The 72,089-nt window shown below is 35.2% G+C and overlaps 5 protein-coding genes, 2 long non-coding RNA genes and 1 pseudogene across 13 annotated transcripts; 5 read left to right on the top strand and 3 right to left on the bottom strand.

The window, feature by feature from the left end:
* The first annotated feature begins 14,368 nt into the window (after positions 1-14,368).
* On the top strand, positions 14,369-16,472 carry LOC106417213. The gene is made up of 4 exons (XM_048767999.1): positions 14,369-14,873; positions 14,957-15,151; positions 15,229-15,767; positions 15,870-16,472. The coding sequence occupies exons 1-4, from the start codon at positions 14,369-14,371 to the stop codon at positions 16,470-16,472; spliced, it is 1,842 nt and encodes a 613-aa protein (XP_048623956.1).
* Positions 16,473-17,692: 1,220 nt separating this feature from the next.
* LOC106417214 lies at positions 17,693-19,684 on the bottom strand. Its single transcript, XM_048767998.1, has 2 exons — positions 19,256-19,684; positions 17,693-19,126 (listed from the first exon to the last, which is right to left on the bottom strand). Exons 1-2 carry the CDS (start codon positions 19,682-19,684, stop codon positions 17,693-17,695), a joined length of 1,863 nt encoding a protein of 620 aa, XP_048623955.1.
* A 775-nt stretch (positions 19,685-20,459) lies between these two features.
* Positions 20,460-20,924, bottom strand: LOC111209496. Its single transcript, XM_022709424.1, has one exon. It carries the CDS (start codon positions 20,922-20,924, stop codon positions 20,460-20,462), a length of 465 nt encoding a protein of 154 aa, XP_022565145.1.
* An 11,580-nt stretch (positions 20,925-32,504) lies between these two features.
* LOC106416778 lies at positions 32,505-35,605 on the top strand (annotated as a pseudogene).
* Positions 35,606-43,803: 8,198 nt separating this feature from the next.
* Positions 43,804-47,057, top strand: LOC125593213. 7 transcript variants are annotated; one of them, XR_007329168.1, is made up of 8 exons: positions 43,804-44,457; positions 44,575-44,659; positions 44,759-44,812; positions 44,894-45,049; positions 45,122-45,299; positions 45,384-45,593; positions 46,258-46,437; positions 46,574-47,057. It is a non-coding gene; the product is annotated as an uncharacterized LOC125593213 (long non-coding RNA). The 7 variants fall into 7 exon arrangements; XR_007329167.1 differs by having other exon boundaries at positions 43,809-44,659; positions 45,384-45,448; positions 45,516-45,593; XR_007329172.1 differs by having other exon boundaries at positions 43,810-44,659; positions 45,172-45,299; positions 45,384-45,448; positions 45,516-45,593.
* Positions 47,058-48,380: 1,323 nt separating this feature from the next.
* Positions 48,381-52,105, bottom strand: LOC111210727. Its single transcript, XR_002661972.2, has 2 exons — positions 48,750-52,105; positions 48,381-48,636 (listed from the first exon to the last, which is right to left on the bottom strand). It is a non-coding gene; the product is annotated as an uncharacterized LOC111210727 (long non-coding RNA).
* Positions 52,106-55,715: 3,610 nt separating this feature from the next.
* On the top strand, positions 55,716-57,752 carry LOC106441117 (F-box protein At5g52880). The gene is made up of 6 exons (XM_013882907.3): positions 55,716-55,967; positions 56,638-56,792; positions 56,866-56,953; positions 57,022-57,152; positions 57,250-57,398; positions 57,492-57,752. The coding sequence occupies exons 1-6, from the start codon at positions 55,738-55,740 to the stop codon at positions 57,588-57,590; spliced, it is 852 nt and encodes a 283-aa protein (XP_013738361.1). The 5' UTR covers positions 55,716-55,737; the 3' UTR covers positions 57,591-57,752.
* Positions 57,753-69,377: 11,625 nt separating this feature from the next.
* LOC125593019 (membrane-associated kinase regulator 5-like) lies at positions 69,378-70,962 on the top strand. Its single transcript, XM_048768918.1, has 3 exons — positions 69,378-70,353; positions 70,441-70,512; positions 70,608-70,962. Exons 1-3 carry the CDS (start codon positions 69,621-69,623, stop codon positions 70,706-70,708), a joined length of 906 nt encoding a protein of 301 aa, XP_048624875.1. The 5' UTR covers positions 69,378-69,620; the 3' UTR covers positions 70,709-70,962.
* Positions 70,963-72,089: the final 1,127 nt, after the last annotated feature.

Here is a 72,089-nt window from a genome sequence, read left to right as displayed (position 1 = left end):
CCTATCGGATTCAATCAATGTTTTAACAGGCTGGTCGGTTTAAACAATTTTAAATCAGATGAACAATTAACCAAGCAGGATGAGAAAATAAATCTATCAATTTAACATTCAAACAATTCGAGCAACATAGCATCAGATTCAATTAGATTTAAAACCTCAATGATCAAAACCGAAAACAGTTTTGATTTCAAAATATTCGATTAGGGTTTTAATATGTGATTTGATAATTATAGTATAATTAATTATGATACTTATATTATTTAGGGTTTATAGATGTAGGGTTAGGGTTTATCGGATTTTAACTTGTAAAAACCGATTTGGGGTTTTAATCATGTAGGAACATGATTTAGGATTTGGGGTATCGAACTTTTAGAGCTTCAATTTACTCAATTAGGATTTTTGATCTATTACCCTATGGTTTTGATTCATAAAGATTATGGTTTTAGGGTTTCATTCTTTATCAATCAATCCATGTTCGATTATGGGTTCTTAGGTTTTGAATTACCTTTTAACCTTAGATGATTGTTGAATCGGACCACCAAAGGAGTTGAGCCGCGAGCTGGACACGAATGGGACGCGAGCTGGAATGGATCTAGTCACTTCTATCGGGTCGCGGACGTCCTTTGTTGCTTGATCGGGAACGCCTTGATCGTCGGACGCGAGCTTTCTGATGCTGTCTCGAACGAGGAAGATGTCGCGTGCTGGAGCTGCTCTCGGGTCGCGAACGTCTGAGCTAGGATCCGGAACGCCTTGGGCTGAAGCTGGTCGGGGACGCGAGCTTGAACAGATGCGGTAACAAGAGATGCGATTGGGGTTTAGGGTTCGTCGGATCGCCGGCTAGGGTTAGGGTTTTAGGGTTTTTCGATTTGGGTATTAGCTTAGGGATTTAGAGTTTCGTGCTGATAATGTGTTATAAAAGTAATGGGAAAGTCTCTCTTTATTCATAACATAGAGGTTTCTTATATAGGAGATTACACCGTCATAGATAAATGAAAAGATTACAAATCATAATCTCTTGGTTATGAGCTATCCACAATCTGGTTCATAACATTTGCCCCTTTTTTTTTCTTCAACTTTCATTATGAAAATATTACATTGTTCCCAAGATACAACATAATTCTGCAGATTAGATGGCAGTTTTAGGCTTTTAGATAAAACATCAACTTTAGTATTTATCTTTTTAAAGATTTTCATAAAGTTTACACTGAGCTCTTTTACCATCTCTAGAACATCTCTGATGTAAGAAAGTCTAGTTAATCCATTTAGGTGATCCGCTTCTTCTCCAACATTAGCTAGCAATTGGTATATTTCAACCGCATCTCCACAGAAAGTAACTGTAATGACCGTGATCCGGCTTCTTTTTAAACCGGTATTGGTTTAATTCAAATTAAATTAATTATCTATAAAACCAAAAAGCTAACCATTTTAATTCCTAACCCTAACCGTATATTCTTGTTCACGTATTTATATATGCTGTACTCTTCGTTAAAAAGCCAGCCACCATTATTTTAGATCGAGCCAGCGCTGATGCCATTGTGTTATCCACCTCTGATCATCACTCTCGTCTCCATCTCTTTCCTCCTTTATCCCCATGTTCTTCTTCTCCCTCTTTATGAAGCTGTGCGTTGTTGTTTGGAGATGCGAGACGCAAGCACCACCACCACCGTGAACCATCTCACCTCATCCCACCAGAGCCATGGTTCATCACCGGAGGAGCAGCCCATGTTATCACAGACTCGTTACCTGCTGTCACATCCGTTGCGTTGTGGTTATGTACCGGATCTGCGAGATAGAGAGCATGAGCAGAGAGGGAGAGAATGGCGTTCGAGGCGGAGCCGCATGTTCCCCACCACCACCGGTCGTAGATCTGTACCGCCGGGATCCTAGTTGATCCATGTTGTCGGAGAGCCATCGATGCAACGTCGTTGACGGCTTGTATCGGTTGGTGATGTGGAGCACGTGATCAATTATGATAAGTTCCTTAGTCCTATTTTTCTTGTATTACAGGTAACCGTTCTTATCATAAACCCTATAATTATATATTAATTATGCCTTTATCTTGTGATGCGTCGCGGTGAGAAGTAGAGATCCTTGGCGAAACCGTAGCTTTCTGACTGATAAAGTCATTTGGTATATAGACGAACTCGCTTCTGGTTCTTCCTTATTGGCTAAGGTAAGAGTTTATTCCGTAAATCTCGTACCAGTGTAGAATTCTCCCTATGTTAGTTTAGATTTCGAATCATGATCCGTCTGTTTGAATTTAGTCTGTTTGAGCCTTGATTATTAGTTCACTACAAGAAAACATCGGTATTCTGACGGACATTCCGACGGAAAATGAAATCTTCGGAATATCCCGAGGAATTTCCGAGGATTTTCCGAGGAAACACAAAAGTTGGTTTCCTCGGAATTTTCCTTGGAATACACCGACGGAATTCCGAGGAAATATTAATCCGTCGGAATATTCTTATGGAATACCAAGGAAAAAGGTATTCCTCGGAAAAAACCGATGAATTTCGAGGATATATTATAGCCGTTAGAGAGCCGTTGGGGGATTTTAAAAATTCCGAGGAAATTCCGACGAACTAGCCGTTTCCGTCGGAATTCCGTCGGAATTTCCTCGGTCTGTCGGCAGGATTTCAACTATAAATACAAGCACCCCTCTTCCTCTTCATTCACTCCATATCTTCATTCTCCCTCTTACTCTCTTTACACACGAATTTGATTCATAAAAAACATGTCTTCTTCAAATTATTTTCGTTCTTGGATCGATCGACCTCATTTGGATCCGAACACGAGATTGCTTACGGAAGAATACCAACGAGGTATAACCGAATTTATGGGGTTAGTTCACTGACAACCGGAAGCTAAAACAGGTATGTTAAGATGTCTTTGCTCTAATTGTAAAAATAGAAATGTTATTAAAGAGTGGGATGTTTGGACTCATCTATATTTGAGTGGGTTTACACGAAGTTACAAAATTTGGTATCATCATGGGAAAACTGATTATGAACATGGTAGTACTAGCGAACCTCAGCCAGCGGTTAGATTAGAAGAACCAATTAGAACGGATGTAGATTATGGTGTAGGTACTGAGGAGATGGTAAATGATCATTTTAGAGGGGAAGATTTACCCAATGCACAAGCTAGGAGATTTTATGATATGTTGGATGCTGGAAAGCAACCATTGTACGAAGGTTGCAGAGATGGTCATTCAGCTTTATCATCTGCTACAAGATTGATGGGCATTAAAACAGATTATAATTTGGCTGAAGACTATGTGGATGCGATTGCTGATTTTGTAAAAGGTATTCTACCCGAGGATAATGTAGCTCCTGGTTCATACTACGAGGTTCAGAAACTCGTAGCTGGTCTTGGTTTATCGTATCAGGTAATAGATGTATGCAGCGACAACTGCATGATTTATTGGAGGGCGGATGAACAGCGGGTTACATGCAAATTTTGTGGAAAGCCTAGTTATAAAGATACGAGTGGAAGAGTTCCAGTGCCATATAAAAGGATGTGATATTTGCCTTTGATTGAAAGGTTGCAGAGGTTGTATATGTCTGAATGCACAGCGCAACCAATGAGATGGCATGCGGAGCACTCAACAGATGGTGAGATCAGACATCTTTCAGATGCAAAAGCGTGGAAGCATTTCCAATCAAAGTATCCCGAGTTTGCGTATGAGAGAAGAAATGTCTACCTTGGATTATGTACTGATGGTTTCAGCCCGTTTGGCAAGACTGGAAGACAGTATTCTCTATGGCCAGTCATTCTTACACCATACAACCTACCCCCAAACTTGTGCTTGCGACGAGAGTTTTTGTTTCTCTCGATTCTCGTTCCCGGACTAGAGCATCCTAAGAGATCACTTGATGTGTTTCTTCAGCCACTAATATATGAGTTGCAACAACTATGGGCTCAAGGTGCTGAAACATACGATGTTTCGTGTAAAGAAAACTTTAAAATGCGGGCAGTACTAATGTGGACAATAAGTGATTTTTCAGCATATGGTATGTTATCTGGATGGACAACGCATGGAAGGCTATCATGTCCATATTGTCAAGATAACACTGATACTTTCCAACTAAAACACGGAAGGAAAACGTGTTGGTTTGACTGTCACAGGAGATTCCTACCACCTGATCATCCATATCGTAGGAGTAGGAATTTGTTTACGAAAAACAAGAGGGTGTTTGACAGTCCACCTCCGGAAATTTGTGGGAAAGATTTGAAGACACAACTAAGAAATTTTGGTGCAGAAAGGACGCCAGACGTCGGTGGGCATGAGCGTTTTCCGGTAGATGCTGTTGGAGAACTGGCACAAAAAAAGTATTTTCTGGGATCTGCCATACTGGGAGGATCATCTGCTAAGGCATAATTTAGATGTCATGCATATTGAGAAGAACTTTTTTGACAATCTCATGAACACAATCCTTAATGTTCAATGCAAAACAAAGGATAATTTGAAGTCAAGACTGGATTTAGTCGATATATGTGCTCGTTCAGAACTTCATGTTGATGAGAATGGTAGGGCTCTTTTTCCCATATACCGACTTGATGCAGAGGGAAAAGATGCGTTCTTTGATTGGATTTTAAACGATGTGGAATTTCCAGACGGTTACGCATCTAATTTGCGTAACTGTATCGACAGAAAGGAAGGAAAGTTTACTGGCTTGAAAAGCCACGATTGCCATGTAATGATGCAGTGCCTCCTTCCGTTTTCCTTCAAGGAACTATTACCACGAAATGTTCATGAAGCAATTGCAGGGATAAGTGGTTTCTTCCGCGATTTATGCACGAGATCAGTGACTCTTGAAGGTATTGAAAATTTGAAGACTAACATAGCCGGGATTCAGTGCAACCTTGAGAAGATATTTCCTACTTCATTTTTTGATGTTATGGAGCATCTTGTTATTCACCTGGCAAGAGAATTGGAACTTGGTGGTCATGTGCAGTATAGATGGATGTATCTGTATGAGCGGTATATGTTCCATTTGAAGAAGATGGTGAAAAATTTAAGTAGGGTGGAAGGTTCTATAGTCGCACAGGTGATCAATGAAGAAACTTCAAACTTTGCCGAGTACTACTTTCCAGCAGAAGTTCAGACCAAAAACAGAAGACCTGCTCGGCATGATGGTAGAGGCGAACGGGCAACATATCATGTTACGGTTCCAGACATTTTCACAGACGTTGGACGACTTAGCGGAAAACCAAAGGACCGTCGACTTACTGAGCAGGAGCGCAGTAATTTGCAAACATATTTGCTCACTATCTGCGAAGATGTTCTTCAATATGTCATCATATGTACAGGATTTTCATGGCAGAAAAGATGTTCGAATATAGATACGCCATAGAGGACGAACTAGAAGAAATGAAGCAAAGAGAATTTTCTGGATGGATGTTTACTTATGTGAGTGCTTTAAACAAATTAAAATATCATTTATCACATATTTATACTAATTCACATTTATTGATATAACATATATATGTGCTATTAATAGGTGTCCGCTGGTTTGGCCAGAGGTGAAACATTTGACGATTGGATACGCGAGATGGTCGTTGGACCAAAATTTATTGTGAAGTCATATCCGAGATTTTGTACTCGAGGATATGCATTCACAACTCAGAAGAGGAGACGTTCGAGTACGACTTATGATGCTGGCGTTTGTTCTGCATCAGGAGATGATGTATACTACGGACACATACATGAGATTTTGGAAATCAAGTATTTGGGCATGGTTGGATTGCGCTGTACTGTTTTCTATTGTGATTGGCACGACAACACTCTAGATCGAGGTGTGAGAACAGATGCATTTGGTGTTACATCACTAAATTCGAGGCGAAAGCTGCAATATTATGATCCTTTCATTCTTTCTTCTCAGGCCGATCACGTAATTAAATGTTAATTATTTAGAATGATTCATCATCATGTGTATTAATTTATAATTTTACTAATAATTTTTTTAATGTTACAGGTTTGTTATATCAAGTACCTCCGGGTAAGGAACAGAGATGATCCATGGGTTACTGTTACAAGACTCAACCCGAGAGGCCGAGTTCAGGGAAGTTCTGAGCTGGAAGACCCACTACAACCAAGCACATCCGACAACTTAAGTGCAGCAGAAGATTTAGCTGGAGTTGGCCTTGTAGTCGATTTAACCGACTTCGCAGAGGAAGCCGTCGTTCACGTAGAGGATGAACCAGTGATTGGAGAGTTTCACCAAGATCCAGATTCAGATTCATCTGGTGATGATGACTCGGAAACAGACTAGCATCGACTTTTTTTTTTTTTTAATTGGAATATTCCGACGGAATTCCGAGGAAGTAGGGTTTTTAAACCAAAAACAACGTTTTGCGGTTTGAATAACACTTATATAACTTTTATTAAGTGTCTTAGACTGATTATGAAGTCAAAAAAAATTGTTCCTTACCTATAACAAACACTTTTCTGATTGTATGAACGAAATCCCCACAACATAAGAGAAACACTTATACACTTTAATGAACGGTAAAGAGAATACTAACAATTCGTTTTGAAATTTTGTTATTCCATGGTTTATGATCATCTATACAAAGAATCCTCAATGGTATGCATTACAATTGTATAAGAAATGAAATACGGCAAAAAAAAAAATCAATGTTTTGAAACCCCAAACACTAGTTCCTCGGTATTTCCTCGAAATATTCCGACGGAATTCCGAGAAAGATAAGGGTTTCCTCAGAATTTCCTCGGAATTTCCTCGGAATTTCCTCGGAATTCCCTCGGAATATTCCGAGGAAATTCCGAGGAAGTAGGGTTTTTAAACCGAAAACAACATTTTGTGGTTTGAATAACACTTATATAACCCTTATTAAGTGTCTTAGACTGATTATGAAGTCAAAAATTTGTTTATTACCTTTAACAAACACTTTTCCGATTGTATGAACGAAATCCCCACAACATAAGAAAAACACTTATACACTTTAATGAACGGTAAAGGGAATACTTACAATTCATTTTGAAATTTTGTTATTTCATGGTTTATGATCATCTATACAAAGAATCCTCAATGGTATGCATTACAATTGTATAAGAAATGAAATACGGCAAAAAAAATCGATGTTTTGAAACCCCAAACACTAGTTCCTCGGTATTTCCTCGGAATATTCCGACGGAATTCCGAGGAAGATAAGGGTTTCCTCGGAATTCCCTCGGAATATTCCGAGGAAATTCCGAGGAAGTAGGGTTTTTAAACCGAAAACAACGTTTTGCGGTTTGAATAACACTTATATAACCTTTATTAAGTGTCTTAGACTGATTATGAAGTTAAAAATTTGTTCCTTACCTATAACAAACACTTTTCCGATTGTATGAACGAAATCCCCACAACATAAGAGAAACACTTATACACTTTAATAAACGGTAAAGGGAATACTTACAATTCGTTTTGAAATTTTGTTATTTCATGGTTTATGATCATCTATACAAAGAATCCTCAATGGTATGCATTACAATTGTATAAGAAATGAAATACGGCAAAAAAATCGATGTTTTGAAACCCCAAACACTAGTTCCTCGGTATTTCCTCGGAATATTCCGACGGAATTCCGAGGAAGATAAGGGTTTCCTCGGAATTCCCTCGGAATATTCCGAGGAAATTCCGAGGAAGTAGGGTTTTTAAACCGAAGACAACGTTTTGCGGTTTGAATAACACTTATATAACCCTTATTAAGTGTCTTAGACTGATTATGAAGTCAAAAATTTGTTCCTTACCTATAACAAACACTTTTTCGATTGTATGAACGAAATCCCCACAACATAAGAGAAACACTTATACACTTTAATGAAAAGTCAAGGGAATACTTACAATTCGTTTTGAAATTTTGTTATTTCATGGTTTATGATCATCTATACAAAGAATCCTCAATGGTATGCATTACAATTGTATAAGAAATGAAATACGGCAAAAAAAATCGATGTTTTGAAACCCCAAACACTAGTTCCTCGGTATTTCCTCGGAATATTCCGACGGGATTCCGACGGATATTTAAGTATCTGTCAGAATTTCCTCGGAATATTTTCATTTAACCGGGCAAATATTTCGCGAAAATTGAAATCGGAATTCCGACGGAAACTATCTGTCGTACCCTAGGTTTTATAACCACGAGCCGTTTCTTCTTCCCCATTTCTCTCTTCTTCTCTGCGCGGCTCCTCTCCCTCCTCTCCGGCGATCTCCCCCTTCTCTCCGACGATATCTCCGGCGATCTCCCCCTTCTCTTACACAAATCATGTAAGGACCCTATCCCACTCTCTTAGGTTCTATTTGTTAGGTTTTTGTGTAGATTTGATAGATTTTTGTTAGGGTGATTGGTTAGGATTGTGATTTGGTTGTATAATAGGTTTAGAATTGTGATTTGGTTGAATAATTTGTTTTGTTGAATTGATTTAGAATTTTTTTATAATTTTTTTTTTTGTATTTATAAAATGGATTTTTGTATATAAATTTGAATTTTGTGTATAAATTCGATTTTTGTATTTTACAAAACGATTTTTGTATATAAATTCGATTTTTTGGATTTTGCAAAACGTTTTTTGTATATAAATTCGATTTTTTGGATTTTACAAAACATTTTTAATATCTATAAAACTTTTTTTGTGATTAAAAACTATTATTTGAGATTTAAAATATATATATATATATATATATATATATATTATATAAATTTCTATATTTATTAAACATTTTTAATATTATTAAAACTATTTTTTGTAATTTTTAAACTATTTTTTATTTATTAAAACTATTTTTTGTTTATTAGAAATATTTTAATATATTTATTAAACATTTTTAATATCTATAAAACTTTTTTTGTGATTAAAAACTATTATTTGGGATTTTTTTAAAAATATATATATATATTTATATATATTTATATTATATAAAATTCTATATTTATTAAACCTTTTAAATATTATTAAAACTATTTTTGGTAATTATTAAACTATTTTCTATTTATTAAAACTATTTTTTGTTTATTAGAACTATTTTTATATATTTATTAAACATTTTTAACATCTATAAAACTTTTTTTGTGATTAAAAACTATTATTTGGGATTTTTTAAAAAAAAAAGAAATTAATTTATATATTTCTATATTTATTAAATATTTTTTTTTTAATTTACAGCTCTCATGATGATCAGACCCGGCCTCGACAGCGTCGTGGTCGTGGTGGTAAGGGGAGCCAGTCTCGGGATTCCAGCCATTTTCAGGATTCCCCTTCGCTCCACAGCTCCTAACATACATCTCCCTCTGCTGCACCCGCTCCTGCTGCACCCGCTCCTGCTCCTCTCGCTCCTGCTCCTCTCGCTCCCGCTGCTGCACCCGCTCCTGCTCCTCCGGGTCCTCCGGGAGTGATGAGTGTTGCGGAGTTGGTTCGACAGCCCGGTCGTGACCATCTTCCCTATCTCACTCCGTATCCACATGGACGGGGTCAAACATGGTAATTAAACATATTTTTTTTCATTAAAATTTGATTCATTATTAACCGTTTGTTCTTTTTATTAGGTTCAACCGATCCGGGAACGGGATCAGCGCATGGATCAACCGTATGATGTACTCGGCCCTCGACAAGGGACATCCGACTTTCACTGACTTCCCTACCGACAAGCAGCATCTGTGGTTTCGTCAGTTTGCGGTAAGTATTCTAATTTTTTACTTATATTTTTAATCTTTAATATAAATTTTCTACTAATTGTGTTTTTTTTTCAGCAAGAATTCAACTGGAATTCTGATGAGATGCTCTTTATCTATCACCACTTCGTCCATAAAGTTATGGACAACTATGGAAAGCAGATCCACGAGTGGAAGAAGAAGTGGGAAATCAACAAGGTTTGTTTTTAATTTATTAAATAATTTTTTAATTTATTAAACTATTTTCTTTTTTTTTATTAAAAGGTCCCAAAGTCGATAAACCACACGGTCTGGACGGAGTTGTGTGCGCATTGGAATAAGGAAGAGACGAAATAAACTTCTTCCACCAACCGCAGGAGCGACCGTAAAGGGAAAGGCGTCTTCAAGCATAACTTGGGTGCTCAATCTATTGCCTCTCTGGGAGATCGCATGGTAAGTTCAGTCGCCTTTTCTTCAATTATTTAAGTTTAGAAATTTTATTTTTTCGCATTTCTTCTAATTTCTAATGTTTCTTTAATTTATGTTTTTTTTCAAGGCGGAAGAAAATGATGGCGAGCCGGTTGATGATCTCGCCCTAATGAAGAGGGCGTATACCAACAAGAAGACCGGCCAGATTGATGACGGTCTTGTCAGGGAAGTGGTCACCCTGGTCCAAACTCAGGTGCAAGACGAAGTGTCTCAGCTTCAAACCGAGGATGACGCTTCGACGGCTTCGACCAACTTGTCCCGGTTTCAAATCAACGAAATCGTTGAATCCGTAAGTTCTTTTTTTAAAGTTCAATTCATTTATTTCTTGATTTAAATTTGGCTATTTTCTATTTCAGTCGGTTCCAAAGAAGAAGGGACGTTTGGTCGGTTTGGGTCGTCGCACCAGTCGGTTCCTCCTTCTTCTGCACCACCGCCCTTTGTTGATCCAGAAGTACTTACGGCTCAGTTGAAGGACAAAGATGATCGCATATCTTTGTTGGAGACCCAGATGGCGGCTCAACAGGCGGGCTATGAGGCACAGAGGAGGTTGAACCAGCAAATGATGGATATGATGCAGAGGATGTACCCGAACGACGTGTTCCCGGACGTGCCAGACCGGTAGTTTTTTTTTTTTTTTCAAAAACTCGGAATGTTTTATTTTTATTTGTACAACTTTGAATATTAACTAATATGATTTCAATTTTAATTTTAATTTTATATTTTCGAATTTAAATTTCAAAAATTTTATTTTTTTAAAAAAAAATTAATTTTTTTTAAATTCCGAGGAAATGAACCCTCGGAATATACCGAGGGACATGTTCCTCGGAATATACCGAGGGACTCATTCCTCGGTATATACCGAGGGAGTTGTTCCTCGGTATATTCCGAGGGTTCAAATTCCGAAGAAATGAACCCTCAGAATATACCGAGGGACATGTTCCTCGGAATATACCGAGGGACTCATTCCTCGGAATATACCGAGGGACTTGTTCCTCGGAATTTTCCGAGGGTTCATTTCCTCGGAAATTCCCGATGAAAATTCAGAGGAACATTTCGTCGGAACTTCCGAGGTAAATTCTGAGGAAGTTCTCCCTCGGTATATTCCGAGGAGCTTTCCGACGAACTGGTGGTCCTCGGATTTTCCTCGGAAATTTGTTTCCTCGGAATTCCGTCGGAAAATTCCGAGGGATTTCCGAGGAAAAATGAATTTCCGAGGAGTTATTTCCGAGGACTTGTTTCGTCGGAATAACGTTATTCCGACAACATACCGACGATTTTTTCCCTCAATATGTCGTTGTTTTCTTGTAGTGGTTAGTTCATTCATTGTAAACTGGAACTAGGGGTCTAGAGGATTCAACCGTTGATTGGATTGTGTGATGTTAAGAAATGTTCCATATATTATATATACTTATACCTAGTTATAAGTAGGGACTATGTGCGAGGGCGGGGGTTCAGAGATGTCTGGACTAGCGACGCAGCTTTGGTGGGTGGGGGCTCAGAGACGTATGGGCTAGCGACGCAGATTGTGTGGGGTGTGGGTGCAGAGACGTTTGCATTCGACGCAGCTTTGGAGGGCGGGGGTACAGAGACAGACTGTACTAGCGACGCATCGTATGTCATATAAATATCCGTATGAGGAGATGCGGGTGTATGGACTAGCTATATGCTATCATCGCATTGTTTGTGTTTGTGTATGTATGCTTTAGGCGTCTTGCTTGTTCATGTTTGAGCTAAACTTCCATAGTGGGAGTTCTATTTACTCAAGTCAGTGGTTTGCGTGTTTAGCATCTCGTACCTCACGGAGTATCTCCCATGTTACTCACCTCTCTTCTCCCCATTGCAGGTGAGTTTCCCGAGTGTTGGATATCTGGACGGTTTGGTGTCTTGGGATCATTGTATTTTATTTCGGTTTTAATTAACTTTTTGATTTAATGTATTTGGTTTTAAATTATAAACTTGTTTTATTTGAAAATTATTTGATTATAAGGTTTGACATTTTTTCGGTTTTTTAAATCGGTTTAATTTAGTATTTTTTTGTTAGTAGTACGTCGTTCTGGAGAGAGGAGGAGATGGGTGTTACTCTATTGGTGGGAGGAATAGATGTACTTCCACTGAGAATATATTGTATTTGCTTGTTGTAAATTGTCCATCTGATTCTTGCATAAAGTAAAGGAGAGTTCCAAGAGCCATCAACTATATAACAAAGTTTTTAACGTGAGACAACAGGCCCTCAAAGGTTTCTATGCTCTGCATAGCTCGTTGACAGAATTGGTTTCCTGAATTATCCAACTCCTCACTATCTACGATTTCTTACTCCCATTTTTTCTTATCTTTCAAAACCTTACTAATAACATATGGTATGGGATCTTTTATTCGGAAAGATAATCTCATTCCTAGATTTCCAAATTTTCCATCCTACAAAAGGGTATAAATATGTTTCTCTACTTAGTGTTCTATTTATGTTCATAATCAATTTTATATTTTCAGCTGTGAGGTTATTATGGCTTAAAGGTACCATTCCAGATTAATTTTATATTTTCAGTGAGGTTATTATGGCTTAAAGGCGCCATCCCCGATCTATGTGCTTACCTGACTTTTGAGCAACATATGATTAGTTGTTTCCTCTTCCCTTCCACATCGTTGACAGGTATTATCAATCCTTAGCTTTCTTCTAGCTAAGTTATTACTCTCATTCATGTTTGACCCAAAAACGGTGTGTTTGTTGGCAGTGTTTGTTGGAATCATACAATAAATTTCTATAGAAGTTTAGGAGAAATCATCATTAAGATCAAATGAGAAAAAAAAACATCCAAATGATTTTGTTGATAAAAGATTGCATTACAAATGATTTGAAGAGTAAAGTTAATCTAAGAATCTATAAAATCCTTATAGGATGTGTTCTAGTTCTAAGAATGAGAAAAAAAAGGCCCCTTCCTAAGGAGAAGTGTCTCATTATTTATACAAGGACAAAGTCTAGGGTTCCCTAGTAAAATGGGTCTAATTCATTGTTTCATTGACCTAGTTGAAGGGCAAAGCCCACCTCCAACAGTAATCCCCCCCAAGTTTGTAGAGAGAGATGAGATTGATCTCTGCGAATTTTACGACCAGGGTTTATGAGACAATGAACTAGGCACATAATCATGTCGCAGACGAATTGTCATGAACGGGCTGTCATGGTTAGGTTGTCGTAAACGAAGTGTCATGGGCGGACTGTCTCGAACGAGCTGTCATCGACACACTTCTGATTCCAATCGGACTTCTTACTCCAGGGATGGTTTCGCGAACGATCTGTGTAGACAGTGTTCTGGACCACCCGAACAAGTCGCTATGGATGAAGCGTCAATCGACAAACTGCCAAGGACTAATCGCCATAGACATCGTTGTAGAACCTAAAATCTACACAAAGTATTTGATAGTGATCGGGGTTTGATCTAGGGAAGACAAATGATGTAGGCAACGATATCTTTAGAACACAACGATGTTAAGTAGTTTCCAGTAGGTGAAAATGGACTTTATTGATGAATAAGATCAAATACAATGGATTGAACTAGATCGAGTGATACAAAATGCGATCGGTAAAGAAAGAATCTAGAGGTGGGAAGACAACAAGATCGATGTGAATGTGTAGCTCTCTCTAGGGTTTTCAACGTCCCCCTTCTGTTTCCATTCCTCTTCCTTTATAGTAAGCTGACTTCAAGACCTCTGTGGTAGCTCCGCGATCTCAACTTCTTGTTGCACGATCTCCGCGACTTCGGCGACTCCTTCTCGAGCTCGTATCCTTGCTACGGACTCCGGCCCTTTAAGGCCCATGCCTTTGACCGCGACCCATTATGGTATTGACCAAAATTGGGTCCAACATTTGTCCCCCAGCCTTTTTGGTTTATTGGGAAACTGAAAAGGTGAGAAACTACCGTTACTTAGCGGTGTCGCGATTCTCGGGGAATGGGATGCCACACGCGTCGTCTTGATTTGACTTGTCGGCCATTTTAGGATCGTGTGGTCGAGATTGAAAGTTTGTGGCCGGTTAGATCCTAGCATTCTCGGGAACCTTTTTTTTATTATATATATATATATATATCACATATTACTGAGTAGATCGTCTTCTTCGTCACTTCGATCCTTCTTCTATCTTTGCCATCTTCTTCTTGGTTTTTTCTCTCTCTTTCGCAACACTTCTTCTTAATTCGGAACTGCGGCTGCCAAAAATTTTGGTCCGCATCTCAAGATGATTCTTAAAGGGAAACATATCGACGCCATTTACGAACTCTGGGGAGTCAGTTACGCCGTAGAAATTGAACTCCCCGAGGATGGTGAGACTCCGGATGACGTGAGACCGGGGTATTGTGGAGCTTGCGCGTCTCATTTCGAGGCTGGCAGCTTATCGTTTCCTCTTCCTCGTTTCCTTCTCGAGGTGCTGGCGGAGATCAAGACAGCGTTTATCCAGATGGCGCCTAACTTTTTCCGGTACTTTTTGGGTTGCTGGGTCCGAGCTCAGGAAGAAGGTCTCGAATTTTGTCTCAGGGAGTTAAAGCAATTATTTGCCATAAAGCGAAACAACGGCTTCCCTGGCACGATGATTCTTGCTCCTCGAGGTGGTCGTGTTATCACCGAAGGCATTCCTAATAAGGATGATCGATGGAGGGAGAAGTTTTTTGTTTTTAAGATAAATCCGGCGTCGGTCGGAGACTTTGATTTCGAGAGGATTTCTCGGGAATGGTCCGACGACATTGGTGAGTCTCATTTCGTCTTGGTAAACGATGTCTGTTGTTTTCTTCTCTTTTTTTTTGTAGAAAAGAATTTCTTTTATTTATAGAGCCTTTTGGGTCTGCGCCTATGTCTCTCGAGCTTCGCGGGTTAATGGAGACATTGCGTCGAGGTAGCACTCGCTGGCTCTCCTTTACTCCTGACCGAATTCAAGCCGCCTACGCTCTCCCATCGGGTGCGAATCATGCTACTACTGTCGCCTTGGTGGCTCCTGTTCGGCCCAAGAGAGGTCGGGGCACCAAAAGTAAGTGGCTATTATATTGCTCTGCTTTATGGCATGATCTGGGGTGCTTCGTTGATATGATCCTAAGTTTTTTCGAGGTTTGCTTTGCTTTTTTGGAAAGAAGGATGAAGAGGTGTTGCTCGATCGTCCTGACGAGTCTTCTGAGGCCGGGTCATCAGAGCGAACTCGGAAAGTCCATCGAGGACAGGTCCTTAGACCGAGGTCGCATGCTCAGTTTCCTGGTCTTCCTGCTAGGCCAGTGTCGGTCGCTATTCCATCTGGTGGAGCTCGCAAGGCACCGGATACGTCGGCGAGTTCTGCTGGTGATCGAGCTCTTAATGACGAGGTCGATTCGTTGTCTCGTCAATCTCGACGTCGGGTTTTGGAGGAGATTAATTATGTGACTTTGGGATCGTCGAACCCGAGACTTTCTCCGCCGTTGCGTGCTTCTGGTGAAGGTACTTCGCGGGTTAACCCCGGTGTCCTTCCTTCGAGCGTGCCTGAAGTTTTTTCGTGGTCGTTTGCGTATGACAGCGAGATCCCCATCCTTGAGAACCCCGAGTCCCTTGCAACAATTTGGTGTAAGATCAGAGCAAAATGGTGCAAGCTCCCTTCTTTGGAGCATATGCGAGAGAGCGTGCCTATGTTCGGATGGTAGTCGCAAATGCCAAGGTACGTTGTCTTCGCTTGATTCTTTATGGACTGGGATGCTTAGTTTTGATGCTATCGTTTTTCTTAGGCTATGAAGGCGAGCAATGATTATGCAGCTTTAATGGAGGGGCGATTAACAAATTTTCCTAGTAAGGAAGAGATCGCGGGTCACCTTCTCACGATCCAACAGCTTCGGGGTGAGCTGGATACTGTTCGGGAGGCGGAGAGACAGTGCGAAGTGGATTTTGAGGAATGGAGGAAGAAGTTGGCGGCTGCTGAGGCAGAAAAGGTCGTTGCTCAGAGCGACCTTAACTCGATGGAGGAGAAGTATAGGCGAGAGATCGAAGGTCGGGATAGAAAAACTCGCAAAGATCTCCATCTAGCTCGTGTGTCTCTAGCGAAGGAGTACGAGGGGGTTTTGGCTGTAATCAGGGGTAAGTTGGAGCAGAAGAAGAAAGAAACGGCCGAGGAGATTCTTTTGCAAGAGACGCGAGCACGTATCGAAGCTTTGACCAAGTATAATGAGGACGGCTTCGAGCTCGAAGCGGAGTTGGAGCGCCATAAAGACCTGGAGGTTTCGCTCGACGTCGATTATGGTCTTGCTTCGGTGTCAGACCTTTATCTTGGTCGTCTCGATCTCCCCGAGATCTCCGGAGATCTGTCAACCAGGATTGATGCGAGGGTTATTTAGTTCGACGTTTGCTATGTTTTATATGTATGTTTTTTTTTTTTTTGTTGGAGAAACATATATATGTTTTCAACGGATTTATGGGATAATACCTCTTTAATCGTATGTTTCTGATTTGTTTTAAGCCTCATTGAGCTTGTTGTTTTATCCTTGGGAAGGCGTGAAACAGAGACCGATCAGGAATCTGTTTTATGGGCCTTTATATGGCCTGATAGAAAGTTGGTAAATGGGCTATGCTTAGGTATTAGATGTCCAAAGTGATGAAAGAAAGCTAAAGACTGTTTGTTTGGTTGTTTGGGCTGCGCTCGGTGACGAGCTGTCTACGTACCCTTTTCAAGGGATCAAGCCTTATCGTAGTTCCATTTTTGACTGAGCTAGGTATAGATGGCCCCCAAGCTCGAAGCTTTGATCGTTATGATCGAGGTTCGGGTTTGCGTTATTTGTAGTATTTTTTTAAGTTGTAGGCGTTCCAAGGTCTCATTTCTGGGAGGCCTGTTTTGACTTTTTCTAGCTCGTAGACTCCCGTTCGGATTTCTTTAGTTACTTTGTATGGTCCTTCCCATTTTGTTCCTAGCTTTCCTGCTCCTGGCTCTTTCATTCCGTCGTACACTTTCCGGAGAACTAGGTCGCCTTTAGAGAAAGTGCGGTTTCTTACGTTTGAATCATAATAACGTGTCGCGGCTTGTTGGTAATTTTGTACGCGTATTGCTGCTTTTTTGCGTCGTTCCTCGATCATATCCAGCTGATGGATTAGCAATTCTTCATTGAGTTCGGCGTCTTCTGGACATATTACTCGTCGCTGACTCGGGACCTCGATTTCGGCTGGGATTACGGCCTCTATTCCATAAGATAGTGAAAATGGAGTTTCACCGGTTGCGGTGTGGGGGGTTGTTATGTAGGCCCATAGGACACCATGCAGCTCTTCTCCCCACCTCTCCTTCTTATGTCGAGCCTTTTCTTGAGGTTGTTCATTATAGTCTTATTTGCGGCTTCAGAATGACCGTTGCATTTTGGGTATCGGGGGCTTGCGGCCTTAATCTTGATTTTTCATTTCACGCAAAACTCGTCGAACATTTTGGAAATGAATTGTGGTTTGTTGTCGGTTACTATTTCGTATGGTAGACCATCTCGACAGATGATGTTTTTCCAAATGAAGCTGGTTACCGTCGTGGAAGTGACATTTGAGAAAGCTTAGGCCTCGATCCACTTGGTGAAGTAGTCGGTTAATACCAGAAGAATCGCAGCTGGGCTGGTCCAGAAGGTACTAGCGGGCCTACCACATCCATGGACCATTTCATGAAAGAGTATGGTGAGGATATCGTAGACAGTTTTTGAGTCGGTTGATGTATCATCGGCGCGTGCCTCAGGCATTTGTCGTATTTCAACGCGAATTGCTCGCTGTCATCGGCGTTTGTTGGCCAGAAGTAGCCTAGTTTCTTTATCCTGATTGCTAGGGATCGTCCCCCGGAGTGGCTTCCGCACGCTCCCCCGTGAGTTTGTTTCAGGATTGTGAACGCGTCCTTAGGGGATACACCTAATAGATAGGACTCGTCTAGACTTCTTATGTACAGTCTTTCCTCCATGATACAATAACGCGAACTCCGGGCTTTTATTTTTTGAGCTTCCCATCTCTCGGCGGGAAGCTTGCCGTCCTTTATATATTTAAATATTGGGATTCTCCAATCTGGGCTGGCTTCTAACTTCTTCTTGAAGGCTTCGTGTGCCTCGTTGCTGGTTTCATGGACGGCCTCTTCCGGGATAGCTGTGGTGGTCGCTGTTCTTCTGGTCCTGACGCGCGATGTGCTCGGGGCCGATTGACTGTCGGGCTCGTTGCCGTTTACGTTGTCGAGACCCTGGCTTTCTCTTCGTGCCCCACTTCGCGTAGTGATTGCACCAACGCGCGGGGGATTGTTTTTCGGAAGATCGATTTCCTTTCGTGGGAGATTTATTCTTGGTTTATCTATCCCTTCTACTGGTATTATTCTTTTCACCACCGGATTGGAAGTTGAAGCCAGCGCGGCCAGCGCATCCGCTGATGTATTATCTCCCCTTGGGATTTTCGTTAGTTCGAACTTGTCGAACTGCTGAGTGATTTCTTGCAGGACTGAAATGTATGCTTCCATTCTTTCGTTTTTTGCTTCGTATTCTCCGTGGAATTGGCTTGTGACTAATTGCGAGTCGCTGAAGGCGCTGATTTCTCGGGCACCGACGCTTCTTGCGAGCCGTAGTCCCGCGATCAGGGATTTGTATTCAGCTTCGTTGTTCGAAGCGCTGAACCCTAGGCAAAATGATTGTTCGATCATTTCTCCCGACGGGGATTCGAGCTGTATTCCAATTCTGGATCCTTGTTTCGATGATGCCCCATCGACATGTAATCTCCATTTAGTATTCGAGCTCGAGCTGTCCTCCTTTGGGACGAGCTCGATGATGAAATCTGCTAGTACTTGTGCTTTTGAGCTCGTTCGTGGTTTATATTCTCTGTCATATTCGCTGAGCTCGATTGCCCATTTTGCGAGCCTGTCGGATTGGCTTGGACTATGGAGTATTGTTCGACGGGTTGTGACGTCATGACTATGATCGAATGAGACTGGAAATAGGGTATCAGTTTTCTGGCGGCGGTTACTACCGCTAGTGCGAGTTTCTCCATTACGGGATATCTGGTTTCGGCGTCAACTAGCGACCTACTCACGTAATATATTGGTTTATGTTCTCCGTTTTCTTCGCGGATCAGGACTCCGCTCACCGCATGTTCGTAGGTCGCGAGATAGGAAGAGGGTTTCTCCTACGATCGGTTTAGACAACACGGGCGGTTCGCTGATGTACGCCTTGAGTTCTTTTAGGGCAGAATCGCATTCGATGTTCCATTCGAATTTCTTATTTCCTTTCAACAATTTGTAGAAAGGAAGGCATCTATCAGTCGATCTCGATATAAAACGGTTTAATGCGGCTATTTTCCCAGTGAGACGATGTACTTCTCGGACCGATCTTGGGGGTAAGGTATCGACGAGTGCTACGATCTGCTTTGGGTTGGCTTCGATTTCTCTTTCGGTTACCAAGTAGCCGAGGAACTCCCCAGAGGCTACTCCGAATGTACATTTGGTTGGGTTTAGTTTCATTCCGAATTTGTTGAGGATGTTGAAACATTCTTGTAACTGGGAAACATGGTTGCTTGCTTTCGATGACTTTACTAGCATGTCGTCTATGTAAACTTCCATTGTTTCCCCAAGTTGCTTGGAGAACATCTTTTTTACTAATATTTGGTAAGTGGCTCCAGCATTCTTTAATCCGAATGGCATCACTTTATAGCAGTATGTTCCTCGCTCCGTAATGAAGCTCGTTTTTTCCTGGTCTTCGGGATTCATGAGGATTTGATTATAGCCTGAGAATGCGTCCATGAAGGAGAGTAGTTCATGTCCGGCTGTGGCTTCTACTAGCCGGTCGATTTACGGTAATGGAAATCTGTCTTTCGGGCATGCTTTGTTGAGGTCGGTGAAGTCGATACATACTCTCCATTTTCCGTTCTTCTTTTTAACCACGACTGGATTTGCGAGCCAGTCGGGGTATTGAACTTCGCGAATGGAGCCGATTTTCAGGAGCTTATCCACTTCATCATTCACGGCTTTGGCTCGCTCGGGACCTAACTTCCTTCGCTTCTGTTTGATGGGTTTAAATGTGGGATCGACGTTTAGGTCGTGGGAAGCGATATTGATATCGATTTCTGGCATGTCTGCCGCGGACCATGCAAACGTTTTGATATTTGACCGAGAGGTCGCGTGCGAGTGGGATATTCTCCTCCTTCTATGGCATTTTTCGGAACTCGGACATGTAGCAGGCTCGAGCTTTTTTCTGGCTTCCGAGTATGGTCTTTTCTCCGGTTGGAGACATAAACTTCACATATTGGTGATAAACTGAGGGAACTGCCCTCATCTGGTATAACTAGGGGAGCCCTACAATGGCCTCAAAAGGCATGGGAAGATCGACTACAGTGAATTATGTTTTTCGCCTTAGGTTACAAGCTTTCTTAGTTAATAACACGACCCCGAGTGAAAGGATCGACCTTCCTTCGAAACTGGCGAGGGGGTTCGCTTCCCGTCTGATCTTTGGGGCCGGTTGTTCGAGCGACCGTAGCGTTTCTTGTGAAATGACGTTAACAGCACTTCCGGTATCGACGAGAATTTTCGAGAGGGCGACGCCTCCTACTTCTAACGCGATCACTAAGGCGTCATCATGGGGCATATCGAGCTTTACAGTTTCATGCTCGTGGAAAGTCAAGATTTCCCCTTTCTGTGGTGCATCTTCGAATGCAGTGATGGTGTGACTGTTAATCGTTCCCCGCAAGGTACGGGAGCGTTTATTGAAATTAACGACCTCTCTTGTCGTGATCGATTTGTCCGATCTGAGGAGTTTGAGATCGATAGATCCGATGCGATCAGGTTGGACTTGGTTGGGATCCATAGTCGCGCTTAAGAAACTTAGATCGGTTTCTTAGCAAAGATGTTTTTCGTTTATCTTCCCCACAGTCAGCGCCAAAATGTAGAACCTAAAATCTACACAAAGTATTTGATAGTGATCGGGGTTTGATCTAGGGAAGACAAATGATGTAGGCAACGATATCTTTAGAACACAACGATGTTAAGTAGTTTCCAGTAGGTGAAAATGGACTTTATTGATGAATAAGATCAAATACAATAGATTGAACTAGATCGAGTGATACAAAATGAGATCGGTAAAGAAAGAATCTAGAGGTGGGAAGACAACAAGATCGATGTGAATGTGTAGCTCTCTCTAGGGTTTTCAACGTCCCCCCTTCTGTTTCCATTCCTCTTCCTTTATAGTAAGCTGACTTCGAGACCTCTGTGGTAGCTCCGCGATCTCAGCTTCTTGTTGCACGATCTCCGCGACCTCGGCGACTACTTCTCGAGCTCGTATCCTTGCTACGGGCTCCGGCCCTTTAAGGCCCATGCCTTTGACTGCGGCCCATTGTGGTATTGACCAAAATTGGGTCCAACAATCATCATGAGCGTACCGCCATGGACGAACCGTCACAATCAAATCGCCACAGGTGGACATGTCGATGCAATCCATGTGTAAATGGAGTAATGAAATCAATGGGTCGAGTCGTCTTGTTGATCCGAGATAGATTAACAGGTGGATACTTATCTTTGATGATGAGATGCCGAGCTAGTGGCAGACGAGATGGCCTTCTCTGACGACGAGCTCGTGCTGGTTACGTTGAGCTTGTCTTGAGAGTTTAAATGAAGAAAGCAGGCCTTGTCGTCACTGTGCTCATCTTGAAACTCGTCTACAACTAGCAGCCATTGAAGAGGCTTGATCTAAGCGAAAGGTCGAGACAAGAAGCTCGTGCCGAGACGGCAAGCTTGTGATGACATTCCACATAAGTACACTTCACCAGACCACGCTCCCATTGCAAGAACCACCGCTCTCACCTCTTCCCATTACGCCGTCTGTGATAAGCCACTGCTAGCTTTCGGTCTTTCCTTCCACGACCTTCATGTGTATAAAGTGAATATACAGAACCGTCGCATAAGCCTTCTGGTGATTGTTCTCTTACAATCAAACAATGGATTGCTTTTGCCTGAGCTGAGATGGTAATGAGCTCTATGTATCACAGAACAAATCGTCTCTAAAACTGCTTGATTTGAATCTCGTACTGTGTTGTTTAGGACATGGATGATGTGGGTTTCGAGATCTGTCGGAGACGAAACTAGCCGTGTCTGAACAGCTGCTTTGGGACCGAAGGAATGAGAGAGTGGTTGCTCATCTGACTAGACAAGAACTCGATCAACCGGCACAGCGAAGAACATGTGTTTCTCAAGGCAGATCAAGTGGTTGCTCATCTGACCAGAAAAGAACTCGATCCAACAGCGCAGCGAAGAACATGTGTTTCTCAAGGCAGATCAAGTGGTTGCTCATCTGACCAGACAAGCAGATGGCGAACATAAACTTATATAGCCTCGGCTTCCTCTGGATCGCCTTCCTCCTCATCAACTTCTGATCCACTCTCCGGCAAAGACCAAGACTTTCGGTTTATGCGGCAACAGTAACGCGTTCTTGATCTGTCTGTCGTTCAGTAACATTTGTCGGACAAGAGAGGACTTCATGCCTGAGATCGATAGAGTTCGGTTCTAGAGAGAGGAGAGATCGGTTTCTGAAGATGGAGGGCTCCAGGATCCGGTTCGCGATGTTGGCTTGGAGCTTCGTCGAATAGGTTTTGGAGATCGTCTTCTTCGTTGGGCGAGGATTGTTTCCCCATCATTGATGCGTCGCTAAGATCAAGTGTTGAGCTTCTTTTTTTTTTCTATGAGCCAAAGGACCAGACGGCAAACCGAGAGTCTTGGGCTCGTTGGTGGGCCTTTAGTGACATCAACAGCCAGGCTTCATGAAAAGCTTCCTCCTTTACCGAGAAGACACCATGGTTTGCCTAGATCTTGTAGTTGCCAAACTGAAAGCTTAAGGTGAAGCTAGATCTGAATTTTTCCAAGTTTGATATGTTTTGAAGATAGTTCTCCTTATTACCCTCCTTCTAGTGCCAACTGTTTGACCTAAAAACGGTGTATTTGCTGGTAGTGTTTGTTGGAATCATACAATAAATTTTTATGGAGGTTTAGGAGAAATCATCATTAAGATCAAATGAGAAAAAGAACATCCAGGAGATTTTATTGATAAAAGATTGCATTACAAATGATTTGAAGAGTAAAGTGAATCTAAGAATCTATAAAATCTTTATAGGATGTGTTCTAGATCTAAGAATGAGAAGAAAAAAGCTCATTCCTAAAGAGAAGTGTCTCCTTATTTATAAAAGGACAAACTCGGATTTTCTAGTGAAATAGGTCTAATTCATTGTTTCATTGACCTAGTTGAAGGGCAAAGCCCACCCTCAACAATGCAGCACTGAAACATTTATACCATATCTTGAATCGGTAAGCTTACGCTGAAGATGATAATTAATACTCCCTCCGTTTTTATATAAGTCGTTTTAGAGAAACTTTTATGTTCTAAATTATATGACGTTTTCGGTTTTCTATGTAAAATTTATTAACACTTAATGTAATATGACCAATGATAATATACATTCTATTTTATTATTGGTTGATTTGTGGATAGGTAAATAATTAATGATGTATTTGTTTAGAAAATATAAAAAATTAATGATTTTTTAATCCATGTGTATAATTCTAAATATATTAAAAAACTGAGGGAGTATTGGTTATCGTTAATGTTTAGTATGCTCATGAGATTCTGGTGCTGCTCCCATAATCGACGGTTTAATTAAGTTTAGCCTATTTAAATCAGAAAAAAAATAGAATAATGTATTCTTCTATATTAAACAATAAAAATCTTCTCTAAGTTTCACTTTTTTTTTTCCTCCATTTTCCACCTTTTCCATACCTTTTTTAATAAATATTGGTTATAGCTTTAGATTTTTTTGCTTCTTACATAACGTGGAAGACAACAAAAGTCTACACTAAGCCATAAAAATTCCACTAACAATCTGTTTTATATTTAAAAGAAAAAATCGTCAATTTTGTCTCTGATTATTTGTATTCTGAAATGTTATTATTTGGATTCTTTAACAAAATGTTAAACAATTTTTTTGCAAAAGCTAAAAAAATCCTATAACCGCTTTAACCTACTATCTTTATATATAAAGAAAGTTCTTTCTCTCCTTAGAGAGACACATCAGATTCCAGGTCACAAATTAGTGCACCATGGTTGTGACACGTGTCCCAAACATTAAAATATGCTGGGCTTCGTAATTGATATGTGTGTGTTAATATTATTGGGCTTTCGTCCGGTGTGTTGTTCGGTCCACGAACCATCGAGTGTTAACCCTAATCAGGCGCGAAAGTTCTTTTCTCCACTGCGTTGTACGGCGCCTGTGATGGTTGAGCTCCTTCGCGATTTCTAAAACGGTGTGCATTATGATATCTTCGTGTTAACTCTCATTAATTCAGACGCCCACGGCGATGTCTTCAATTCGTGAGTCGAATCGGCGAGGCGGTGTGCTTTATGTATAAATATGTATGTATTTCCCTTCCAAAATTTGCATTCTCTTCATCTCTCCAATCTCTCTCATGGTGTAACGATTGAAGTTCCTGTCAATCAATCTTCTAAAATCCGATTAGGCCGGATTGGCGAATGGCATCTCGATTGGCTCAAAAGTCTATCTGAATTAATCCAAGAATTTCTGGAACTAGGTCATCGGGATTATCACGGACTGTTACGGTTCCTCTCGAGTCGTAAGAAACCACATGCAAATCCTTTCCTTGGCTTTTTTTTTCATTTGTGTTCCGACTGCGAGGTTTCACGTTTGTAGCCCAATGTTTCAAAATACTCAACTTAAAAATTTGTTCTCCACCGGAGAACTTGTGAGAAGTTGGTGTTACCTCCTACTTTCGATGATGTTGGTAATGTTGTTCAACTCTCTACTATTTTTGGTTCTATACATAAGAAAGTTGCGTACTTTATGAATCAAAGGCCTCTTTTTGTAAACTTATGATTCTTAAGACTACAAGATCTCTGATTTGTTTTTTTTTAAATTATTGGTAGTAGCTCAGATACGAAGAACACATGGATCTGAACAAAAGTTTCCATGGCCACCGCTTCTGTCATTATGACTGAGTGAACGTCTTCATCTTATCTGCGAAACTTTACACACCTTCCACCTATAGCTTCGTCTCCTTCGATATTGTTTCATCATAGTGGTTGCTCATTGAACGCAACAGCAACATACACCGATGACATTCTGTCAGGGAGACAGATCAATGGCTCCCATTGGTGAGGTGGATGAGACGAAGATAAAGGTTGCTTCAAGGTGTGAATGTTTTCTGAACTGATTTGTTTTTAAAATCGGTTATTCAGCAAAATATGATTTTTCCGTGGGATGTTGATACAACAGGATAGAATTTTTTGTTTGTTCTATTTATTGTATAACATTTGTTTTTCTCTAAATAATTAGGTTTTATATTATGGGTAAATCATTCTTTTTGTAGTTGATTCTTATTTTTTTATGTTAACTTTGTTTGTCGTAAAAAATCGTCTCCCATTATAGTTAACTAGTTTTTTGATATAATTATTAAATATTTGGCAGCTTTGTGATGCTCTTCACCATAAGCATTACAAAAAGTTGAATCACTTGAAAAAATATTAAAGAATAAGAATTAAGTAAAGGGAGGATTCAATGCTGTAAAATGTATCAGCTGCAGTCACCATTTGGATTTGTTTTACTCGACATATCCTCAGATTTTGGCCTTGCTGAACAGTTTGTTCATCATAATGATCAGTTGGATTTATTAAACAAAGAGGATACTAAAGCCGTCAACAAAAAAAAAAGTTGCAAGCAAGTGTTGAGATCGGAGGACAAAATGACTTAAAACTATACGACTCTTACAAATAATACTAGGTCTGATACAATTTATATTAAAAAAAAAAAACAGGAAAGGAGCTAGATTTTGTAAACGATTGAGTATTGGGGATGGTCTCTCAAGTAACTTCTGGAACTAAGTCTCAAAGATTACTGTGAATTTAGCCAAGGTGTGTTAGTCTTGGACGATGCTTCAGTTGGACCGTCCTGTAACAACAACGGAGAAAGGCAAATATAGTCCAGAAACAACATAATGTTTTGCTGGAGAAAAACAGGTAGCTATGGATTATGGATTCAACTCTGATAAAAAAGTCAAACATGTCTCTTTCACCAAAGGACAACGATTTTGTTGTACAAGGAAGCAAGTGTATTATGATTTATTTGGTTTGTTTTCATTTAGTTTGGCGTGCTTCTGGGGTTTGTAAAAATTAGTGCAACATCAATTTCTCACGGAACAACAAAAGATTCACAATGTAAAAAACATATATATTTTTTTTTACTCAAAACGCCATTCTATTACTCAAACTTAAGGTGGTCTGGGTAACCAGACCGGAATAGAACAATCAATAAAATGTAACTCCTGTAAAAAACATATTTAAATTGACCTCAAATGTATAGTAAATAGCATGTAACATGATACTTACAAACTAGCTTTGTGTAGTTTTGAATCAAAGTTATATATTTCTAAACATAATAAAATATACATAAGCCAAAATAATAATAAAATATATATAACATAACTTGTCTTTTCTTTAATTATTGTATAGTCAATTCAAAAAATAAATATTAAAAATTATTTTTGTTACTAAAACCTTCCAAAATAAAGTTTATTTCATGTTTATATGACAAAATTTAAATATTAATGAATTTGTGTAGGATTTTCTGGGTGCATATGCGAAATACATAAGTGTATATGTATATAAGATTAAAATAAACATTTGTAAAAACATGTTCTGCCCAAATAGTATAAACAAGATATATTTCATTTTTTTCTCGCGATTGTAAAGCATCACTTTGATGATATTAGTCAATTTTAAATTGTTTATATACGTTTTTCATTAATTACATTTTCCCAAAATACACAAAGTTTTCTCTGTGTTCTTTGGTCTAAAATTATAAAGCATCCACTGGACTAATATTAAAGTATATTAGATCACTTTAATTCAAACCAAAAATATTTATTGAAAATAATAATATGATCTTAGAATTATTTTTGTTATTTGTTGTCTATAATATCATTTTCTATAATGATTTTAAATGCTTCATAAATTAATAAAAAAACATATAAAATAGTTTTTGTTATAACTTCCCGTCCGTAGGACGGGCCGACCCTAGTTTTAGTATATAAACTAATAAAAAGGACTTTACAAAGTACTATTGTTTTGGTGATTAGAGTTTGTGTACACATTTTTAGTATGGTTCCTTGGCCCTGATATTAATACCTTTTCTTTTTGGAATAGCAACAACGTCTTCTCCAATATCCAGTGTATACTGAAAGCAGCTTCCATGTTCAATGCTTGATAATTGCAAATGAAAGCAGGTTCCACGTTTTGGCATAATCCCTTCAGCCAACTTTCAAAGTTCATAAACGTGATGTGTCATGTAATCATCATAGGCGAGCAAAGCCCATGTATCTCCTCATTAGCTTGGCTATGACTTATGATTGTCCGATATCTTCTTAAATAGATATCAATGATTTTTTATTGCCAAAGAGTTTTCTTAAATTAATAAAATATTTACAGAGCACGCAAACAAACATTTTTACAAACAAAAAAAGGAGAGAAGAACCAGCAAACTGATAGACAAGGGGAAGAGCAGGATATAAAAGGACAAGCAAAGTGTCGTTGCTTATATAGTAGTGATAAATATTACTAACATTGAAGATGAAGTTGGAATGATGGAATATCATTGGTTTTTGCTTCAAATTTTAGAAAGTGTATTTTTGTTGAATTTTTGATTGTGTCTTCACCAAATATTGAGTTGTATAAATGAAATGTTTTGATTGGTTTTACAAGTTTTTCAATTTAATAACATGTCGTTTCCACCAAACTCAAAAATGTTGAGGTGTCAACTTCTTGAGAGACTTGTGTTATTATTGTGTTGATTTCCCTGCTTGATCTTTTTATTATTCTTTGTCAACAACAACTAATCTACTTAAACCGGTTAAGTAATCCAACGGGGAAAATCGACATAGATCATAACTGATAAAAAGACAATACCATGTGTGCCAATTTGTTCATCTTTGAATTCATTGTTTTGAAATATGTCTGATATTTTGTCAGAAAATAAATAAATATGTCTGATATGTCAAATAATGAAATTAGTAAAAATATTTTACATCTTTAAATTTGTCGAGATGGTGTAGACAACATCTTCAGTAGTTCAACACTATTTATCGTGAACACCACCTCTCGGTATTGAAAAATGGGTCGACAAGCTATCTCCACGAAAACTATCGTATAGCATCAAATGTTCTCTCAAACTATAATTTCGTTCTATATATCCACAAATTAAAAGTTCAAAACTTATTTCTCCACAAATTTTGATTTCAGTGGTTTGTGATTTAAATCTGGTTTTCTTATTTAAACCAGACCATAACCCACTCTTTTTTTCTGAATACTTCTTTCCTTCATTTATCCTCTTGATAAGGGACATTTTTAAAAGACATACCTGAAATTGAAATACAACGAAACTTTCTACAATCTGAGAAATAAAAACTAATAATTAAATCGAGTGAAGCAGAATGAATCAGATCACAAGCTGAAAGGTCAATTTATCTTTTTAGAACAGACAGCCAGTGAGACACATAAGATTAACGAGCACTTGATGATGTTCCTCCATTTTTGAGTTTGACGTAGTACTCAGAAATAGGATCAGAAACGACATCCTTCTTAGAAGCCAAAGAATTTGACTCAAACATCCGACTCAAATACTTCTTTCCTTCATTAATTCACCAAATACTAATATCAGTAGTCTTTTTTAAAACTACCACTCTCTGTTTCTTTTGACCTGAGACTTTCGGAGATAGTTACAAAAATCAACGTCAAATTCGAGACTCTATTCCCTTTGTGCTTTCCGAATTTTGAGTTTGGCAGCTTTTGCTCTATTGGCGACTTTGTGTACCGCTCAACCGTTACGGGAATACGGAGGCGTCTGAGTCGTCTGACTGATTCGGATATCCATTAGAGCATGGACAAGCTTCTTCAATTAAATCTGTTGCAACGATGTGGACGGAGACACAAAAGAAGAGGGCTATGGCGGTTATTTCTTCTTACGTGTTCAGTCAGTGCCGTAGGAGCACTTTAGGCCCAAGGCAAATTAAAAAAGCATTTATATAATTTTAATAAATTTTAATAACTTTAAATGAAATAAAACAAAATTCATATTCTTACATAGATCTTATTTTTTACATACACCTACTTTTTAATAAACAAAAATATATCTAATTCAGAAAACAATTTGTGGCCAAAAAAAACCAAAAATCAAGCCTTTAAAACATATATTAAAATCATTCAAAAAAAAAAGAATTAATCTGAAAATTAGGGCTGGGCAAATAAACCGAACCCGAAAATCTGAACTGAACTCGATCCGATAAAAATGAATCCGAACCGATCCGAACCCGACACAAATACCGAATGGATCTTGTTTTTTGGTATTTTGGGTTATGGGTATTATCTGAACCGAACCCGGACCTAAATGGATATCTGATAGAACCCGAAACATTTAAAATCACAAAAAAGAACTTCTACCAGATATGATCTTAATTCTTAATATGTATCTAAAGTACTTTAAGTTATTATTCAACTTCTAAAATAATTATTTATCAGATGAAGGTTGATGGTGGGAGGTTGAAGCCTGAAGTTTTTAGATTTTGGTTTTGTTTTCATTGAATAATGTTTCCATGAAACTTAGTTTTTGTTTTATGATTTCATTTATCTGGTTTTTTTCTATCACTAACTATGTTTATCTTCCGCTTGATTTTGAATGATCACGTTTGATATTTTTTCTTATTTTTGAATCGATTTTACTTATGTTTTGGCTATTAAAATATGTACAAATCATGTATTTTAAATCCAAAGAACCGATTTCATTTACAAAATAGGTACAAATCAGGTATTTTTAAATTGAAGAACCGATTGGAACCCGAACCCGAAAGTACAATGGGTTATACCGGTTCTTTGAAGATTTACTAACCCCGACCTGAACCCGATAGAACCCGAACCGAACTTTTATATAACCCGAATGAGGCTGATTTTGATAAACCCGAAAAACCAAAACCCGAATAGAACCCCGAATGTCCATGCCTACTGAAAATTATTTATTAATTAGGAAAGTAATTTACTCCAAGCAAAAAATGAGAATCACGTAGACTACCTTCTCATCAACATGAATAATTTACTGATATTAAGGCCCTAAGAGCATCTCCAACGTCACCAATAGAAAACTATTTTTTCTTCTATATTTTACATTAAAATAGAGTAATTCTATTATAGAGTTGGATTTACTACAATGGTTTTCTTTATAATAGAATTACATTATAATATAGTGAAATATATAGAAATGTTGCTTTTTACTCTATATTTGGAGTAAAAAAACAACATTCTTCTATATTTCCTTTTATTATAGTGTAACTCTATTATAGAGTAATCCATTGGAGCGAATTCAACTCTATTACAGAATTACTCTATTTTAGTGTAAAATATAGAAGAAAAATAGTGTTCCAATTGGAGATGGTCTAAGGGCAACCCAACGAGGGTATGAACACAGTTTTCTATTATTAAAAAATATTTAAAAAAATTAAAAAAAGTAGAAAGAGAGAAGCGATGGGTTGTTGGTTAAGGACTTCAACAAAAAAAACAGGATATTTTTTACATGTGTTGCATTTTTATTAGTTCACATTAATTTTGTCATTTAAAATTTAATTATTAATTGACTTAATATTTTAAGAACTTCTTGGGAAGATATTTCCCGTTGGTAGTGCTCTAAAAACTATATATCTTTTAGAGACCTAACGCAAATGTCTTTTTCTTTATATCATAAGCACGACTTTGTGTTCAGCGAAAGTGAGAGGAGCTAGAGCTAGTAGTTGGCTGAAGGATCCGAATCGAGGAGAATTATTTTCTCGGGTATGGGTTAGTAACTCATGGTTAACATATGTAATTAGATTTCAATCAGGTCTAATAATAGTTTAAAATCGGGTTTATAAAACTTTCGGTTTAGTTTAGAGGTTTTGAATTTTAAGTTCTAGGGAGAAATACATATTTAACTTTTGTTCTCTGGAGAAATAAGTTTTATACTTTTAACTCGGATATATAGTATGGGATCATAGTTTAGAAACATTTTTTATGATATACTATAGTTCTCGTGGGGAAATAGTTCATCGACCCCTATCATGCACACTCTGTGCCCATATCAATGCTTCAGATTCAACATATAATAGAGAAAGACTTTCAAGTCAAAGATTCCTAGTAGAGCCGTCAAATGGTCTGTGTATCGCCTAATTGGGCTTGTTCAGATAAATCATTTTAGTTTTGGGTATTATAGTTGGTCCGAAAGGAAAATGGTCCAAAAAAAATCCAACACCAGTGGCCGCCTGGTAGTATTTATAATTATATTTTTAATTATTGATCTATAGTCTTTTTCCCTCAAATACTTTGAAATTACATTTTTTTCTCCAACATTATAAACCTATATTTTCTTGAAAAATTATAAAACTATGTTTTTCCGCCAAAACCAAAAAAACTACAGTTTTCCGTCAAAACGAAAAATTGCATTTTCCTACAAAAAAAAATATTTTTTCCACCAAAACCAAAAATTACGTTTTTGCGCCAAACTGAAAATTATGTTTTCTCGTCAAAATTATGCTTTCCCGCCAAAACAGTAAAATTATGTTTTTCCGTCAAAACTGTAAAACTACTTTTTCCAACTAAAATCGTGAAATTATGTTTTCACATCAAACCAAAAATTATGTTTTTCACCAAAACAAAAAAAATATGTTTTCCGCCAAAATTGAAACTTATGTTTTTTCGTCAAAGCCAAAAATTATGTTTACTTGTCAAATCCGTAAAGTTACGTTTTCCATCAAAATCGTAAAACTACTTGTTCTGCCAAAAGCGTAAAATTATGTTTTCCCTCCAAAATAGTAAAATTATGTTTTTTGCCAAAACAGTAAAACTATTTTTTTCCCGCTAAAACCGTAAAACTATTTTCCCACTAAAACCGTAGAATTATGTTTTCACATCAAAACCAAAAAAAAAATATGTTTTTCACCGAAACCAAAAAATATGTTCCAAAATCGAAAATTACGTTTTTTTGTCAAAGCCTAAAATTATGTTTTCCTATCAAACCCGTAAAATTATGTTTTCCCGTCAAAACCGTAAAACTATTTTTTCTGCCAAAAGTGTAAAATTATGTTTTTCCGTCAAACTTAAAATTATATTTTCTCCCGCCAAAATCGTGAAACTATATTTTCTTGCTAAAATGGTAAAATTATGTTTTCTCCAAAACCGTATTTCCCGCCAAAACTATAAAACTATATGTTTTCTTCTCAAAATCATGCAAACATATGTTTGGAAGGCCTATAGATACATATTGTCCATGTGATTTTTGTCCAGAGCACGTCCATAATCTGTTCAAAATGAATTGGACAGGGCTAGTCCACCGAAGGCCTGACCAGTTCCACTACTTCTTTTCTGCATTATCCCGAAAATATTTTCGTATGCGTCTATCCTGGCAACACTTTTATTTATCAAATCAATAATTTAGTATTTTGGAATGACATGCTTCACCTCTTTACAGAAGACCTGCTAGTCTTTCTTTATATCTTTATTTATATAGTCAAATATGATTGGCTTCTTAGTGTTTTCTTTTTTGACCTTTTCTTAGTCTTTATTGGTCTTTCTGAAAGCTAAGTTTTTTTAATTCGGAAATGTTAATCTAGAAATTGATTTAAGAAGAACGCGTATATCAAAAGTTATACTAGTTTTTCTTTTTTAATTTCTTGTTGTCAGAAAAAAGGTCTAAAGGTTTCTTTTAAATTATGTGTTAAGATTGCGTATATAAACAAATGTCCAGTTTTCAACATTGAGTTGTTGGTATGAGAATACAGAAAAAGTAGTAGCCACAAACAGAAACTCGAATAGATCAAAACCTAGAGGAGACGCGGAGTCAACAACATACATATTTGAATATGATGAGATACCAAAACCTAATGGTAGGAGATGGCCTCTCCGATCATCATCGCTACACATATGCTTGCAATGAACTGATCTCCATGATAGATCTTGGTTACTCTCGTTTACCCAAAGATGTCAAAGCCTTCATCTTCCAAGATTGTCTCTCCGCTTTTCGTCTTCTTCCCGAGTAAGTTTTTCTCATGGCTTGTAAATAGCAAAGTTAGAAACTTTCAGCCAACCCTCAAGTGGAGGATTGAGTCTAATGGTAACTGAATCGTTGAGATTAGCTTAGATTCTTTGGTTATTTTCATACACAATTTGTAAAAAGACATGTTTTGTTTAAATGGGTAGAATGTTTTATCTTTCGTGAATATATATAAATACAAATACTTTAACAACTTTTCTTTGTGCTGCACGATGGTTCAATCTTATGGTTCCTCTATATGTTGCTGGAGAAATCTTGAAAATAAAACCAAAGTTGGGAACTTTGTTTGGTTCTAGCAGCCAATCATTAAGCAGAGGATTAAGACTAGTGTGTGTTGGGGTTTGGTTCTTCAAATGACTTCACTGATTCTTTTGCATTTTTTTCAGAATGATTTTTTTTGTTAAAGATGCCAAATGTTCTGTTTTCTTGAATATAAATGCGATAATGTAAACGTAAAAGGCAAGTTTTTAACCTTTAATGTGATGATACTCATCAAGAGCAGCTTATTTGTATTAGCACAAATACCTTTGATTCTTAGTCGACGTCGATGTTTTATGAAATCTATGTTTCATCTGCAATGTGTCAGTCTATGATTGATCCACCTTTTCTGATATTTTAAATTTGATTACAGTAATTAGTTATATTAATATAAAATGTTTGAGAGATTCTAGTAATTATTTTGCCGATGTGTTGCTCAACAGTTTCAGTTTCTATATTTATATATGTTTTTCTCATTTAGGATGAACACAACAGCTGCTGTTTCAGCCGCTAACCTTCTTGTGAAGAGCGTGAAATCAGCATTTCCAAAACAGAAGAAGAACTTAGCCATTGTACAATTTAAGCAAGCCCTTAAGAGACGAACTAAGAGCCATGAGGAAAATATAGGTATGTTTTCTAGTTATCTTTCTGGGAATCTCCTCTTTAATAGCGCTCCAACGAGTAGTTTGCCTATTGGCCCTAAAACTCTTGGATTCGGATCTGACCATGTTAAATTTGTCTTAGTAGAATAATTAATTTAACATTGTCTGGGTATATGGAGTTGTATGGGCTTAAAAAAAAGTTGTATGGGCTTTCGGATCTAGAACCTCTTAGTCATTTAAAGAAAAATGCCCGAGATAATCTTTTTTTTTCAGATACACCTTCACTACCACAAGATGTCCTTGTTCACATTTTCAGTCTCCTTGATGTATCATCCTTAATTTCCTCATCTCAAGTCTCTCGGTACTACTACTTTGTCCTGTAGTATATTTGCACGTTGCAGATTCTTTTGCTTGCTTTGTTCTTCTTCTTCTTCTTACTTATATGTGATGTTTGTAGCTCATGGAACCTAGCAACGCATGAAGGCTCTCTGTGGCGATCACTTTTTAATCTTCACTTCAGTCACGACGTCTTGACTCATATTCATCCCGGTTTTGACTGGAGAGAAGCCTTTAAGCAGGGCCGGCTCAAAGAAAATGTGGGCCCTTGGGCAAAGTGATTTTCAAATTTTTTGTTTTATATATATTTTGGATAATTTGAAAAAATTAGTCCCTTTTTAATACTAATTACTCTAAAAAAGAGTTGGGCCCTGGGCCCACGCCCCATTGCACTGCCTCCTAAGCCGGCCCTGCCTTTAAGAACGAATGCATTGGTACGGGCTTCTTTTGTGCATGGTTTTATCTTCTTTCTTTCGTATATTACTGCTTTAAATTTGTAAAGTATTCATTTGGTTTGCGTAACCTTGCAGTGTATAATTTATCAAAGAAGTTAAGATCTGGTCGCGGATATTGCAGTTACTGTGACACCCTTGTTTGGCATGACAACTTTAGATGTCCGAAGAAACAATGTCAGTTTGAATCAGGCAAGGAGTACTGGACCGCATTTTAACTCACCAGGTATAAGCTTTTTCCTCATTTAAAACTTTGTTACTTCTCTTTGTCTGTTTTTTGTTACTTGTAGGACAAATTATCTTATATGCTTTTTGGTGGTTTTGTTTCTTAACAGGTTGTTAACTATTTACTGGGGATAACTAGCTCGTCTGATGAAAGTAATTTGGACGAAACTGATTCAGTGGAAAGTGGTTCGGTTGAGAGTGACTCGGTCGAAAGTGATTCGGACGATGAGGACGTTCCTGGACTATGGGCTAATCCTAAGAAACACACAGAAAGGATTCCTACTCTATAGTTTCACAGCTTAACCCAATATGACATGGTTAGGGGCTGGCTGAGCAAAAAAACCTTTAATAAATGAGAGGATTCCTTTATGTGTGTGAACTTTCTTACTCGTATGCACATTCAGAGTTATCAACTCAGTACAGAACAGCAAACGTCTCTTGCTTGTGCTTGTTGCGCTCATGGGCCTATCTGTTTATATCAATATTTTGGGTGAATTATGTATAATTTCTACAAAATTAACTCTATTGATACTCTTTCCATTTAAACTTATACTAGGTGACCGGTCCGCACCCTGTGCGGGCATAAGAACATGATCGGTGCGCACCCTGTGTTCTCTCTCGGCCCGTACCTCACGAGAGGGAATACACTAACGTCAGTATGAAGAGGCAGATATTGTGTGTATGTATAATTGCAACGTCACAAAATATTTTGTGTGTTTACGAAGAAACTTTCATTCAAAAAATGGAATAAATAGTGTATAGTTTTAGAAGTAACAGATTTTATATTATCATTAATTAGAATTGTATTGTATATGTTTCATAATTCTTTATTTTAGGTGAATAATATTATTTTTCCATAAATAATAAACAAACATTTATGTAGACATATTAAAAGAAAATATAATAAAAATCAAAATATTATCCATAAATAATATAAATTATGAAGTACATTTCTCGATAAAAAAGCAAATTCAATTAGAAACTTGCAAAAAATTAAATAAATTTTGTAAGCAATTTGACGGGTTAACATTATTTGATAGATTTATAAATTTCTAAATTTTATTGAACATAAAATAATATTAAATTGACATACCGTCATCGGTCTCCTAACTCATCACAATCCATCTAGAAAATACAAAAAATAAATAATTGCAACAGTTTATTCATTTTAAAATTTGTATTTGAAAAAAAAAGTAGATTAAAATTACGTACCGTGACTACGAAATATTCTGAAAAACTTGTTTGTAGACAACATTTAATATTTTTGTCTGCGGCTTCCCTTCTTTACCAGTTATTAGGATTTTTAATCCAGATCTCGACTTAACTCTTGAAAGTGCAACTTTGCCTTGCATTTTGTAAGCATTTTATAAATTATTTTAAAATTATGATAAATTTATTCTTTAAACAACGATAAATAATTTAAAAATAATATTAATAAACATTTTTGGATTTTGTAATATTTAAAATAGTTATTATATAATTATATTCGAACACAATTCATCAAGTAGAGTATAAAACTATTATAATTATCTTATATAAAATTTTGTTCATTGTATTTTATAGTTTATAAATATTAAAAGTAATAAATAAAACATTATTAATCTTTCTATAATACTTCCAAGGTAAAGTGGGTGGCAGAGTCGATGAAAGTGGATGGCAGAGTCGATTCATCAAGTAGCATATAATACTTCCAAGGTAAAGTGGGTGGCACAGTCGATTAAAGATGAGGAACATTTGCGTCTAAACACATTTTTCTTAGCACACAAGCAGCATCGTCGTAATACCTTAATAGTATGAGAGGAGAGGTTTGTGAATAATACTTTAAAGAATGAAAAGAGAATGTTTGTATTTTAAAACCTTGGGTGTCTCATATATATATACAGTCGATTTATTTCTCATATTAATGACGCACAATATTTTGCACAATAAATAATGAAATTGTTTAAAGAAAGATATTAAATGTGTATTGTCAAAAAATGATTTGCATATGATATGATTTTAACTTGCGCAAGTAATCCATATTAGAAAGGTAAGTTATTAAAAACAAACAACCTAATTAGAAACATTAAAATATTTTGTAAGCAATGTAATAAATATGATATCTACATGCGTAAGTTTACCGTTTGAATAATAAGGAAAGTTTTTAATATTTGTCTTAATTCTAAATCTTGCCCAAAGGTAAACTAAATCGATAATATTTAATGATTTCAACTTGCGCAAATAATCCATATTGTAAATAAGTGATTTGCATATTTAATGATTTCAACTTGCGCAAGTAATCCATATTAGAAATGTAAGTTATTAAAAACAAATTTTGTCAATAAGTTATTTGCATATTTAATGATTTCAACTTGCACAAGTAATCCATATTAGAAATGTAAGTTATTAAAAACAAACAACCTAATTAGTAGGGATGGGCACTTTACCCGATATCCGAAGTGGCACCCGAACCCGATCCGAAAATGCATGTCAAGTTTTTTATTTAAAAAATTAACAAAAAATTACATCCAAATTTTTTTAAAAAATAACTAAATTAATGCCTTTTTAGTTTTAAATTTTTATGTCTAAATCTATTAACCATTCAATCTATTAAAAATAAAAAAATAGTTAACTGAAAGTTATATTTTTAAATATAAGAAACTTGAGAAATGAAAATTTAAAATTTTTTTTTCAAAATCTAAATATCCGAACCCGATCTGAAATAACCGAATCCAAACTAAAAATACCCGAACCTAACCCGAAGTACAGAAATACCCGAACGGGTTCTACACCTCTATACCGAAATACTCGAAAATCCAAAATACCCGACCCGAACCCGAACGGGTACCCGAACGCCCACCCCTACTAATTAGAAACATTATAATATTTTCTAAGCAAATGTAATTAATATGATATCAACATGCGCAAGTTTACTGTTTGAATAATAAGGAAAGTTTTTAATATTTGTCTTAGTTCTAAATCTTGCTCAATGCTAAACTAAATCGATAATTATTATCCCCTAGCTATATATGGGCTTAACGAAATCGACAATAGTTTTGGGCTTGTCTACATAAGCGATTGATTAAAATAAATGAAAAATAAAATTCAAAAAAATCGACCAATAGAATTATAACAATTTTTCTAAGAAGCTCTATTATAATGACATGTCTGCAGAAATCACTAAAGTGACTTCTCTTTTAATGTATAGGAGGATTGTATATGTGTCGTAATTCTTTATTTAGGTGAATAATATTATTTTTCCATAAATAATAAACAAACATTTATGTACACATATTAAAAGAAAATATAAAAAAATCAAAATATTATCCATAAATAATATAAATTATGAAGTACATTTCTCGATAAAGAAAGCAAATTCAATTAGAAACGTGCAAAAAATTAAATAAATTTTGTAAGCAATTTGACGGGTTAACATTATTTGATAGATTTATAAATTTATAAATTTTATTGAACATGAAATAATATTAAATTGGCATACCGTCATCGGTCTCCTAACTCATCACAACCCATCTGGCAAATACAAAAAATAAATAATTGTAACAATTTATATATTTTAAAATTTGTATTTGAAAAAAAAATAGATTAAAATTACGTACCACGACTACGGAATATTCTGAAAAATTTGTTTGTAGACAGCATTCAATGTTTTTGTCTTCGGCTTCCCTTCTTTACCAGTTCTTAGGATTTTTAATACAGATCTCGACTTAACTCTTGAAAGTGCAACTTTGCCTTGCATTTTGTAAGCATTTTATAAATTATTTTTAAATTATGATAAATTTATTCTTTAAACAACGATAAATAATTTAAAAATAATATTAATAAACATTTTTGGATTTTGTAATATTTAAAATAGTTATTATATAATTATATTCGAACACAGTTCATCAAGTAGAGGATAAAACTATTATAATTATCTTATATAAAATTTCGTTCATTTTATTTTATAGGTTATAAATATTAAAAGTAATAAATAAAACATTATTAGTCTTTCAATAATTTCGAGAATAGTTTCCGTAAATTGTTATTTGTAATATTCTTTAGATTATATGGCAAGTGATGTTAAACGTCAATAAGTTAAACAATTCTTCCATATTTGGAAAACATATATATATATATATATATAACAATGACAAATTAAATGGTAAAGTATGTAAACACATGTTTTCTACCAGCGTGAGTTAGAACACCGCCGTATTTAAGAATCATAAGGGCCTCTACAAGTCTTCATTCTTCGCCTTCACCATCCCACTTCAGCGGCTTCAGTTGAACCTTCATGTATATCCCTGAGAAATTTCCTCCCTGCGCCATTCCAAAAGGTTCTCTGCTGTGAGAAAATGACCCCATGAATTAAATAAAAAATGCATAATGCTAGCTTACTTATAAGATAGTATATTCTAACAAAAAAAAAATGATATAAGATAATATTACTAAATGATACTATGTAATACTTTCCCGGACAATATTCAACAAAGAGAGAGAAAATACTAAAGAACCTCTTCAAGAACTGCTTTAACTTGCCGAAGCTTCTCAGCATGTTCAATCAAGATTTTCTGGATCACTATCACTATCACGACCTGGTCTACATATAAAAAAAGGAAGACCATATTGTCGTTACCAGTATTCAACACATGGAAAAGATAGACCAGAGATGCTTTTTGGAGACAAGACACAAAGAGTTGAGTTCAGGGTTCTAAAGATGAGGAGCCTTTGCGTCTAAACACATTTTTCTTAGCACACAAGCAGCATTGTCGTAATACCTTAATAGTATGAGAGGAGAGATTTGTGAATAATACTTTAAAGAATGAAAAGAGAATGTTTGTATTTTAAGACTTTGGGTGTCTCCTATATATATACAGTCGATTTATTCTCATATTAATGATTTTAATATTTTGCACGATAAATAATAAAATCTTTTAAAGAAAGATATTAAATGTGTATTGTCAAAAAATGATTTGCATATGATATGATTTTAACTTGCGCAAGTAATCCATATTAGAAAGATAAGTTATTAAAAACAAACAATCTAATTAGAAACATTAAAATATTTTGTAACCAATATAATAAATATGATATCAACATGCGCAAGTTTACCGTTTGAATAATAAGGAAAATTTTTAATATTTGTCTTAATTCTAAATCTTGCCCAAGGGTAAACTAAATCGATAAAATTTAATGATTTCAACTTGCGCAAGTAATCCATATTGTGAATAAGTGATTTGCATATTTAATGATTTCAACTTGCGCAAGTAATCTATATTAGAAAGGTAAGTTATTAAAAACAAATTTTGTCAATAAGTTATTTGCATATTTAATGATTTCAACTTGCGCTAGTAATCCATATTAGAAAGGTAAGTTATTAAAAACAAACAACCTAATTAGTAGGGGTGGGCACTTTACCCGATATCCGAAGTGGCACCCGAACTCGATCCGAAAAACCCGAACTGTTTTCCGAACCGAAGTAGCAAAATACCCGAACGGGTATTGAATAAGGAGAGATTGGATACCCGAACCCGAACAGATAATACCCGAACCCGAATGGATATCCGAAGATAACCGAACATATGTATAATTAACCTTATATTTCTACTTTACATCTCTCATTTTATATAAAATATTTATATTGATACTACACATACTTTAAGTTCATATGAAATACATACAATTATGAAAATTAATCTTATATTTCTAGTTTATATCTCTCATTTTATATAAAATATTTATATTGATACTACACATACTTTAAGTTCATATGATATACATACAATTATGAAAAAAATGATTTGCTACTCACTTAAAATGTATGTCAAGTTTTTTATTTAAAAAATTAACAAAAAGTTACATCCGAAATTTTAAAAAAATAACTAAATTAATGTCTTTTTAGTTTTAAAATGTTATGTCCAAATCTATTAACTATTCAATCTATTAAAAATAAAAAAAAATTAGTTAACTGAAAGTTATATTTTTAAATATAAGAAACTTGAGAAATGAAAATTTTAATTTTTTTTTTCAAAATCTAAATATCCGAACCAGATTCGAAATAACCGAATCCGAACTAAAAATATCCGAACCCGACCCGAAGTACAGAAATACCCGAACGGGTTCTACACCTCTATACTAAAATACCCAAAAATCCGAAATACCAGACCCGAACCCGAACAGGTACCCAAGGCTAAACTAAATCGATAATTATTATCCCCTAGCTATATATGGGCTTAACGAAATCGACAATAGTTTTGGGTTTGTCTACATAAGCGATTGATTAAAATAAATGAAAAAGAAAAATTCAAAAAAACTAGCCAATAGAATTATAACATTTTTCCTGAGAAGCACTATATGAGTGTCACCTCAGCAGAAATCACTAAAGTGACTTCTCTTTTAATGTATTGGGAGATATCTTTTTTTTAAACTCTTTATATTATTCGTACTTGGGGTTTGCCACAATTTTAATTATTTTTCTATTACGGTTTCTATTTGAATATATATTTACATATATACATTAGATTTTTTTTAATAAAATTTAAAACTATTTCTATCAAATGTTTTTTACCTAATAAATTTTAAATGTTAGAACTCATAGTTTGTTGTGTGTTTTTTTATTCAAAATTATAGATGTAATGTGTATGAGTTAGAAATTAATTAAACATTAGTTTTTATTTAAGATTTTTATTTTGGATTATTTAAGTTTTTAAGTTAAATAATTGTTATATTTTATTTATTTAATTTTAATGACTTGAAAATTATTGAGTTTCCATTTTATTTATCATCTATCTCAAGAAAGTATAAACCAATGTATAAACCAACTTTTTCCTTGGTCTATTTCAAAATTAAATTTACCAGTCTAACTAAATATAGCATGCAATCTTGGTTTAATTAACTTTTAGATTTTTTTATTACTAGTTTGACCCAAAAAAAACAAAGATTCTCTAGCTATCTGACTATTATAATTTGATTGAAATCCTTTTAAGTATATTTTATGAAATTTATATAAATATGTAAATTAATTATTATATTTATAAGCAAGAAATAAAAACTACCTGTTTTTTCTTTTTTGATAAAATTTGTCTAATTTGCTTTAGAAATATATAGTTTTTTTGTTTCCACATTTTCATTTAGTTTTCATAATTAATTTTAATTATTTGATTTCTTTTAGTATTTTTATTAGAATCGTATTCAACATCATGGTCTTTCACCATTAGGTTTGTGCCTAGTTGCTATCTTCTAATTATAATCAACTAACTATACCATGCGTTCATCTTCCGTGTGAGTTCCACAATCTATCATATATATCACTGTAATCACAATTGGTCTTCATATACACCAAACTGTTTTTGCAACTATCTAGCCACTTTTCTCTTTAAAAACACTATCGTTAAGTGGACCTCAATTTTTTTTCGTTCCATTCATTACTCAATCAAAATCAAACAACTTAGTGCGTTATATTAGTCTGATACATTGAAAACTATGCAGACATTAGTCATCCACTCGTGCTTAAAAAAAATATACATGAACAAAAATTTGCAGCTGCTCCTTCACATTTTACACCAATGAATAAAATGATCCAAAATCATTGATTCTAAACCTTGGCCCCCGTTTATTGTCAAAAGCTTCTTTAATCAACTCCAACTCAGAAAATCTCACTCTCTCCTTCGATATCTCAAAGATTACTCCAATATCACATCAATTTGGTGACCAGAACAACAATTACTTGCAATGGTTTAACCTCTCTCTCATTACGGTAAGAGAGGTTGTTGATGATACATATAACTGGACCATGACTTCCAATATTAGTTGGGACTCCTATTATTAATATATATACACAAAAGAACATGCATATTTATTTTATATGTGAATTGTAAAGCTTTAAAATGTGTTGGATGGACACAAGACCATGCATATTTATTTTATATGTGAATTGTAAAGCTTTAAAATGTGTTGGATGGAAACAAGACCATTACTAAACTATAAATAATTGACAGGGTCGGCTAGGAATGCATTGTTTGGAATAACTAAATGGTGACTAGAAAAGTTTAATGTTGAGTCTTGCATATAATATGATTTCTGTGCGTTTTCTTTGATACATGATGCTTCATCATTACGTAATAATAATAAATAATTGATATATTATATTTTGCTACTAATTTAAGATCTGCATCTTGCGCGGAATGAACATTGTATATAAAAATTATTTTTATGTACTACTATTTATTTTACGTTTTACATATTCTAAAACTAACAAAATAATCAATAATTGAAAAACAATTAACTATTACGTATACAATTAAATTGTTGTCAAAGCAATCAATTTTATTTATTTATTTATGATAATAAATCTAAACAATCACTATTATATATTTTGTATGGATTTAAATAAATTTAAATGATTTTTACATATATTTAATATGGATATCTATTAAATAAAACTTAGTAATCATATGGTTTTATGATTATATTTATCTTCTATAACAAAAATTGTATATTCGTGATAACAAAACTTTTAATGTGAGATTTTTAATAGTTTTAATAATTTATAACCGTTCTTGAATATTCATTGCAAATTTCAAAATTAAATTTTTAAGTCTTCAAGTTTTTTTTAATGAAAATTTTGAAATTAAAATATTTTTGAATTTTTATATGGTATATACAAAGAGAAACAAAATGAGCGATAAAAAGAGAGATAGACATGTAATCAAAAAGAGAGAGATAATCAGTTATCTAAGCATTCATATAATTACATAAACATAATATATGCTATTCCTATATGAGGAAATATAAATTATACAAATATAACTATAAATCTAAAAATCTATACTATATTAAAAGGGTTATATGAGGAGTAGAGAGTGTGTCCACGTCAGATTAAAAAATCGACCAATTGGAAAAGAGCTTTTCGCCACGTCAGACACGCAATGTCCAAAAGCGAGTCTCGGCCCTTTTTCTTTTCGTATGGGTTTTATGAAAATATGAAAATTATCACTCTGGCCCATTCCAGCCCAGGTAGAGAACATAGGGATAAGCTTTTATCGTTTCACGCTTGAGTTTCTCCTCCAACTTTTCCACTTCATCTTCTCCGATGTATAGATTTGCTTGCTTTGCCAAACTTTATCAACCATTCTTCAATGTTCTATCCACTTTCCCTTGATCCTTCTCCTATATAAATTTCTATGTACAAAACTAAATCCACCCAAAATCAAAACATACTCTGAAGAAGTTACATCCATCGACACTTTAGTCTAAACCTATCTGCACGATCTCTTCTTCTACTCCGCGACCGTCAAATAAAAAATGCAATTCCTCCGGTAAAAGCTCAGTCATGGTCGAAGTTCCTTCACCGCTGAATCATCATCATCCAGGTTCTTACCTTGTGACGTCTCTCACCTTTGTCGATCCATCGAGAATCTCCTGTAAAAAAACTCAGTTCCCGTTGATGGAGAGATTGTGAAGAAGGTTGGTCAATCTGTTTCCTGTAGGTAAAAGATTTATGTGTTGTTGTGCTAGAACTGTTTCAGATTTCAAGTGATTGGTCTTCTGAAGAACTATGCTTTTGTGTGCGAGGTATATAATTCACTTACAAACTTTATCTTACATAGATAAGATTCCAGATTTGGTGTTTGGGTTTATATGTGACATTTGAACTTATGTGTGATTTTTAAGCACAACGAGTGTTTGGGAATAAATGGACTGAGATACAAAGGTGGATTCAGGCAGGTAGAATATCAGCTCTAATGGTGCTTCAAGTCATGATTGTAGGATCAATCATTAATGTTTTATACTTCTCTATGTTTGTAGAAAGGATAAGGCTGTGAACAGGTTTACGAGACTTCGTGTGAAGAGAGCCAACCATGAACCTATGGCTAGCGAGAACAACTCAAACAAGAAAAGAATGTTCTTCTTACAATATGAAACTTCTATTGCCAATAGAACAAGGATCTAGCTCCATGTAAGGTCTGATTCTTTTCCTTTTCTATTCTCCAAAGTTGTGATCAAGCCTTTCTCTGACTTGAAATTTGTGTTTAGTTCTTCTCTTCTAGGATATATGCCTAAGATTACACGTTATGTCTCCACAGTGAGTTATTTATGAGCATCACAAGGTGGAAACTTTCCTCACTCCCTCATGAGTGACTGAAGGACAATCTAAAACTATTAGCCTGGACAAGCAAAAGTTAACAATCCTCTTTGACAACCCCAACATCTGGTACTCACTTATACTACTTCTTCAAGTTCCCCGTTTAAACTTCAAGGTAATTTTTTCTTATTGTTCTGTTTCTATTGACCATAGAAAATGGAAGGAAAAAACCTTTTGCTGGATCCTTTTCATGCAGAAGGAATCGTCCGTCAGAAAATGTAAGAGATCTATATTAATTGGCTTCCTTATCTGCTTAATTTTAGTTTGGACAGTGGTGTTGACAAGAAGCGAAGAGGTGGGAGCTTAGCGCCTAGCGCCATGGCGGTACAAAGCGAGCGCTTTGTCTACCTGCAACAGAACAAGGTAACCTGCAAAACCACTTTTATATATATATATATATATATATTAGTATATTACGTAAAACTTAAGAAAGACAAGTAAGAAATAAAAAACACCAACTTCATATAATAAAACAGAAAGGTTCAAATAGCAAAACACTGAAAATACCAAATGCAAACACCAAATTCAAAAGCAAATAAAACACCAAATCAAAAGCAAATAAAAACACCAATCCGAGTAGAATCTCTACTCAGATTCAGAACCACTCTCCTCATACTCCAATTCCAAATCCTTCCAGAAGCTACCATCTTCCTTTCCTAACTCTTCTTCAACGTCATCATCTTCATCAACCAATTCCAAATGAGGAGCTGATGTACCATAGCGCTTGCTCTGAGTTGAAGAAGTAGCTATTCCTTTCCCTTTGTTGTTCTTAGCTGAATGAGGAGTCTTCGCTCCTCTAGTACCATAGCTTGGTTCTTCAGCTCCGGCTGCTTCACTCACCAAAGTCCAAGTCAGGTCCACATCATCATGGACGAAAGCATCATCTTCATCATTAGTGGGGTTGTGAATACCCTCCTCTACACGCCTAATACGTGGGAAGAGTATATACTTTTAGATATACTAAATATTCTGACAAAACCGTTTTGTTAAGTGTACATTTTTAAGCAAATCTTCTTTTTTTGTGTAGGCACAACTAAACGCCGCTTTTAGCGCTCTATGGATATTGCAAAAGCGAGGAAAAAGCGAGAAAAGCTAGGGATCTATGTACCTCGCCTGGCAAGGGTGTCCCTAAGCGTTGAGGGCATCGCCTTGGGCGCCTTAGCGCCATGGCGACAAAAACTCTCGCTTTTTCGAACCAAGTTGATGAGTGAGTCTCTCTGTCTGAATATGTAGAGGAATTGTGCTCATGAAAGGAAGCATCACTATTTAACATTATTCTAATCCAAGTTAAAGCTAAAAGTAACTTCTAATGCTAATAAATATATATTACATATTTGAGCTAGGGGTTGAAACGGTGGCTATTGATGCAGCCAAAGACATGGTACTGTCAAAGGAACAATGGATGTTAAAGAACTTGTGCTTTTACTGGCCAAAAACTCAATGAACCATCAATCTCTTCTTCTGGTCAAAGACTGTGCCACCCCTCCCGCCTTAAAGAAAGAAGTCTCGGCTGCAGGAGAAAGAGACAAAGAAGGAAGGGAAGTTGGAGAGAAGAAAACAGAGGGTGGCTAGAAGAAGAAAGAAGTTGGAGCTGGCAGGAAGAAGAAGAAAGAAGCCAGGCACGGTGAGAAGAAGTGACTCCCTGGTCAAATCATTGTCACATGAAAGATTATAAGTTCATACAAGTATATGCAGTCTTAAAATTTTCTGACGGGCATCTCTATAACTATAATTTTCAACTACTACCAAAATAAAACTTGAAAGGAACGAGAAAGATTGTATACACTCTAATCTAATAAAGTTTTAACTATTATTCTTAATCTTTAATTATGCTCAACTCTTTTTACAGTAATGCAATTATAAAATATATGTACTTTTTTTTAATTTATGTTTTTCTTATTGAGTACTCTTTCTTATTTCGGTTCCATGAAGAATTTAAAGGAAAATAGTAGTACCATCTGTTAATAGCCTGTCCAAAAATTTAACTTATAACTGGTATAAATTACGAGAAACAAAGAATCTGTGGTAATTTTTTTACTTCAACATAATTACCAATTAGAACCATAAATTGTACAAAAGAATTAACCACCATTTTTATTATTTAGTTTTCTTAGCTAAACAATTAAATATGATCTCCGTAATATGCTTTCTTTCATGGCTTCCCTTCTTGAACAATATTCTCTGTACGGAGACTGCAAGCAAGGGTATGTCTCAGTTTTTTTTGCCTGCAACGTCCTTAGATCTCTTAATCCCAGTCAGCTCCAAAATCACATCTTAATCCAGTCACTGGAGTTATTATAACAAAGAATCATTAAAACTACAAACCAACTTAAAAAAAAAGACTAAGGTCTTTTAGAAAAGGCCGAGATTCTTAATTTAGAGTAATTGTTGGTTTAATATGATTTAAATATCAAGTTTTGGTAATGGTTCGTTTAAAAAATTTGTTCTTTAGTTTGGTCTGGTTTGGACAATGATATTATTTTACGTTTGGATCAATTTTTTTGATTCAATTTTATTTATGTTAAGAAACTGTTCAATTTGATATTAGAACTCAATGATTCTATAGTGAAAACAAAGTTTAAATCAGTTGTAAATATTACAATTGTTTTATACAAAAAAATTAAATCACAAAATGTATTTAAATGATAACCATATTTTGTTAGTTTTTACTCATCTTACTTATTATACTATATATATGATTTTAAATTGTTATATACAAGATAATGAATACGTACATACAAACAAATTTTATTTTTTACGAATTTAATGTTATAGTCGATTGTAATATATATACACGGCTTATGTTCATAAATATAAACCTTTTTAAGTTAACTTAAAACTATACGAATACACCCGGAATCCCTAGTTATATTAACGCCTGCACAACGTGTGTGGAGACAATCCACCTAGTAAACTATTAACTAAGGGCCCATTAATATATTTTTTAACTTAAGGCCCTTTGTAAATTTCTTATTCGTTAAGCGATGGACATGTCAAGGCTTCGAGTCTGTTGTGAGGAAGCTAGCTAATGTGACCATAGACTGGCATCCATGTTCATGATTCATTAGTTAGCTCTTGTGGTACTTATGGATTTTTACAAGTGACATTATTGTTTATAATTTGACTTCCAACTGTTACCATTTTCTTTTATAATCTCAATCTTTTTCATTGATTTTAAACCATTTATGAAGATTAATTATTTTATTATTTTATGCAGATACCATTACATGTGATCAAATTATTTCATATTTGATGCATGCTTAGTAACAACAACATTTGTTGTTAGTAGCACACCTGCCATATAAAAATTGATTCAGACGTCTACACATACCATCGCAGAGTCTCTCCCCTGACTTCCAAAATGCACACTGATTGTATGTGAAGCATTTTATTTCTTGACCGTCATCTATTTCACCACATATATAATAGTAATAATCATTAATACAACATATATATTCATATAAAGAGGATAAATAATGTACATATTTAACAAGTAGGGGTAATATAGTAAGTTATTACCAGAAGGACTAGCAGATGGAGCACAATGAGTAGGCGGGCTAGCATATGTATTACAATGAACATCAGATGTGACACAAAGGATAGTAAAAACAAATGCGATTAAAATTTTGTTGGTGATAGCCATTTGTATGTATTTTCTTGATTTTCTGATTTTTGTTTGTGTAGGATAATTATATATAGGGATTGTGTAGTCAACATAAAATATGTTTTCCTTGTCAATTATAGAAAAAACATAATCCACCAATTTATTTCTATAGAGAATAATAGTCAAAAGAAATACAAAAAGAATGATTTTCTTACCTAATTACATTTGAACATTAGTGAAATGGTATTAATTATTTTCCACAATTAAATACCATGTAGCATCTTGTGCTAGTATTTGCCGATTATAAATTTCTAATAATTTCAGTTTGAAGTAGTTAATTACCCCCCCCCCCCCCCCCCAATAAGTTTCACGAACACAATTTTACTTTCTAAACCAAACTTTACTTTATACTTTGACCAAAGCTTAATAAACTATGAATTTAAGTCTTCATCATTTAATTGGTAAAATAATTAATATGAACATTCTTCTAAGAAAGAGGCATATCCTCAAAATAGCCAATAATGAAGTCTATATTAATAAGGCGAAAAACCCTTTTTCACAAGATGCCAATTTAGCATTACTTTTTCCTCCAGCTGCCATGTGAATCATGATTTAAAAATAGATTTATTTTCTAAATTACTGAAAATAAGAATTAAGTATAAGACATTGATTTTGACATAATTAACTAACTAACATTTAACCTTTTTTCAGCCGGTTATATCCTCATCTTTTGCAAGTAACTTATGGTAGAGAGAAAAAGTAGATGATATGGTTGGTTGTAAAACTCAACTATTAATTATAACACCACCCACTAACACGACACGTTGTTTACCACATAAATATCCATCCGAGTTTTCTATACCATATCGTCATCATAGGACTCCAAATCTATTCACAACTCCTAAATATTAAACTTTATTCCAAATTCCAACTCCTAAATATTAAACCCTAAACATCACTCATCCATCTAAATACTAAATCTTAAACTCTACTTACTGAACCCTAAACATAAATATAAAACCTAACCCAATTATCAAAATCTGAAACTAGTACATAATATTATGTAATATTAAACTATACTTTATAAGTATGAATTATAGGATAGACTTGGACTTGTAAACTAGAAATTGGTATATAATGAATTTGTCAAACAACCGATAGTGATAGTAGTACTCATCGTACATGTGTAGGTGATTGAGTCGGAGTAACAAGAAATATATATGTTTGTCAATATCAGTAGAGATGTAAGTGTTATTCCATTTCTTGCGTATGTATAGAAATACAATAACGAGTTCATACTATTTAGTTTGGTAATTTGACGTGTTCTACCACTAGTCAATGAACGAGTAATTATTTACAACAATTAAATAAAAATAGAACATGAAAAATTATTTATTATTTATTAATGAACATGAAGAAATAGAGAAATGTAGAAACTAAAGGTCACAACAGATTGTTCATTTTCATAGATATAGCATAGAAATACAAGAGTGAGAGGAGACTATATCTGAAATAGTATAGTAACATTATATAAATAGTAACACTAAAGAAAACATACTATACTATAACTCTCTTCCACCGCATATAGTATAGCCGGCGAGTTCATCTTCTGTACATCTTCCTCTTTTTTAGACATGACGATACACGCATGAAGTTGTGTAGCGCCATCGTTGTTGTCACCAGCTTAATCCACTTGACAAGATCATACTTTAAATGCTTACGATCCAAAATCCTCCATTTTGCTTTCCATACTCCAAATTTCCCCTCAATCACTGATCGCAGACCTTAATGCTTTCGGTTGAACAACTCCCTTGCGCTAACCGGTGGTCCTCCTCTAGCAAACTGACCAAGATGATATCGCATACTACGATGCGGACCAAGATAGCCTGTCCTGGTCGGATATCCGGAGTCAAGTAGATAATACTTTCCAGGAGGAGGATGTGGGAAAGAAGCGTCATTCCTCGCACAATGAGTCAAAACCTTGGTATCATGTGCTCTACCAGGTACACCGAGATATGTATATATGAACTTCATATCGAAGTTACATATAGAAAGAACATTCATTGTAGGATCTTGCTTTCTGCCTTGTATGCTTCTGCATTTTGATTTGGAGGGAGTACCGGGACATGAGTTCCATCAACTGCTCCAATACAATCTCTGAAATAAGGCCAATACCGATCATCATTCCTCAAAACCGGATTGACTCTTGTAAACTCGCCTTCTTGTGGTCTTAGTGTATCCTCTACAAACTTGAGAAGAGCACTCAAGACATCATCAAGCTTCCTTTGTACCGTATCCAATGATCTTTGATACCTTGCACTAATATCCCGCTTCGTCTTATCTTGACCAACAACCTCGAGAAAAATCGCAATAGATTCTCAATGTAGACATTGTGAGACTCTTTCAATCCATATCGCTCAGTTACGATCTTGCACAAAGCTTCAAAAGAATGTCATAACATTGTTGATCAGATTCATACATAAGTTGTTGAACATGACGCCATCCTGCTCCTCAGTCTGTTCTTTGACTCAATCTCTCACTTATAGCCACATCAAATAAACCAAGTTCATCATTATAATCATCATCTTCATCTTCCAATATCCATCTTTCAAGCATCTACAAAGCCATCAAAAGGAGATTGTTATTACACCAGCAACATGAAATTTGCTAACAAATCAACAACAAAGCCATTACACGCAAAACAAATGAGATTATAACTTGTGTAACATCCAGCTCATTCTACAATATTCAGTGAATCATTCTTATTAACACAACAACCAAAACCTCTTGAACTTGAGAGGGTCTGAACTTGAGAGTGTGAGCTTGAGACGAGAGAGCCTGCAAGGATATAACCTCAAGAGACTAAAGACAGTGCTTAGTCTAGAGGTTCCAAAATCAAGCTATCAGATTATATCAAGCTAAAATGCGAGTAACCAACAAACCCATCAGATTATATCAAGCTAAAACGTCAATAACCAGAACACAGAAGATCTTATACAAACCCATCAGAGAAACCAATTACACAAACCTGAGAAAGAAGCTAAGAAAGAAGCAATAACATAAGACTCGTACACCAAACATTCAGTAGGTTATCAACTAATCAATCAAAATCTCATCATTCATTTGCATAAACACGGAATCAAAAACACTTACCACTCAGAACAGAGACAATTACCACTGAGCAAGCTATAGAGCGATAGGCAGCTGCAAATAGTCAAAGTCAAACTCTCTAAGAAGGTCAATGAGGTTCTTACTCTGCAAGTGGTTTTTCCTGCACAACATTAAAAGTTCACGTAAGAAGTCATTGAACAAACAACTCTATACACTTGAAAGAGCACGATCATAACAAAGCTATAGAACATACGAAGCCGTTTTGGAGTTTACCCAAATAAAACCAAACAAAATAAAGATAGACTAACTCATATCTTGACATTGAAACCATTGATGTTAACTACACAAGTTGTTTCAACACAAGCCCTAATGCAGTCCAAAGATGCCATATGATAGTGAAGATAAGACCAACATCAAATGAACGTTCATACTAGATGCTCATTAGTGGTTTACAAAGAACAATAAGCAATAAGCAAGTGCATGTTTACAAAGAACAATAATCATAAGAGAAAAACAGACAAGGAAACATCAAGACATGGCAAAAACAACCCAGAGCAACATACCTTAAGATTAACCTTGAGAGGGTCTGAGGTTCGTCAAGAGAGTGTGAATCTGATACGTTCAATGTTTAGAACAGAGACCAACTATCAAAGAGAGAGAGAGTTAAACCAAACAGAGAAAGTTACCCCAAAGAGAGAGAGCTCAGAGATGGGTAGATCGAGAGAGAGAGCTCAGAAATATTGGAGCTCGAAGATGCATCATGGAGTTCGTCAGAGCTTGAGATGTGTCAATGGAGTTCGAGATGCGTTTATCGAAGAAAGATAGAGCAGTTGCGTCTATTAGTTATGTTTTTTTCAAATAATGAATTAGGTCAAGGGTAAAATCGTAATTATAGTAAGTAAACGCAGCTTTTTTTACTCAGTCGCTGATAATTCTGGCGTCCAGATTTTGCAGACACCAGACGTAGCGTTTGGACGCAGCGTCTAGACGTAGCGTTTGGACGCAGCATCTAGACGCAGTAACGGCACGAACAAGATTTGAAAAAAAAATTTGACGCAGCCGCAGCCGCAGATGGCTACGGCAACCAAACGAACAGCATTCTCTTCATCACCATAGCGTCTTTACGTCTACAGCTCTAGGAATACCTTTTCCTCGATCTCCCATTTCTCCAATTGAAAACTCCATAACAATCAAACAAAGTCGTCTCCATCAATGCATATTCGATCAGTTATAAACATACATAAAAATGATTATAAATTACCTTGACGAACACATTAACACTGAGTTTATACAATATCGAATTCACAATTTTAGAGTCTTTGTTGGTTTATGTCGAACAAAATGGGGAAAAAGAGGTAAGATGTTATTTAAAGACGACACAAAACGACGTTGTTTGCGTCAATAAGCAAAAACAACTTCATTTTGTTAAGCTATTGAAACTTTATCATGTCATAGTGATAACTGACTCATACACCTTTTACGGTTGATTAACTCTAAGCTAATCAAAATCTTTTTTTTTTTTGGTTTTATGGTTATGAGTTCGCCTAGTTTGAATTAGAATTATGATGAGATCATATTTCATCACTAGACTTTTGTTCGAGTCATATTTAACATGATGAAAATTGTTCAAGTCCAAATAGACCATTTTTCTCTATCAATTAGTTGTTGAATTATTTATTTTAATAGTAAGGAAATTACCTAAAAAATTATACCAAAATTTAACTTTGATTAGAGCTTTTATTTATGGCTAATTTTTTTGCTGATGAATAAAAATAGAAAATAATTGGTATTATTTTTATTTTATGAATAATAATTATATATATAAAATATTTTTACAAAAACTTAAATTACAAATATATCTAAAATATTTTATAAAATTATATTTATAATGGCCATCATATCGAACTAAATAACACAACCTTGCTTGTTCCGATAATTCATTAGTTTTGTTGGTAACATTGTTGCAAAATATTTGGTTACATAATTTTTAGGGAAATTTGACCTTATGTCTATAGCAACCCAGAAAAATAAGATTCTAACCATAGCAGATTTTAGGGTACGATATTGTGCATATTTTATGTATAATGCCCAAAATATCTCACTATGCGCGTGAGAAATTGTAGGATCCACCGTCTCTTTACTTTTCGATAACCTCTGAAAACTTTGCAAATGACCACAATTTCCTATCGAGACGAAGGAATCAAGGTAAGTCCGATAAGATTGAAGAGCATGGTAGTCTCTCTCAAAATTTTCGAAATCATCTCACTGTGTGTTACATGCACTTACATTGGAACCACCATTTTTTTTTTGCAGATCCAGTTTTAATGGTTTTAAGAAGATGAAGAATCAGATGATTGACTGAATTGGAGAAGATAAACAGTAGTTTTGTGTAATGTATTATATTCTATTTTATATTCAAAGTATAGTATGTTACGATTCTCTTCTTGCTCTTTGGCAAATTGTATCTCTTTCGCCTTCTGACTTTTCTCCTTCATTACTCCATTAGCTCCATTGTGTTTTTCTTCAGTACCATCGCCACTCATCGCCATCCCAGAGTCAGATGCTGAATTGCATTTGAGAAGTAGAACAATGCTCTCTATTAGTATGTTTAATTCTATACTATTGTAACAAATAGAATAGAACGAAAAGTCAGAAAAATGTTAAAAGTTGCGCTGGAATGAATCGTCTGTTTAGAGTTCTCTAAAGATATAAAAATTCATATTTACTGCGTACAATTTCTTTTCAGGAACAATCCATTTTGATGAAGAATATATATCAATTCTTGCATAAATTATTGTAAATATTATAGTATACTATTCTATTTTATTGTCAAAATATAGCATATATCAATATCTCTTATTCTCTTTTGTTTCTAGTCTGCATTTTCTTCCCCACCATTTTCTTTTCTTAACTTATTTTCGTCTTCCTTTCATCCTTACTAGTTTTCTCTCTCAGCAACAATGCAATTATTTTTTCTTGCCAACATAATTTGTATTATAGTTGTTATAGTACTAGTATAAAGTAATTGCAACAATGCAAATAAGTTTTGTTGCAATACTATTTATTCAATATAACAGTATAATATATATCATGTTAATTGTGCGTATCATGTCTAAGGCCGTCATTTTTTTTCTTGTTCATTCCCCTCGAACATATCATTGTCACCATCACTACTACTGATTGTTTCATCGCCGCCGTCATCTTCTCTTCCACCACAGTCACCACCCGTCATCTCTTCCACCTCTAGTGTACAAACGTACCCACTATAGTGGCCTCCACTTGAACCACTTATTATGTATTCTCCAACAAACTGTTTTCCCATAGCAACTCCGGCAGACTATACTATATCACATATAGTATACTAAAATTTCCACCCTTATTGTTCTTATATGTCATGTTAGCATATATATGTCTCGTACACAGTACAATCCAACACTTTCAAATCTTTTATGGTCACCATTGCTATAAGATTTATCTTATTGCATTGAAGTCCACCTTTGCGCCCCAGAAACACCTAGGTTGATGGTCTCTTTAGCTTTTGTAGTGCTAATACTACATCATATATATTATAGTATAGTGTTGCCTATCGTGTAATACACTTATAAAAACGTTGTGTTTCCAATTACGTGAATATAGTAAGCTAATTGTTACGGTCGAAATGTACCACTCTCTTTATCTTCACGCGCACGCGAGTGCAAGACGAAAAATGTCAAGATTTGGAAAAAGCTATACTCAACCGGTACCGGTTTGATAAACCAAATTGTCAGTAAAGAGAACATAATTGCGCAAAACATGAAAACTCGGATAGATGATCAAAGCAAACCCCAGACGATGATTCAAGAAAAATATACGAAGAGATACCAAAATCTAAAGGTAGCAGAAGCCCTCTCGAATAATCATCTCTACCCATTTGCTTGCAATGAACTGAGCTCCATTATAGATCTTGGTTACTCTCAATTACCCAAAGACCTCAAAGCTTTCATCTTTCGAGATTGTCTCTCCGCTTTTCGTCTTCTTCCCGAGTAAGTTTTTCTTCTACATCTCTGAAATGTGTACTCATTGATGATTTGGGTATGCTTTTTTTTCTGTATGAAAATTCATCTCAATTGTGATAAGTAAATAACCAAAGTTTTGAACTTTCAGCCAACCCTCAAGTAGATGATCGAGTCTGATTGGTGATTATATAATTTGCAAGAATAAATGTTTTGTTTAAAAAGGGTAGAATGTTGTTGTGTTTTTTTTCTAAAACATAACACTTTAGCAACTTTGCTTTGTCCTGAAGAAGCAGAACATGATTCAGTCTTATGGTTCCTTTATATGTTGTTAGAAAAAGCAAACCAAAGTTGGCAACTTTCTTTGATTCTAGAATAGCAGCCAAGCATGAAGCAGAGGAATAAGCCTTAGTTTGGGTTTTTAGGGAGTTGTTCTTCGAATGGTTTTATTTCAATACCAGTAATAGATTACAGGCGTCACTGATTCTTTGCATATGCGTTGTCATTTAGCATTTGCTTTGTCAATTTGCTTGTTAATAAAGCTAGAATGTTCTGTTTCTTTGAATCTGACAATGAGACAGACTACTCATCAAGTGCACTTTATTCTTATAATTTATCTCTCGGTTTCATGAAATCTATGTTTCATCTCCTCTATCTAACAGTTTCAGCTTATATATTTATATTTATTTTTCTCATTTAGCATGAACACATCAGCTGCTGTTTCAGCGGCTAACCTTCTCGTCAAGAGCGTGGAATCAGCATTCCCTAAACAGAAGAAGAACTTAGCCATTGTAGAGTTTAAGCAGGCAAAAGTAGCACTTAAGAGACGCACTAAGGGCCATGACGAACATATAGGTATGTTTTTCTACTTATCTTTCTGTAAATCTCCTCTTTAATTACCCTGAGATTATCCCTCTTTTTCCCCCAGATTTGCCTTCACTTCCGCAAGATATCCTTGTTCATATCTTCAGTTTCCTTGATGTATATTCCTTACTCTCCTCATCCCAAGTCTCTCGGTACTACTTTCTCCTGTATTTTGCACATTCTTTTTTCTTGCTTTTTTACTTATATGTTATTCTTGTAGCTCATGGAACCAAGCAACGTCTGAAGGCTCTCTGTGGCGTTCACTATTTGATCTTCACTTCAGTCACAAAGTCTCGATTCATATTCATCCCGGTTTTGACTGGAGAGAAGCCTTTAAGAACGAATATATCTGTAAGGGTTTTATCTTCTCTCTTTCTTTTTTTTTTTTTAAAACGCTTTCTCTATGTACAATTCGTAAAGTATGCATTTTCTTTGCGTAACCGTGCAGTGTATAAATCATCAAAGATGTTAAGATCTGGTCGGGGATACTGCAGTTACTGCGACTCCGTTGTTTGGCACGACAACTTGAGATGTCCGAAGAAACAATGTCGGTTGAAATCAGGCAAGAAGCCACTCGACCTCATGTTAACTCACCAGGTATAAGCTTCTTCCTCCTTCAAGAAATGTTTCTCGTGGCTCTTGTAGGGCAAGCTATCTATATATGCCTTTGGTGGTTTTGATTCTTCACAGGTTGTTAACTATTTACTGGGGACAACGAGTTCGTCCGATGAAAGTGATTCGGAGGATGAGGCTGTCCGTGGACTATGGGCTTATCCAACGCTACAGTAGCTTCGTAGCTTTACCAAATTATCATATCTGTGTGTAAATTCTTTTACTCATATGCACATTCGTATTCTGAGACAAAAACAAACATCTCTTTCTCGCTTGGGCTTGTAGGCTCACGAGGGTCTTGGGCCCATCTGTTAATATGAATTTTTTTTTGGTAAACTACAGTATAACTTCTTTCAAGTAAAACTCCATGAATTAATCATTTTTTTCTGAAAGAAATCAATTAATCATAACAAATAACATGAATTAGACTTTCAAAGACGCGCCACATTACAAAAAGTAGATCAATTACCAAAAACCGAGATGACTAACCATCCAAAAAACGATAGAAACGAACGAAACAGAAAAAAGTACCAAAAAAGTAATTTAAGAATTTGAGATGGGTATAGAAACGCAGATACAAAGGAAAAAAAATAAAAAAGAATTCATTCATCCCCTTGGATTATTCCAATCAAATGGATATGTTTTAAACTTAAAACTAGATGTGATCCACGCTTTCGAAGCGTAGAATCATTTTTCTCTAAATTTTTTATTTAAAAGTAATAAATATTTGTACAACTTAATATTTTCATGGATCTTATGGTTGTTTATAACCAATTTCAATATAATTGTCTTTTTTCTTTATTATTATTATTATTATTATATTATTATTATTATTATGTTTACAAAATATTAACTAATTTTGTAATAAATTTTAGAAATTAAAAATGAACATTGTCCAGGGTTTTTGTTTTGGGGTTTAGATTACTGGGCTAGTCATTAGAATACAATAATGTTTCGTGGATTTACAATAAATTTATGTGTATAATGAAACTATTTGGATGTAAAAATATCAATAGTTGGTTTTTAAACCTATAATAAATCAATGCGTAGAAGAGTTGGTTAACATTTTGTATCTAACATTTAACTACTAAAGATTTTAAGTTTTGTATTCACATTATTATATGTAGGTCCAGCTTTTTTAGATATAAAAACTAAATGAGAGAATAATGGAAAAAATTTTGGCTTTCCAATTTTATCGGATGACCAAAATATTTTTAATGAACGACACATTTTTAAAAAAAAATCAATTTTAAATGATGCTTAATTAATAGTTATTAATTCAGTGGCATGAACTGTAATTATAAAAATGAATGAAGATTTAATTCATAAATGTAATTCAATTTTAATAGATTAGATAATTATAAAGAAGTTGAGTAAGCTAGTGTGTAAAATTAATACAAGTCTACGCAATGTTCATTATGTACATACTATAATAGCATTAAAACGATTTCAAAGTTTATGTCACAAAAATAGCTCTCAAAAACTAAAATGACCAAAATGCTATTTTATCTTTTGAAAAATTTAAATTTTTTTTTTTTCAAAGTTTGAAATTATATCCCAAAACTTCACTCCCCAACTCTAAACCCTAAACCCTAAACCCTAAACCCTAAATCATAAACCCCACTCCTTAACTCTAAACCGTAAACTCTAAACCCTAAACCCTAAACCCTAAACCCTAAACCCTAAATTCTAAACCCTAAACCCTAAACCCTAAACCCTAAATTCTAAACCCTAAACCCTAAACTCCACCCCTTAACTCTAAACTCTAATGTCTAAATTAATTTACTATTGGGATATAATTGTATATTTATCTCTTTTGATAAAACATCAAGTGCTATTTTGGTCATTTTTATTCTTAAGCTATATTTGTGACAAAAAAATTTTTAGTGATATCCTAGTCATTTTCTCTACTATAAATAACCTAATGATAGTCGTGGGAACCATTAACATTGCGTTTTCATTTTTATGAAGCGCAGTTTTTTTATAAGCTAATACCTAATACTGTTATAAAAGTAATGGAAAATTCTATTTTTATTCATGACATAGAGGTTCCTTATATAAGAGATTACACCGTTATAGATAAATGGAAAGATTACAAATCATAATCTCTTGGTTATGAGCCATCCACAATCTGGTTCATAACACTCCCCCTTGGATGCCATAACCATTTAAAGTTTGTAATGTGTTTTAATGTTGCCTCATTAAAACTTTACCAGAAAAACTCAATTGGGACAAAACCATGGTGAAGAAAAAAGAATACAACACACATTATTCCCCCTGATTTGGACATTACTGAAGGTCCCTTGGACCTCTCCAATTTTCTGCAATCTGTGGGTGATGAAGATCTTGGGCAGAATATGTTTTGTCCTCGAACATGATAGTTGGTTCTTCTTTACCATCGGCCATGCCACAATCTGATCGAACATATTGAGTCATCGACCTCAAATACACACACACGAAATCTTGGATGATGTTGCTGTGATATGCGTGTACCACCATGTGTAAAACATAACCTGTCTGAAAACAAATCAACAAAACCAAATAACCCTTCTTTGGGTTGGTTAGTATAAAATAAACCAAAATCAAAGGCTTCTTCATCGTCCTTCTTATGGACCACTCAGATCAGTGTCTAAAACAAGACTTTTGCATCGTCCATATCAGGACTAAATGGACTTCTTTATCGTCTAACTTTGGACTGAATGGATCAGTGTCCAAAACAAGTGATCTCACGCCCATGTACTAGATAATGGGTGAGACTGGTCCATATTAAATCTCTTGAGTACCCTTTTCTGTATATACTATTTGATGCACAAGGATTTCATTGTTAATGTACTCAAGCTGTAATCCCAAACAAAACTTTGTTTTCTAAGATCTTTCATTACAAACTCTTTCTTGAGATATTCAACTATTTGGGAAATTGTATCCAGAGGTTCCTAGGATATTCAGATCATATACTTTGATGATTATCAATATTGTTCTCGAGAACTTGTTGTACTTTCAGCTCAATACCCTCTAGTACTTTCATTATCCAGTGGACCATATAAATATGCACACACTACATCAACTTGCTGCAAGTCTAATTTCTCTCTTATATAGCCAGACTTATGAGAAATCTAAAAGTAGTTGCATCCACCACATGGGAGTATGTCTCCTCATAATCTATTATTGGTCTTTGTGAGAATCCTTGTGCAACATCAGCTTTATATCTCACGATTTCTATTCCTCACAAGACCCATTTATATCCACTGGTTTTAACATCATATGGCGTCTTAATCATATGGCCAAATACGCTTTTCTTCCTTAAACTATTTAACCCCACGTTTCCATTCAATCCAATCTGTTCTACGAGTGCGCACTCTTATATTGACGTGGGTTCATGATCCTCGCTTATATTCATAAATTCAAGTGCTACTTTGTATGCAAATAAATCATCTTATGTCGACATTCCTTATTGGTTCCATTATGTTCCAAACATGATATAATCGATTGAGATTCATTATTATCAGGACCTTTAATACTTTGCAGCTTGGCGTCCCAAGCTACATTGTTTGGTACCTGTACCTTAGAGCCGGTCGGCCTTATCTCCATGTCTGGGATGGTTTCCTTAATAAACTCGGATTTGGATTTTGATTATCATTCTCTACACCTTTCTTTTGTTTCCGAGGATTCTTATCTTTTGGAACCTATTGGTCTACCACGTTTCATACGTTGTCTAGACTCTGTAGCCACTTGACTGTGTCTCTTCCTGGACATCAAATTCGTTGGTGCTTTACAAGCTGGTTTATATATGACTTAGTCATTCTTTCCGGGTCAGCAAATGTGTCTGGCATTTGATTAGCTAGCTTTGTAAATGTATAATCTTTGGACGTCTATTTCACATTCTTTAGTCTTGGGATCTTGCCAAGACATTGATGGTTGATTTCATTCTATTTCTTTTACCATTCTTTTACTAGCTTTATTATTTTTCTCCTCCTGGTCTTAAAATAATCCGTGTATCTGGCCTCAAATATAATCACCCATAGTTGGCTCAAAGTATTTTATTATTGTGGGAGTATCATATCCAACATATACCCACATCCTCCTTTTGAGGTTCCATCTTAGTTCTCTGTGGTGGAGCAATTAGTACATAGACAGCACATCCAAATGTCTTATGATGGGGTATGTCTGGCTCTTGACCCGTTAATAATTGTGATAGGGAATATCAATGCTCACTAAATGGCTTGATGCGTATTAACTTACGTGCATGTAAATTTCGTGTGGCCCAAGCTGTGAATAGGAGTTTTGACCTCATAAGTTATGGTCTATCAATCAGCTATTTGCGTTTTAAAAGATTTCGGCCAAGCCGTTCTTGGTATGGATATGTATCACATAATTGTCCACACTTACCCCCATGGACATACCATAATCATTTAAACGCTTGTAACATGTTTTCACCAGTATTATCTAGACATATAGCCTTTATTATGAAAAAGGGGCTCGTAGCCGTTTTACTGGTGATGCATAATGAGTTTCCCTTGTGTGCATGCTACACACGTGAGATTCTTTGGGATAACTCTTCTTATCTTTTAATGTGTGCCATTTGAATATCAATTTTCGCATCATGTTTGGACCAGGATGGCCAATCCGGTCGTGCTATAAAGTGTATATTTTCGCAGGCTTTTAGCCTCTATCATACTGATCTATGCATAGTCTAGGTCAGTAGAGAATGCAGGTATAGTCTTTAGGACTTATTATGGTCTTGGGCGATTTTATACATATATCTGAAGGAACTCTTTGTTTCCTTCGCCCATTGTTTCAATATGGAAACCATTCATTCTTATATCTTTAAAAATCAATAGGTTGCTCTTGCTCTTAGAGCTGGGTGAATATAAAACATCACTGATTTCTAGATGCATACCCTTAGGTAATAATATATTAGCCTAGCCATAGTCTTCTTTCAGACTGGTGATACCTGATTTAGTACTTATATTGGCGTTTTTCAGTGTACTCATATAGAAAAATCGTTCATTCATTTAATCTAAGCAGACAATGTAATAGAAATAAATTCAAGGAGATAAAAATCAGAGAAAGCATACAAGCAAAGCTATCACACAAGTTTGATGTCGCAATCAGATTATAAACTTGATTCTTTTATCATAACTCTCATATTCCATAAGAACATCTTGATCATGTTCGAAATTATTTTCACCATCTTTATAGACCAAGTGGGTTTCAGGATTCTTCCCTTTCAGACTCTCTTTGATAGAGGTCACAAAAATGTTTGGGAGTCCTTCATATCTTAGCCCAATGGTTCCCCATTCCACATCTATGGCACACTGATTTGGTCGAGCTTTGTGGTTTAAAGGATATACCACGGCCACTGCCTTAACCATGACTCAAATTGGGTTGATACCCACGGCCTCTGCCATTGTGATTCCCATCACGGCCAAATGTGTTATAGTGGCCATGGCCACGTCCTTTCCACCCTCCACGGCCATGGCCATGTAGTCTATCATTCTGGACGTAGTTACCTTTTTTTTTTCTGCGGTCTTATTGGTATCAGGTAATGGGGTTAATCCAGGAGGTCTCAATTCACTGTTTCTCATCAGTAATCCATTATTTTGTCCAGCTAGCAATAGACTCATCCACAGACTTATTGTCCTGGATTCTGGGATTCCTCCAATCAAATAGGGCCTTTGGTAATAACATCGTTCTTTGGTGATCATATCTTGATTTTTTAACTCTGTCCAAAGGTCTAGATGATTCTCTATAGTCAGATACTGATCTTTGAGACTCTTAATAAGATGATGACTAATAATTAATATTGCCTTGTATCAATCTTTCTCATTTGGCATTATCGCCTTTTTTAATTCATTCACCAAGTCATTTGACTTTAGGATAAACTCAATATCCAGTGCCCATTTCAAATAATTATCCCCTGAGAGATTTAGGGTAGCAGAATCCAAGTTGATTTTCGACATCTCAAATCATATATCAATCAATTTTAGATCTCATAAAATATTTAACATACGACCATAAACAAGACATGCTATCAAGTCAATACATTTCTAATAAGCAAACAAGCCACACGGCCAAAGGTGATATAATGCAATAAGGCCACACGACCAAAGTGATATATGATGCATAATAAGTCACACAGATTTATCAAGCAAGGGTATCGACCAAACAAGCAATTTCTATATGTTTTCATGCGGCCATATGGTTATAATGCAAACCTAGCATACTGATTCTATATGTACAGGAGTGGAATTATGGAACCTCAATTTAAAACAAGGGGGCCCTTAAAACAATCAGATCATGTAAAGGTGATAATAATCAGATCATGCGTATAACATAAACATGTTGGTCAGGATGATATATGATGCAAACTGGCCACACGGCCAAGTAGATATGATGCACTCAATCTTAGCAATCGGATTCTATATATGCAAGGGTAATATTAAAATATTCAATCAAGGTTTAGCAATTAATCAATGAGTTTCAGGTATGAGATTTAGCTAGACTAACAATCAAATTCAATTAGGTTTTATCAAGACTAGCAATTGGATCAATAATCAAAAATAATCAAACGGATTCAAGCATTACACTATTTAAGGTTTCGATACAAAAATAGGGTTTCAATCATGAAGAATCAAAACAATCAGTTTCAAGGCTGATTCTATCAATTTTGTTAATCATTTTCAAGGCTAATATTTATCAGTTTCAAGGCTGATATTAGCAAGATGGAATCAAGCAATCTGATTTTAGGAATACGCAAATTAGGGTTTAGGGTTTCAATTCGAAATTAGGGTTTTATCAATCAATCAGCTTCTAGCAAATAATCTTAAACCTCAGAACAGTTGATTATATCATGAAACTATCAACCTAGTATAATATGAAACCTCAAAACATTCAATTCGAATTATGCAATACACGGATTCTATTTTAGGGTTTATCAATTCGAATTAGGGTTTATATTATAACAGATTCTAACATGCAATATTAAACCTCAAATCATTCAATCAGGTTATAAAAACTATCAATCCTAACTCACACAAATTTAAACCTCAAAGAAACATTCAATCAATCAAATAAAACAATCCATGCACACGTAATTTAGGGTTTACAGATTTTAGGGTTTCACTTTGAACATTATTTCATTCGATTCTGGGTTCTTAGAGTTTAGGTATACCTTAAACCTTTGATGGGTTGAATGGACCACCAAGAGAATGAGCTTATGTGGACTGGTACAAACTGGAACCTTACGCGGACTGGTCCAAACTGTTTCCTTGCTGTCTGCAAGCTAAGATCGGGTACAAGTTGAGATCGAAAGTGATTAGGGTTTATCGATAGAGAGAGAGAGATCGATGGAGATTCAGATAGAGATCGAAAACTTAGCTTAGGTTGAGCTGATCGGGATCGTTGGTATGCAAGGTACTTGCAGTCAAAGAACTCGTAGATCTGGAACAGTTTGATCACGGACTGGAACAGGCTGATCGTACAATCTGGAATAGTTGAGGCGTACTGAAACTTGCAGAGATCAGTCCACAGATCGATCTTGTTGAGATCAGTGGTCGAATACAGATCAAGGTCATGATCAAATAGAGGTGATCGATAGAGATTAGGGTTTTAGCAATGGAGAGAGATTTGGGTTTATGGTCGATATTTTAGCTTAGGGTTTTAGATACGTGTTATAAAAGTAATGGAAAAGTCTATCTTTATACATAACATAAAGGTTTCTTATATATGAGATTACACCGTCATAGATAAATGAAAAGATTAAAAATCATAATGGTTATGAACCATCCACAATCTGGTTCATAACAAATACTGAATTATATCTTCTACTTCTCTTTATGCTAATTCAATTATTTTCATTATCACCATTTAATTTATTAGATCAGAATTCGTTCAACACGTAATATACAATGATATTAGATGTGTTGATGCATACACACATTCCATGACAATTGCGTGGATTTAATTATTCACGTATAATCATATATCTTGTGTTATATTCTATAAGTCGTCTTTGGGTATACGCACTTTGTCGGTATAGCTCATGCTATCCTTATATTCCTTATGCTCGTTTTGTTTATCATCAACTATCGTATAGCTTAGCTGCTTAAGTGTCATTCAGCCAAATATAAAACAACTTCTAAAAGAAATTGCGTTTAGTTGTAGACCTGTAGTAACAAAAAGCAATCTAGTGGAACGAATGACGTTAAATTGTTTTATTTCGTTAGTTCATACGTTGGGTGCTTTGAAACCAACAAAGCTGGGAAAGCTAAAGCATTAAACATAGTTTGGCTAACCAATAACTTATTACTAAAAGCCAATGTTTTTGATTCTCCCTTGTATTAAAGTTAGAAAACAAAGTGTTAACAAAAAAAAAAGTTTTAAAGCAAGCTGTTCTTTAAACTTTAAAGTGAAAGAAGGTCGAAAATATTTTTGAAATTCACAAAAGAAACAGCTTTGAAGTCAAAGCTTTTGAGGTTAAACACCTTTGGACATGATATAACACCTACACAATAAACAACTTATTCTTTCAAAGTAGAGACAAAAGGAAAATTGAACTATGTAAATGTGCCAAATATACTTAGAATTTTTTACATCTAGAGACACTTTCTCACATTCCAATTACACTACAAAACACTTATCACTTGAGACACACTTTCCTTTGTCAAAAAGACTCTTATGATCCTAAACTAAAGAGGATCTTTCTCCTTTCTTATTTCATTTTAGTATTTTTCTTTTTCTACTTTATGTTTTCATTTACTTTTATCTCAAGTTCTAAAATATATTAAACAAAAATAATTGTCATAATAAACTATATATAAAATTATCTATCTTTTAAGATCCATTTTCATATATATATTATATATATATATATATATATATTAATGTGTAAACAAAGCTAAATGTGGATGTGGACACCAAATCGTGGATAATAGAATTATAAATTAGTTGTGGACATGGACATCTTAACAGAATTATAAATTAGTTATAAACTAGTTGTGGACATAGACAATATTCCTTCAATTTCATTCATCATCTCGGGATATAAATTCAACTTTAATCAAATTTACATTCATCCATATCATGACGAAGCACATCCCTTAGATCGAAAATCTCTGACATGCAAGATCTATTACTCTCCGACAAAAGGTAAACGCTTCTTCGATTTTTCTCTCCGCTCATACTCACAATATCACCTCTTTCTCATCTTGATTGAAGTTTAATTACAGATAATTTATCAATTGGGCTGAAGAAGCCAAGTGCTCGTGTTGGAGACGACGAACCCAATGCTTCATCTCTCGTTGGTGATGGTACTAAATCTAAGGGGAAAACCGTTCAAAACGTTGGTTAGTGGGATTTTTAGTAAAATGAGAACTTCTATATTATCTTTTGTGATGAATCTCAGGAAGTCCATACGGGAGAGAAGAATAAGAAAAACAGAGGAGTTTCTATGCAAATCAATGGTATCCCTTAAAAGTTTTTGGCAGTGACAACCAATTGTATCAAAAACATATGTATTGGCTTTGTATCAGTCCACAATTTGTCGTATCAAAACAAAGAAGTTAGGTATGGACAAAATCTTCTTCTTCTTTTTTTTTGTGAGGGTTTTGATAACAGAGTCAGTGCCCATGTTTTGTGGTATAATCTTAGTAACATGAGTCAATGTCTACGTATTATTGTATAGTTTTATGGAATCAAAACAGAGAGTTTGTCCACGTTATTTACTATAAACACATTAACATCGCATTTCCACACATTACTCATCACTCATCCACATATCACTTGTCCACAAATCACCCAACCACACATCACACGTCCACAAATCACCCGTCCACAAATCACTCATCCACATGTTACGTGTCCACAAGTGTCGTTTCCATTAAGGAAAAAATTGTCCAAATTTGTTGCTGGCCCACAACAAAGTGTGTCACATGTAAAAAGTGTCTATGGATGTAATAGAAAGTCAAAAAGTGTCATTCGACGTAATCAACTCAATATAATTTTGTCATGGAAAGAACACGAGGCTTATCTTTAAACACAATAGTCAGAACGTCACAGATCTGAACTCTTCTTCTTTTTCTGTGGAGTAAACATTTCTTTTTGTCAGTCTTATTTGAATATACATGTTCTTCGTTCTGCCTGCCTTCGTTTCGCTAACCTTAGATATGAGTTCATGTGTGTTTGTGGGGAGGGAGGTTATCATTTATCATACCTCTCAAAACATTTGTGGCCAAACCATGTTACTATTTTTTCAGAGTTATTGCTCTATAGTTAACTAGATTAAGATCCGCGCCGAGAAATGAACATTATGTATACAAATTACTTTTACATATATTATTTATTTTTTGTTCATTTACGTATTCTTGAATAATAAATATATTGAATAATTGAGAATCAAATAACTATTATGTATATAACTAAAGTGAAGTAAGCACATAAACCAAAACAATCACTCATGTTTATTTACATTAGTTTTTACGAGTAAATAAGTCAAAATAATCATTTTATTTCTTTATATGGTATACAATTAAATTTAAATGATATTAACATAGATATATGGTATATTTTACTATGAATATTTATTAATCGAGGTTCCTACTCATATGATTTTATTAAATTTGTATATTTTCTGTAACAAAAAGTTAAACCATTAATCACAAAATTTCAATGCGATATTTTTTGTTTTAGTAATTTATAATCGTTTTTAAAATTTTAATGCAAATTTTGAAAATTAAAATATTAAGGTCTCAATACTTTTTCAATGCAAATTTCTAAATGAACATATTTATGTATTTTTATATGGTATATAGTTTAATTTAAATAATATGAATATATATATATATATATATAATATGTACATCTATTAAATGACACTTCATATTTATATAATTTTATAATCATTTGTATCGTATTATAACAAAAGGTTAAATCATTGCTCACATAATTTTTAATATGGTATTTTAACAATTTTAGTAATTAATAGCCGTTTAAAAATTCAAAATATAAGATATATGAAAAAATGTAAATTTTATTATATGATTGTTTAATTTCTTTTAATAATATAAAAATTAAACATAAATGATGGATGATACATACATTATTATCAAATCTTAATTATTAAAAATTAATAATTGTCATATATATGTTAATCATATTAGCTAATTTCGTAATTTTATTTAGGGAATGAATGAATAATATTTTTTGTATAGTACTATTCAATTTGATAGTTAGTTTAATAAAATACATAGTATATGTTTAAATGTGTCAACTTATTTCTCTAAAGACTTTAAGAATCATTACAGTGATGACGTAATGTTTTTCGATAAATATAATTATATTTAGAGGTTTTGACATTAATCGAATATTTGATAAAACTAGTGACAATTCCCTCGCACACTCCAGCAATATTTAAGTTTTTTTTTTTTCATGTATCTCTACAATACGACTCTACCCAAATGTGCCATTGTATTTTCTACCGCCTATTTTTTGCATGAGATGAATATGAATATATCTCTGAGTTGGATCCAAAAGAGAATTTTGTATAGAAAGTCTAGATTTGGCCTCAGTTTTCCATTGATCTAGAGCCACAATCTAGGTTTTCACCATCTAGGGACCTTGATGCAGAACATGATTGAGGCTTTTTTTCACTCTTGAAGATGAAATGAATTCGGTTTGGTTTCATTTTTCTTTCATTTTTATCTAGTAGTTAATGTATTTGATGTCCATACTATAATATTGTAGGCTCTTTGTATTTGTTTCATTTGTTTTTTTTTTTCAAATACTATATTTTGTTTGAGATGTTAATATTGTTATTTTACTAAAAAGCGGTTTAGCAAAAATAAAGGAAGACAAATGTTTAGCCGTGGCGTGAAAAAAATAAAGCAAAAGAAAAAAGAAAAAAAAAAGAGAAAAACAAAAGAGAAAAGAAAGGAGCGGTAATAAAAAGTAGCGAGAAAGCCAATTAATACAAACAATAATCTGTTTTTAATTCCTTTTCATCTCAAATGCCATTTTCATTTATCTTTTTATCTTCCTTTACAAAAAAAATATAAAAAGATAAAAAGCCATTTCGAAAAGCTCACCTCCTCTTTCTTCTTCCTTTAAAACCTCACTTAGCCAGCCTTTCCCGTTGACAAAGCCAACCTCATACTCTCTTTCTCTCCCTCTCCTTTACTCTCTCACTCTCTCTTCCTCTCCCTCTCTCTCTAAATGGATGCTCTTAGCTTTGTGAAATTTTGGCTAACCAATAACACCAACGGCAATAAACCCTGCCGTGAAATCAGAATCTCAGAATCCGCCGTTGAATCCTCCACCGCATTGGGAGACTCCGAAGTTGATCTCTGCGAAGAAGACGATTCTTTCTTCGAGCTCGAGATCTCTCTCTCCGACTTCTCCTTAAAGAAAAACAAAATTCCTGAAGAAACAGAAGAAAAACAGAACACGTTCCCTGTCTCCAAAAGCAAAGTCCTCCCTTTCGTCGAAACCACCTCGAAACCTCAATCTCCAATCACTCTCCTACAACCCAGTGAAAAGCTCCGTGCTTTCTCCTTCAAGAAGTCAACGACGACGGAGAAGAAAGAACCCAACAGCAGAAGCCTCAACGTAAGGTTCAGATTCGAAGACGAGACAACGAGGTGTGAAGACTCTGCTTCCTCCGTTCCTTCCTCCTCAAAAAGATTCTTTGATCTCATTAAGCCATTGTACAATAAAACAACGAAAAAACAGAGCATCAACAGTGTATCCACTTCACCGGCGGCGAGAGAGAAACAGAGGAGTAATATTACTCGAAGTGTGAGGAGACAACTTGGGAAGAGCCGGTCGGCGTCTGCGGCTGTCGGAGCCATGTCTCCGGTGAAGAGACTCGACGAGTCTTTACAAGTGCAACAAGATGGGATTCAAAGTGCGATTCTCCATTGCAAGAAATCGTTTCACGGTTCGAGAGGTACGCTAGAACCGTCTTTTCCTCTGTATTATCATCTATTTAATTTGGGCTTTTGGTGAATTTTAATGGGTATCTCTTTGATTTCAGAATCTCCTATGTTGTCCCGATCTACTAGTGAATCTTCCTCACAAGAGAAACTCAGTACTTCGTCTTCTGAAGGTAAATTATGAGTTTTGTATATGGATGATTTTATTAGGTAAAGGTTAATTATGAAAATTTGCTAATTAAAATAATCTACTTATGTTTTTTTATAGATTCGTATTTGTTTTCAAGAATGTCAAGCGATTCAATGTCGGAGAAATCAATCGATAGTCTGACTTCAATCAAGGAACAGAGGGAGAAGATTAGCGATTAGCTTTAATTTTGTCATAAGAAAGAAAACGAATTAGATCGGAGGAATTTTAGTCTTTTAAAAATTATTGTAAAAAAACTTAGTTTGAAGTGGTGAATGGTGATGATGATGGCAAAACAGACAAAATCTTGTTGCAGGATCAGCAGAGTCTCAGATTAGTGATGGCTCTTTCTTTTGCCTTTGTATTGTGATGGATCATTATGTGAATCCTGACACCTAGAAATTTGAAAAAATATGGCAAATATTTATTTATTACATATCTCTGTCGTCTTCGTCTGTCACGCAGCTGAGCTCACAATGTGTCATATTTCAGTTTCTTAAATTCTCCTATAAATTCCCTTCAACAACTTTTAGTAAATGTATTATGGAACGTAGTTCAAGAAGATGAGTGAGCTTCTTGAAAGTAGCAGGGTAACGTCTTGGTGAATGAAACAGCCAAATATTTACTCGAACGAACTTGTAGGAAACGAACTTCGCCATTTTTCAGTAGTGCATGAGTCTTCATGATCTGACCATTTCTTGGATTCTTTTTATCTCCAAAACTTTAGAACAATGATAGATTTTCATCTCCCAAATTGTAACATTCTCTTTGGATGTCTATCTTTTGTGTGTTCTTTGTTGCCTCGTTAAAACCTTGTCATGAAAAAACCCAGTGGGATAAAAGCTATGATGAGGGAAAATAGTACAACCACACATATTTCACATTTCTTCTCCGGAAAGCAATATCTTCAGGATATGCATTCCAATCAGAGAAATCTCCTTTTGAAATTGAGAATATTGTAATACTCTTTCCATTAGAGTATTCAAGGTCTATAGATTTCTGGTCCACAATTCTTATTTGATATAGACAATATTTTATTGGTCTATTTGGACTTCAAACCAAACTTATTACATACAATCGTCTAGACATTCGTCTCGTACATACGAATAACTCATTCGTAACTATGAAAGTTACTATTATGACTTTCTTTTTTGTCATATGAAATTACATCTTTTGGTTATGAAAAAGATTAGTAATTTGCTCAATAACACTTTAAATATGGAACTTCAGGACCAAACAAATATGAGCATCTTAAATAAAATCCTTCAAGGATCTTTATGATAACATCTAATTTTAGATCTCCGATTTGGAATACATAAAGACAATATTGTATTGTCAAGAGCTTTCTTCCAAAATATAATTTTCTATAACTCTTCGGGAGTTTTTGATTATATTTAAATCAATGATTCTATTGATCTATAATCTCTTGATAAATATAAAGATATATTGATTAACTTCAAATATTTCATATATCCCATAAACATATTTCGATCGAATATGATTTTGATATCATCAATCCTTCAGGGATTCTATCTTTTAGGGATTCTATCTCTTAGGGACTAT

This window comes from Brassica napus, chromosome C9 (assembly GCF_020379485.1).
Source record: "Brassica napus cultivar Da-Ae chromosome C9, Da-Ae, whole genome shotgun sequence".
NCBI lineage: Eukaryota > Viridiplantae > Streptophyta > Magnoliopsida > Brassicales > Brassicaceae > Brassica > Brassica napus.
This window is presented reverse-complemented; position numbering and strand designations above follow the sequence as displayed.

Bases quoted from the DNA above. Each gene is read 5' to 3' on its own strand.
- LOC106417213 (XM_048767999.1), top strand. From the start codon at position 14,369: ATGATTCTTAAAGGGAAACATATCGACGCCATTTACGAACTCTGGGGA. The intron at 14,874-14,956 runs GTGAGTCTCATT...TTTTATTTATAG, and splicing joins GGAATGGTCCGACGACATTG to AGCCTTTTGGGTCTGCGCCT. The intron at 15,152-15,228 runs GTAAGTGGCTAT...AGTTTTTTCGAG, and splicing joins GAGAGGTCGGGGCACCAAAA to GTTTGCTTTGCTTTTTTGGA.
- LOC106441117 (XM_013882907.3), top strand. From the start codon at position 55,738: ATGAAAACTCGGATAGATGATCAAAGCAAACCCCAGACGATGATTCAA. The intron at 56,793-56,865 runs GTATGTTTTTCT...TTTTTCCCCCAG, and splicing joins GGGCCATGACGAACATATAG to ATTTGCCTTCACTTCCGCAA. The intron at 57,153-57,249 runs GTAAGGGTTTTA...GTAACCGTGCAG, and splicing joins CTTTAAGAACGAATATATCT to TGTATAAATCATCAAAGATG.
- LOC111209496 (XM_022709424.1), bottom strand. From the start codon at position 20,924: ATGGATCCCAACCAAGTCCAACCTGATCGCATCGGATCTATCGATCTC.
- LOC125593019 (XM_048768918.1), top strand. From the start codon at position 69,621: ATGGATGCTCTTAGCTTTGTGAAATTTTGGCTAACCAATAACACCAAC. The intron at 70,354-70,440 runs GTACGCTAGAAC...CTTTGATTTCAG, and splicing joins ATCGTTTCACGGTTCGAGAG to AATCTCCTATGTTGTCCCGA. The intron at 70,513-70,607 runs GTAAATTATGAG...GTTTTTTTATAG, and splicing joins CAGTACTTCGTCTTCTGAAG to ATTCGTATTTGTTTTCAAGA.
- LOC106417214 (XM_048767998.1), bottom strand. From the start codon at position 19,684: ATGGAAGTTTACATAGACGACATGCTAGTAAAGTCATCGAAAGCAAGC. The intron at 19,127-19,255 runs GTAGGAGAAACC...CGCCGAAACCAG, and splicing joins CCGTGTTGTCTAAACCGATC to ATATCCCGTAATGGAGAAAC.